Raw genomic sequence first — 67653 nt, 5'->3', positions numbered from 1 at the left:
TCTCCGCTGAGTCCTCTCCCCTCTGAGTCCTCTCCCCTCTGAGTCCTCTCTCCGCTGAGTCCTCTCTCTCCACCGCCAGGTGGGAGGACGCAGCGGGGGAGCCGGGTAAATTCCTCTGGGGTGCCAGATCCGGCCCGCGGGCTGTAGTTTGGGGACCGCTGCTGTATAGGAATAGTTGCAGGTTTATTAAGAGAGTAACCTGCAGAGCTTGCAATTTACATGCTGCTTCCGAGCTAATAGGGGGATCAATTGGCGTTCTACAGTTTAAACTCGAGCCACTGGCTTGCAGGGGATGCTGGGATTTATTTAACAAAGGCTTCTGGGTTGCAGATGTATTAGGGTGCCCCTCTAGCTAATAGCCATGACTTTAGATAGCAACTGCATGGCTGTACAAAATTCAGGGCAGCATGCATCTAAATTAATGGGTTGGGAAGGATGGGTACTTAAAAGAGGTGAGTTGGGGGCTCTAAACTGTACCCCAAAGCACCCCCAGTTATTCAGAGGAGCAGGGGCAGCAGCTGTGAGACAGTGTAACAGTTTATATCAGGGATAGATATCTGTCTAGTCCCAAATATTTATCAAACAGGCTGTGATTTTGCCCATATATAAGGGCCAATAAGCAAGGCCTAGAGTGGCCAATTGGGGGTAACCAGCAGGTCAGGGAATATAAACAGGCAGACTAGCCTCTTGCTTTCAACAGTAATTACATTTACATATTACAATATTTCATTTTTTTTTCATTATGCACATTCAGTTTTGGGTGGAGTTCCCCCTTAACCAAACATATTGCACTGGTTGCTAGGGGTTACAAGATGTGGGCAAACTCTGCTTCTCTTATTACATTACCCCTCTGGTGCTGTGTAGCAATAACTTGTGGTGCTATTTAATCAGAATCAAATGCAGCAGCTTCAAGAAAATCTGTTGTAGCCCCCTCTAGTGCTGAAATCCTAGAATTACACTTAGAAAACTATATAATTTTTAAATGCTCCCTAAAAGGTAATGGGGTGGTTCACCTTTTAGTCAACTTTTGGTGTGTTATATAATGGCCTATTCTGAGCAACTTTTCAATTGGTCTTCATTATTTATTTTTTATAGTTTTTAAACTATTTGCCTTCTTCTTCTAACTTGGAGCTTGCAAATGGGGATCACTGACCCCAGTTGCCAAAAAACTATTGCTCTGTGAGGCTACAGTTTTATTGTTATTGTTACTTTTTATAATTTGTTTTTCTATTCAGGTCCTCTCCTATTCATATACCAGTCTCTCATTCAACCTACTCCCTGGTTGCTAAGTTAATTAGGACCCTAGCAACCAGATAGCTGCTGAAATTCCAAACTGGAGACCTGAGTGAAATAACAAAAAAAAACACAAATAATAAAAAATAAAGACCAATTGCAAATTGTCTCAGAATATTACTCTCTACATCATATTAAACGTTAACTCAAAGGTGAAATTGAGTTTCTCTTATATTTATTGGGGTGCTCATGGATCCTATCCTATGTCTCTATGGCAACCCTTTATAATGGTTCAGGTATCTGCTTTTTGGAGTGGGAAAGGAGTTGGACTGGTGTGCCAGAGAACCAGAGTGTCTGCCCAGTGCCCGGTATTGCCCCGTGTACCCAGCCCCTAATGAGCCCCAAAGAAAAACATTTCAATCAACCCTTCCTTATTTCCACTTTAGACCTTTACAGACTTAAATATGACATTTTAAAAGTTTATGCCCATCAAAGAAGGGTGCCGGTGGTTCTTGAACTTAACCAGGAACTGTTTATTGAACCTGATTACCCTCCCATATAGATTGTAAGCTCTACGGGGCAGGGACCTCCATCCTCTTGTGCCTTTGACTCTTACCCTCCCATATAGATTGTAAGCTCTACGGGGCAGGGACCCCCATCCTCTTGTGTCTTTGACTCTTACCCTCCCATATAGACTGTAAGCTCTACGGGGCAGGGACCTCCATCCTCTTGTGTCTTTGACTCTTACCCTCCCATATAGATTGTAAGCTCTACGGGGCAGGGACCTCCATCCTCTTGTGTCTTTGACTCTTACCCTCCCATATAGACTGTAAGCTCTATGGGGCAGGGACCTCCATCCTCTTGTGTCTTTGACTCTTACCCTCCCATATAGATTGTAAGCTCTACGGGGCAGGGACCTCCATCCTCTTGTGTCTTTGACTCTTACCCTCCCATATAGATTGTAAGCTCTACGGGGCAGGGACCTCCATCCTCTTGTGTCTTTGACTCTTACCCTCCCATATAGACTGTAAGCTCTATGGGGCAGGGACCTCCATCCTCTTGTGTCTTTGACTCTTACCCTCCCATATAGATTGTAAGCTCTACGGGGCAGGGACCTCCATCCTCTTGTGTCTTTGACTCTTACCCTCCCATATAGATTGTAAGCTCTACGGGGCAGGGACCTCCATCCTCTTTTGTCTTTGACTCTTACCCTCCCATATAGATTGTAAGCTCTACGGGGCAGGGACCTCCATCCTCTTTTGTCTTTGACTCTTGCCCTCCCATATAGATTGTAAGCTCTACGGGGCAGGGACCTCCATCCTCTTGTGTCTTTGACTCTTACCCTCCCATATAGATTGTAAGCTCTACGGGGCAAGGACCTCCATCCTCTTGTGCCTTTGACTCTTACCCTCCCATATAGATTGTAAGCTCTACGGGGCAGGGACCTCCATCCTCTTGTGTCTTTGACTCTTACCCTCCCATATAGATTGTAAGCTCTACGGGGCAGGGACCTCCATCCTCTTTTGTCTTTGACTCTTGCCCTCCCATATAGATTGTAAGCTCTACGGGGCAGGGACCTCCATCCTCTTTTGTCTTTGACTCTTGCCCTCCCATATAGATTGTAAGCTCTACGGGGCAGGAACCTCCATCCTCTTGTGCCTTTGACTCTTACCCTCCCATATAGATTGTAAGCTCTACGGGGCAGGGACCTCCATCCTCTTGTGCCTTTGACTCTTACCCTCCCATATAGATTGTAAGCTCTACGGGGCAAGGACCTCCATCCTCTTGTGTCTTTAACTCTTACCCTCCCATATAGATTGTAAGCTCTACGGGGCAGGGACCTCCATCCTCTTGTGCCTTTGACTCTTACCCTCCCATATAGATTGTAAGCTCTATGGGGCAGGGACCTCCATCCTCTTGTGCCTTTGACTCTTACCCTCCCATATAGATTGTAAGCTCTACGGGGCAGGGACCTCCATCCTCTTGTGCCTTTGACTCTTACCCTCCCATATAGATTGTAAGCTCTACGGGGCAGGGACCTCCATCCTCTTGTGCCTTTGACTCTTACCCTCCCATATAGATTGTAAGCTCTACGGGGCAGGGGCCTCCATCCTCTTGTGCCTTTGACTCTTACCCTCCCATATAGATTGTAAGCTCTACGGGGCAGGGACCTCCATCCTCTTGTGCCTTTGACTCTTACCCTCCCATATAGATTGTAAGCTCTACGGGGCAGGGACCTCCATCCTCTTGTGTCTTTGACTCTTAACTTATTGCAACTATATCTTGTATTTATTTGTATTTATTGTTATACTTTGTATTTATCTATTATTATCTTATTAACCCCCTGTTTGTATTAATGTATTGTACTGTACAGCGCTGCGTACATAAGTAGCACTTTATAAATAAAGATATACATACACACATACCTGATCCACACAGGAATCTCTCATAGCACAGATCAGACATATACTCTCAATACTATCCTCGCAGGGCAACAATGGGTTACTCACAGCTTGGTTCACTTTTAAATTAACTGTTAGTATGCTATTGAATGGCCAATTCTTACCAACTTTTCAACTGGTCTTCATTTTTTATACTTTTTGAATTATCTGCCTTCCTCTTCTGTCTCTTTCAGCTTTAAATGGGGGTCACTGACCCCGGCAACCCTTAAACTATTGCTCTGTGAGGCTACAATTTTACAATAATGTTACTTTTTATTACTTACTTACCTCTCCTATTCATATTCCAGTCTCTCATACAATCCACTGCCTGGTCGCTAGGGCAATTGAGATCCAAGCAACTAGATAGCTGCTGAAATTCTAAACTAAAGAGAGCTGCTGAAAAAAAGGTCAAATTATTAATAAAAAAACCTCAAATAATAACAAATAAAGATAAATTACAAATTGTCTCAGAATATTTAAAGGTCACAGTATACCAAGCAATATATATCCCAGGAGCCAATTAGCCGGCCTGTATGTTTTATGAGTGTGGGAGGAAACCGGAGGACCCAGAGGAAACCCACACAGACATAAGGGGGAATATACAGACTCCTTCCATGGCTGGAATCAAACCTGGGACCCAAGATTAACCATTGCAACACCATGCTTTAACCTTATATTAAGGCCCATGTCTATTATAAATTGCTTTAAAGTGATGGATAAAGATATTCGCTGGCGCTATATAAATAAATAATGATTCATTCATTAAAGGGGTAAATTTAATTGCTTTTCAAAGCCGTATCTATTTTGCTTCCTGCACTGCTGGTACTGACTCATGAAACAATGTAGCAAAAGTCTGGCAGTACTGTAACTGGAACCCCCGAGTGCAAGATATTCCAAGAATGATATAAAAGGGGTGTGTTCTCGTTAAAATCGCGTGTTAATCAAGGGGTGTGGCCACAGAGTGGGTGTGGTTTAAACGACAAACTGACATCCCACTTTTCATTTCTAAAATGTCGGGAGGTATACGAGTCTGTGCATTGCAGGAAACATTGTTCCTATTTAGATTAACATGATAAATAATAAGCAGCCGGAAAGGGACTTTTCCAAAGATTCCGTTATGTTTTCAACCACTCAACCCAATACAATGTGACATTGGTCACTACAAAGTAGTAGTATAAATTGCACAAAGTACAAAAAAGAATGTAAAATCACAAGTCAATATTTCCTGGTTTTGTATTGAGATCAGCAATAAGAGGAATGTGGATGAGTAACCAAGAGACGGGTGGGAGCAGATTCATTATTATTTACAGGAACTTATAAGCACTCACAGAAAATATTAAGGTCTATATAAACAACTATATAAAGCTGCTGTCCCTATTCTGGTTGTTCTATGCACACCTCAAACCGCAGCTCTTAGTACTCATAGTGCTCATGCTATACATGTATATTAACAACAGTTTTCACAATTATTATTATTAACATTTATTTATAAAGCGCCAACATATCCCGCAGCGCTGTACAATAAGTGGGTTACATACATTGGGCATACAGAGTAACATATAAAGCAACCAATAACTGATACAAGAGGGGAAGAGAGCCCTGCCCAAAAGAGCTTACACTCTACATTATTATTATTATTAACATTTATTTATAAAGCGCCAACATATCCCGCAGCGCTGTACAATAAGTGGGTTACATACATTGGGCATACAGAGTAACATATAAAGCAATCAATAACCCATACAAGAGGGGAAGGGAGCCCTGCCCAAAAGAGCTTACACTCTACATTATTATTATTATTAACATTTATTTATAAAGCGCCAACATATCCCGCAACGCTGTACAATAAGTGGGTTACATACATTGGGCATACAGAGTAACATATAAAGCAATCAATAACCGATACAAGAGGTGAAGAGAGCCCTGCCCAAAAGAGCTTACAATCTACATTATTATTATTAACATTTATTTATAAAGCGCCAACATATTCCGCAGCGCTGTACAATAAGTGGGTTACATACATTGGACATACAGAGTAACATATAAAGCAACCAATAACCGATACAAGAGGGGAAGAGAGCCCTGCCCAAAAGAGCTTACACTCTACATTATTATTATTATTAACATGTATTTATAAAGTGCCAACATATCCCGCAGCGCTGTACAATAAGTGGGTTTCATACATTGGACACATTTATTCTTCACTGGGTCTCCCTACCCCAGGGTATCTTTACTGGGTCCTTCTACCCCGGCTCTGGACTACTCAGTTCCAAGAGAGAGAGAACATGGTTCATCCCGTCTCTTTTATTACTACTAGGAGTAGTAATAGCTAGTAGTGGCTATATTAGTACTCCTGTTTTCTATACTGGAAGGCAGATATGACCCCATAATGTATAACGATGGGAACATTACTACACAATCAATCACAATTAAACCAATTTGTATGCAACCCCCTTGACGGGTCACATAGCTTGATTGAATCTCAAGTGGTACAGGCACTCAAAGAAGAGCTTTCTAGACATGTAAGGGAACTGCACAGCTCATCTGATGGACTTTACAACATAAAGTAGCAAATAAGTCTTTATACAGTGGCATTTGTGATCAATAAATGCTCCTCAACAGGTTACAGACCCCGTGCTGGCTGTAAATAATTATAAATGCATTGACCAATGACCTGGAGAAAACACTGTATCTTGTCTTTATTAAGGATATTCAATCAGTGAATCTTTTGGTTTTTTTGTTTCCACAATATTAGACAATTATGAACAGCCAAAATAAGAACTTGGTAACAACAGTGCCACCTGCTGGTCACTCCTGAGAAAAGGAAGGCGTTGTGATGTTTTCATGATTAGAAAATTAAGGATCATTATTATTATTATTATTAATATGTATTTATAAAGCGCCAACATCTGATACTTCCCTAGTCAGTATTACGCAGAGCATTAACGAAAATAATAGTTTTGTCCTCACTATAGAGACAGTCAAAATGTCCAGCAGGTGGTGCTGTAATTTATAATTCATTATTTGTTTTCATTTGTCTAAAAATGACGCGACTTTTTGATGTGACCGTGCCTTTTTTTTTCCACGACCACACATTTTTTTTTTTTAATTAAAATATTCGCTGCCACAGGATCATGTAGCTACCTATTTATATCTCGGTGGTTCTATATAAGTGACAAAAAATCACTTGAATAAAAAATGAATTCCCATAAAGTGCCCAATATATAATTCATCAATGCAAATTCATCACTAGATTAATAAGGTGTTGTTAATCAATTAATGATAAAGGGACTGGTGCTTAAAAGGATACTGTCATGATTTTTATGGGGTACTCTTTATTTCTAAATGACACTGTTACACAGCAAATAATTCCCTCTGCCATTTAACATTTTATTCTTGAACCAACAAATGTATTTGTAGCTGTAATATTGGTGTGTAGGCGCCATCTCAGTGCCTTGTGCCTGAGTCTGAGCTTTCAGCCAGCGCTACACATTAGAACTGCTTTCAGCTAACCTATTGTTTCTCCTACTCCCATGTAACTGGAGGAGTCCCAAGCCGGACTTGGATTCCTTACTATTGAGTGCTATTCTGATACCTACTGGGAGCTGCTATCTTGCTCCCTTCCCATTGTTCTGCTGATCGGCTGCTGGCATGATTTGGAAATTATGATATACTATTTATATCTATGGGGTATTCATTTTTCACTTGCTAAAATAATTGATATCTAAGTTTTCCTATTCACTCACGAGTAGTATCAGTGCCATAGTGAGGTCCTGGAATACCAGAAATGGGCACATCTCCTATGACCCTCAGCATATCTGCCTCAAATAAGTAACAACTCGAATAAGTAACAACTGCAGCTCCAGTGCTGGTCCTCCTCCTGTGCCCCGGGCATGTTTATTGCGTTTAGGCACCACTGATTGTACCGCAGACAAATATTGGAGGGTTACTTAAGGTGAGCGGATCTTCTCCCGATATCCCCACCTACGGGTGGGCGATATCAGGTGAGTTCAGGCTAATTCGGTCTTTTGGCCCTGGGGCCAAACAATCGAATTAGAACACCTGCATCAACGAGCCAATGCGGTCCCCAATCCAACTAAATTTTTTAACCTGCCCAATCGATACCTGCCCAATTTCAGGCCAGATATCGGTCGGGCAGGCCTGTCAGTAGTGCCCATACACGGGGCCAATTAGCTGCCGAATCGGTCTAAGGGACCAATATGGGCAGCTACAATCGGCCTGTGTATGGGGACCTTTAGAGAGAAAGGTTGATTTATCTATAAAGACATGTATAAAACAATATCAATAGCAAAGAATGCAGGCTTACACGGGCAGAACTTACTTTAATCAAAAGTTTTGCTTGGATTGCGCCCTGTAATGGTTAAGCTGAGCTCAGGAGAGATGGTTAGAAGAAAAAAACATATTTCTCCAGCAGAGGGCACTGCTAGCGCAGTGTTTCTGTGAAAACGAGCATTGCCACCTCTTCATTGGCTGCTAGAATGGAGGGCGTGTTCAGTAACTTGAGTTGAGAAGAACTGAGCATGCTCAGTAGCCAAAAGCAAAAGCAGATTCCTAAGGGAGGGGGTGAGTGGGTTGGAAGAGGAATCCCAAGTGATTACAGGGATACAGCAGCCTTACTGTTTTAAAAAGCAGAGGGGCAGGTATTTAATATTTCAAAGAGGCTGTTTACTGATTATTTTTGTCAGGGTTTACATGTCCTTTAAGTAAAGCAGTGTGGTATGAAGTGTGATAAGCGAGCCGGGGCGGGATCAGGAAGGAAGTGGCAATACAGAACAGCGAGAGCAGTCACACAGCTACATGGCAACGCCGCCTTCACAATGGGCAGGAGCACTGACTGGTTAGGAGCTTCCTGGTCAGCCTGAGAGTGAGGCTCCATACAATGTCTGCTCATGCAGTGTGTTACCTTTCTCTGCACTTATTCTCACTTCAGTAGCAAATAGTGACCAATCGGTGGAAATATATAGTGTGTTTTAAATTGCCGGAACCAATTTGATATATATTGCTGGAGGATCCACGGTGACAGACCTTCCTGGGGCTACAGATACGGCCAGGGTAACTCTGTTAGGTACGGGCAGGGCCTCTGTATCATGTATTCTCTGGGGCCACTATGGCAGATTTTGCTGGGACCATTGTAACATATAGCGCTGGGATTCCTTTGTTATAAAATGCTGCAAACACTCTAACACAGGGTCAGGGCTGCCATCAGGGGGGCACAGGGGGTACAGTCATCCCGGGCCCGGGCAATTTTACCATTAAAGGGGGCCCAGCCGTGCTACAGTTTTCTTAGTAGCTCAGGCCCCCTTAAATCAATTCCAGGCTCCTGTCATTGGTGGTAAGCGGGTAATCCTATTGGGGGTGGAGCTGGAGGATGCTGGGAGGGGAGCTGGAGGATGCTGGGGAGGATGCTGGGAGGGGAGCTGGAGGATGCTGGGGAGGATGCTGGGAGGGGAGCTGGAGGATGCTGGAGAGGATGCTGGGAGGGGAGCTGGAGGATGCTGGGGAGGATGCTGGGAGGGGAGCTGGAGGATGCTGGAGAGGATGCTGGGAGGGGAGCTGGAGGATGCTGGGGAGGATGCTGGGAGGGGAGCTGGAGGATGCTGGGGGAAGATGCTGGGAGGGGAGCTGGAGGATGCTGGGGAGGATGCTGGGAGGGGAGCTGGAGGATGCTGGGATGGGAGCTGGAGGATGCTGGGGAGGATGCTGGGATGGGAGCTGGAGGATGCTGGGGAGGATGCTGGGAGGGGAGCTGGAGGATGCTGGGGAGGATGCTGGGATGGGAGCTGGAGGATGCTGGGAAGGATGCTGGGAGGGGAGCTGGAGGATGCTGGGGAGGATGCTGGGAGGGGAGCTGGAGGATGCTGGAGAGGATGCTGGGAGGGGAGCTGGAGGATGCTGGGGAGGATGCTGGGAGGGGAGCTGGAGGATGCTGGGGGAAGATGCTGGGAGGGGAGCTGGAGGATGCTGGGGAGGATGCTGGGAGGGGAGCTGGAGGATGCTGGGGAGGATGCTGGGATGGGAGCTGGAGGATGCTGGGGAGGATGCTGGGATGGGAGCTGGAGGATGCTGGGGAGGATGCTGGGAGGGGAGCTGGAGGATGCTGGGGAGGATGCTGGGATGGGAGCTGGAGGATGCTGGGAAGGATGCTGGGAGGGGAGCTGGATGATGCTGGGAGAGTGCCCTGGCACCACTGCAAAACGTAACCCCTGGCTAACAATGTTTTGGGGCCCTGGCTACCAATGTCTGTGTGTCCTTTGTACTGATTGGAGGGATAACTAGGGGAGGGACCATTGGGGGGCAGGGTGTGGGGGAAGGGGGGGCCCAGAAAATTTTGCTGTGAGGGGCCCCGTGATTTCTGATGTCGGCCCTGCACAGGGTTAACCAAATTTTTGGCTCAGGGGCCACATTGACTTTTAAAATTTGACAGACGGGCCGGGCCAGCGTTACACTGTTCCCACTCGTCAGTCCCCAGACACCAAGTCTCGCGTGATGAGGAGTCGGCAGGCTGGATTAAAAAGACCAACTGGCCGGATGTGGCCCGTGGGCCGTAGTTTGCCCACCCCTGCTCTAACATATACTGCTGTGTCATAAAATACTGTGATCAATGCTTTATATATTGCCTTACAATTATCATAAAGTTGTAAAATTAGGCACACAACTTGCGGGAAATCTTGCAAGTGGGTGTGGCCAAAAATTGTCCACTGCTCCGCCATCCTTGATCCACTTCCAACACTGGGGGTCCTGCCTAAATTTTTTAGGACCCTGGCTGTTTAACAGAGCAATGCAACAATCAAGAGACCATAAATGGCAAAATGGCATTGGAAACTGAAAGGCAAAAAAATTAAAAGGAAAACTATACCCCCAGAATAAATATTTAACCAACAGTTTATATCATATTAAGTGGCCTATTAATGAATCTTTTCAAACTGGAATATATATATCACTAAATATTGCCCTTTTACATCCTTTCCCTTGAGCCGCCATTTTGTGATGGGCTGTGTGCTCCCTCAGAGATCAGCTGACAGGAAATAATGCAGCTCTAACTGTAACAGGAAGTAGTGTGGGAGTAAAAGGCAGAACTCTGCCCATTCATTGGCTGATGGGGCCTAGCATGTATGTGTGCCTTGGCTTGTTTGTGTGCACTGTGACTCCTATGATCCCAGGGATAAAAGGAGAAGCAATAGAAAGAACAGGAGAAAATAACAATAAAGAGGATTATAATAACAATAAAGAGACATTATAGGACCCTGGGGAGCAACACCCCAGTCTAATAATGACTGCACCTCTAAACACAGTTCGGGCCCAATATCCTCCATCAATCGCTCCCCGCACAGATGTATGTGGGCCGGCAATATTCAGTATTTACCTGCTGACCTGTGTGCGGAAAAACAGACCACAAGCTGAAATTACCACGAAAACAGGAAAGTCTGTGAATGATTCTAACTGCAAACAGTTCAACACTCAGTCAGGTTTATATGCTGTAGGCCGTGCTGTATAGCTCAGCAAATATGAAGCAGAAATACGGAGGAAAAAATACTAACTAAACGGGAAGTTGTTGGTTAAGGTGCCAAAAATTTATTTTGGAAATATTATAGCTTAGAATAGTGAAAAATACTTTATAAGGGTTAACATGACCCTTTTTTGATGGGTTTGTATTGAGATATTTATTGGCAGGAGAGGAATCAGGTTCCTGTTATATTGTCCACTAGGTGGTGCTATTGCTGCCAATTTTCATTAGCGTTTACATGCTTTCTATACAGAGTAACATACAATATCGACCTTTCCCTTTAAAGCAGCCCTGTTGGAAGTTATAGATCAGGGATCCCCAACCTTTCTTACTCGTGAGCCACAGTCAAATGTAAAAAGACTTGGAGAGCAACACAAGCACCATAAAAGTTCATGGAGGAGCCAAATAAGGGCTGTGATTGGCTATTAGGGGCCTCTATGCACCCTATCAGCTTACAGGGGGCTTTATTTGGTAGGAAATCTTGTTTTTATTCAACCAAAACTTGCCCCCAAGTCAGGAATTCAAAAATAACTCCCTGGTTTGGGGGCACTGAGAGCAACACCCAAGGGGTTGGGGAGCAACATGTTGCCCCTGAGCCACTGGTTGGGGATCTCTGTGCCGCCGGTGCTTGCCAGAAACAGCAAACTCAATAGTCCCATCAAAAATAAAGAAGAAAGAACTTTTCATAAAGCTGCCAGAGTAGTTGGCGTAACACAGGGCAGATACTAATAGGCAACTACAGTTTGATTTAAAGTCTTGTGTGAGACTTTTATGGATATTGAAACTTTTAATTAAAAAAAAATATATGTTTTACATTTGATTTCTTCATTTTATTTGGATTTCCTACCAAATAAAGCCCCTGTAAGCTGATAGTGTGCATAGAGGCCCCTAATAGCCAATCACAGCCCTTATTTGGCTCCTCCATGAACTTTTATGGTGCTTGTGTAAGAGTTGGGGATCCCTGCCATAGACAGTCATTAGTTATTGAACCTGTTGAGAGCTGAAATGCAGGGCCTATGTTGAATCTCAAACTGGACCTGGTCCCAGTTGACACAGAAGACCCTTCAGCTCCAAAGACCAATGAATCACTGTGTATTCAGTAGGCAGGCACTGATTCCACTATTTTGGGATTCGCCCAAACCCCGAATCCTTCGTGAAAGATTTGGCCAAATCCTGAACTGACTGACTACAGAAGGGTTAAAGAGAACCATGTGCTGAGTGTTCATGTGATCACATTTACAGCTATAGGCAAAAAATGGGTGCCATGTTTTTTTTCCTTGAATTCCAGCTTAATCTTGGGTGCTGTATACCGGCACAAACTTTGGACCAGGAATATGTGTTGCACACAGAACATTCTGGAAATGATGTGGGTGCCCATCGGCATCTCTGTTTTTCTCACTTCTCAGTTGCACGCCTTTGTGGAGGCACAGTTAAATGGAGTCCTTGGGTGCAATGCACAAAGGGACCATGTACTCCATGCCTGGTCAGTGGTTCTCCACCCTAAAAAATAAATGTATCCAGTCATGACTTGTTAAGTAATCACTGAAGACGTTTCACTACTCATCCGAGCAGCTTCTTCAGTGCAACTGACTGGTATAAACTGAAGAAGCTGCTTGGAATGGTAGTGAAACGTCCAAACAAGTCCAGTTGCTTTAGATTTATTTATACCAGATATACCATGACCTGGATGAATGAAAATCTTCATAGTCATCCATTCATGAGATGCACCCAAGGGCACAGAGGGATATGTAGTTCATTTATTCCTATCACTTATCCATCATTTCATTATTATTACTGCCAGCCCTGTGCTGGATACAGCATAGCACAGAGAGCAAATGGCAGTTTAGAACACAATAATCGACGTGAGGTGACAAAAAGAAGGCAAGTGCTAAAAGCCACAACAGCGAGCTGAACAATCTCACACCCAGATCTTGTCTCTTCTTTTTCCATTGCGTCAGTGAAAGCTAAGCAAGTTGTCAGGCTGGGTTCAGGCAGTGCGATGGGGCTCTGTGGCTAGCAGTTTCCTGCAAACAGCCTGAGGAACCATTCATGCACACAGAACTTAGCCAGCCGGAGCCCAGCTTACTCAGTGGGACCATCACTGCTGCTCCAACCAGGACCCCAAATCACTGCTATGAATTATCAACAGGGTAAGTGATTCTGATACTGGGAACATTTAGTCCCATCCGCGGTGGAGTTAAAGCCACATCGGCACCATCAGCCAGTTATACTTCCTGCAGAAGGAACAGTTAAGGGTAAGTTACATAAAAACATCTCCATAAACCCTACGTGCATCAAGAGCCCATAGGGTTTATGGAGATGTTTTAATGTAACTTTCAATACATTTTTTTTACTTTTAAATTCTACCTGTATGCCCACGGTGGTTGTTGCTTCTTGCTCTATTCACCCTATGCTGAGGGTCTGGGGCTGCTCCACCTGGACCACCACTTCTACTTGGTGAGTTTTGTTCACTGCTGGTCTTTTTGTGCCTTTATTTTTGGTTTTGCATTTCTCTGATTCATAACCATGCTGACTGCATGTACAGAACTTTCATTCTCTGCACAGCTACATTGCACCAGTGACTGGGAACTACTGCATTGCTTCTGGAAGCTTAGATTGTAAGCTCTGCTGCTCATCTTCTGTGTATCTTAAAGCTTGGCACTTATTTAATATATATATACATACTTATTTTTGTGCTTCCTTAGCATAAGGCTAAAACAAACATCGGCATGATACAATGGAAGCTTTAGTTTAGTTTTTAGTTTTAGGGAAAGAAAAGTGATGGCAAGCCGACTTTAGTTTAGTAAAAACCCCAACCACAATTGAAGAAAAGGGCTTTTAGCAGAGTATTAAACCTTATAGAATGTTGATTTGCGGTTAACATAGCATGATAACCTTTATTCATTGCTAAAAGGGTGAGAACTAGACATAAGGTCACCAAGCGAGCGGATCTTCACCCGATATCCCCACCTACGGGTACGGGGAACATGTAGGCTAATTCGATCAAGTTATAATGGTGGCAATGGGGCAGTTGGTTTGGGGACCACATCCACAAGCCGATGCGGTCCCCGCTCCGACTGAATCTTTAACCTGCCTGATCGATATCTGCCCAATTCAGGCCAGATATCGGCCCCTACACAGGCCGATAAGCTACAATCAGCTCGTGTATGCGGACCTTTAAACTTGTATATGTTATAAGAGGTAATACAGAGCTTGAAGCAATTTATGAACTAAGAGAGTCCACCATGGGCACCTAATATTTAATATTTGGAGAATGACCATTCTTATATATATATATAAGGTGTGTTACTTTTTACTATTCGATTACCATTCTACCCTATAACGCCATAGTGTAGCACTGGTTGGTAGAGGATCCAAAGCAGTCCTAGGAAACCAGTCATCTTACAATTTAATGGTGAAGTTTTCAATTTTTTTAATATTTTTCTTTCTGTTTTGGATCTGTTCCTGGACCAATTAGTATATAACATTTTATATGTAACCTTGCCTGAACAAACCTTCACTAGGGGGTTTCATCTAAAATGTGTTGAGGTATAATTGTATTATTCTTGGTTGAATCTGATTCAGCCGTTTAAGATGCTTGTTTGCCTTCTGTCAATATAATATGAAAGTGTTGTGTGATAATGTTGATTTATCACCAAGGAACATAGTCTTTCAGTGTATTTGGATCCCCAGAGTCATGCTGTATGCAATATACTGTTAGTAGCGCTCTGGCACGACAGTAAAGGACTCCCCGGGAACACCGTGTGTAGGCAGCTACACCCACGCCACTTGCTGTTCTGAAAGATCAAACTAATCATGGCATCACACCTCCCCCATATTTAGGTATACACTACTTACCTTTGGTATTTATATCTGTCGTCTGGGTTCCCTTTACTGCTGAGACAGTGCTGGACTGGGGCGGGTGAAAAATCCCCACATTGTAGACAGCGGCTTACCCACTTTCTACAGCAGGGGTCCCCAACCTTTCCTATTCGGGAGCCACAGTCAAATGCAAAAAGACTTGGGGAGCAACACAAGCACCATAAAAGTTCATGGAGGTGCCAAATAAGGGCTGTGATTGGCTATTAGGGGCCTCTATGCACCCTATCAGCTTACAGGGGGCTTTATTTGGTAGGAAATCTTGTTTTTATTCAACCAAAACTTGCCCCCAAGTCAGGAATTCAAAAATAACTCCCTGGTTTGGGGGCACTGAGAGCAACACCCAAGGGGTTGGTTGGCTCTGATCCTGAGCGTGTACATAGATTCCCTGGTATAACACAAAGACACTTACTATGCCACAGGTCTAATCACACTGTTGGACTTTCCCAAGTATGGGCAAAAAGTAACTAATTTTTAGAAAGTGTAAAGGAGGATGTGAAAATGCAAATCTAACGCGTCCAATGAACCTCTCTTCTGTAGATTTTCCTAATGTCCTCTTCACTACCTTCAAACCTCTTCCTGCTAACAAGGAAGAACCTCAAAGACCTCCTTCTGCAGATTCTCACTTGGTCATCTCCAAAGAAGTGAAAGCGGTAATCCAAGATGGAGATAGAAAGATGGAAAGTAGGGTGAGTATGTATTAGCTTGATGGCACTGGGGGCTCTGAATTGCCCTGTGTATCAGTGCCCATGGGGGATGGGCAGCTGGGGGAACATACCCTTGCTATTTATTTCATTCCAGTCATAGTTCGAGAGCCCTTCTCTGAGCAAAGAGAATCATAAATGTGTGCAAGGCATTGTGGGATATGGAGCCTTGGCTGCAGGAGAGCAGACACTATTACTACTACAGGTATAGGACCCGTTATCCAGAATGCTCAGGGCCAAGGGTATTCCGGATAAGGGGTCTTTCCATAATTTGGATCTCCATACCTTAAGTCTACTAAATAATCAATAAAACGTTAATTAAATCCAATAGGATTGTTTTGCCCCCAATAAGGGGTAATTATATCTTAGTTGGGATCAAGTACAGGTACTGTTTTATTATTACAGAGAAAAGGGAATCATTTAACCATTAAATAAACCCAATAGGGCTGTTCTGCCCCCAATAAGGGGTAATTATATCTTAGTTGGGATCAAGTACAGGTACTGTTTTATTATTACAGAGAAAAGGGAATCATTTAACCATGAAATAAACCCAATAGGGCTGTTCTGCCCCCAATAAGGGGTAATTATAGCTTAGTTGGGATCAAGTACAGGTACTTTCCGTAATTCAGAGCTTTCTAGATAACAGGTTTCCGGATAAGGGATCCCATACCTGTACATTGTTTCAGTGGTTCACATAGGAAGGACCAGCAGGTAATAGCAAAGGACAGACAGATACTGCTTTTAATAGCAATGATATTTACAATTTCAACGGAAAACATATAAATAATATACACTTCACATTAGAATTACATTTTCTTTCGTTTCACAAACTGTTATATTTGGATTTATTGCCTCCGTAAGCTTACAATTTGCGGCCACCAATCAAAGAAGTATTATTCATTTGAAAAAAAGAATAATTTTGAAAAAAAACTTCTTAGTTTCTGCTGTTTTTCTTTCAATAGAAGAATGAAGTTCCTCCCTCACAGAATGGTGCCCCAAAAGATAATTCTAGGAATCCAGTGGGCACTCTGAAAGAACAGACGCACAACTGGTTTGAAAAGACACAGAGGATGAGGCTTATCAAGAATGGGGTGTTCCCAGAGTGGTTCCATGGATTTGTTACTCGCAAGTAAGTGCCTTCTCCTTGCAATGCAAACAACTGCATTCCATCAACTGTTTGCCCTTAACCTTCTCTTTGAACATCCTTCTTTAGAACTCATAATATTTTTGCCTTATAACACAACTTCTGTTCTCAACTTGTTTTCCTCTGGCTGCTTTACCTTCCATTTCTCTCCCATTTTTAAGACCTCTCTCACATATTGCATAGCATTATCAATTCACAAATAGTTGTGCCTGCAGTTGAGATGAGGTGCTCTAGAACAGTGATCCCCAACCAGTGGCTCAGGGGCAACATGTTGCTCCCCAAACCCTTGGATGTTGCTCTCAGTGCCCCCAAACCAGGTAGTTATTTTTGAATTCCTGACTTGGGGGCACGTTTTGGTTGAATAAAAACAAGAGTTACTGCCAAATAAAGCCCCCTGTAAGCTGATAGTGTGCATAGAGGCCCCTAATAGCCAATCACAGCCCTTATTTGGCACTTCCATGAACGTTTATGATGCCTCCAAGTCTTTTTACATTTGACTGTGGCCCATGAGAAAGAAAGGTTGGGGATCCCTGCTCTAGAACATTTAAGTCAGTTTTACCATGCGATACTTGCCTGTCTGTCATAGGCAGCATGTATCCCATTGAATAAATCAATAAGAAGTGGCTGCTAGGGTCAAAGGATGGTTTGATCTCCTTGGTTCTTCCTGAGAGGATTATGATTTGATCTCATTGGTTCTTCTTGAGAAGACAATCTTACCTTGTTTTTCTTGAAAGGATGATGGTTTGAGCTGCTTGGTTCTTTTCGAGAGGATGGTTTGATCTCCTTTGTTCATCTAAAGAAGATGATGGTTTAATCTCTTTGGTTCTTTTCAAGAGGTTGATGTTTTGATCTTCTTGGTTCTTTTTAAGAGGGTGATGGTTTGATCTTCTTGGTTCTTCTTGACCGCACTGATCAAAACTTCCCACCTGCTTTGTCCTTGCTGGTATAATGCACTTATGCTATTATGGGACTACACAAATGCTTCTAGTCTGAGAACAGTCAGTTTGCAGCTCTTCTATTTATTTAACATTTATTTAATTAACATTTATATCAGTGGAGCTCATTTATATGGGACTAAAGGTCCCCATACACCTTAAGATCCGCTCGCTTGGCGATGTCGCCAAGCGAGCGGATCTTCTCCCGATATCCCCCACCTACGGGTGGGTGATATCGGGAGAATCCAGGCTAATTTAATCATTTGGCCCTGGGGCCAAACGATCGAATTATAACGATGGGTATAGGCAAAGTCGGTCCAGGGACTGTAACAACGAGCCAATGCGGTCCCCGATCCGACTAGATTTTTAAACCTGCCCGATCGAGATCTGCCCAATTTCAAGGGACCAATATTGGCAGCTAGAATCGGCCCGTGTATGGGAACCTTAAGGTATCTATGTGTGGTTCTCCTGATGATTTACATTTTAAAAGCTTTACCTATATTGCCCAATTCATTCATGTGCTGATGGGCTTTGTTTCCTATTTGCATGAGAACCGACAAGTATATTCCCCCTAGGGTGCATTTAATAATGAAATGGAAAGAAGCAAAAAGCAAGATGTTCATAAAAGGAAGTGTTATGGTGGTAAAGAGGAAATGTATGACATTTTGAGGAAGAAACTAATGTTTTCCCTAAAATTAAGCTTAATTAGATACAGTTTGTGATTTTTTGCTCAAACTTTTTTTGGTTCTCTTTTTCCCCAGCTTGTCTTACATTAGCTTGGTGTTTGTGTATTCTGTCAGGTTGGGCACAGACGAGTGACTAAGGGGTAGGAACCTATGTGCTTTATAACCTGGGTAATAAACACAGTTGGCTCGATAGCAGGCAGTAGACATGTTGTATGAAACAAGAATGATTTAATACAAATAATAAGGAACTTAGCGGATACAGAGAGAGCTAAATAGATAACACACAAGTCCAAATACCAGGCCAGAGGTCAGAGGCAGGCAGCAAACAATGAGCAAGTCCGTGATGAAGACTAAAGCTCTGGGTCGGCAGCAAGCAAGAAGAGTCCAATAAACAGGCTGAAGGCAAGGAGAAATCCGAAGAACAGGTCCAGGTCAATACTAGGAGATCAAAACACAAAGCAAGGCGGGGAACAGGACAAGAACTTAGGAACAGAGCAATGACTAGGGAACTCAGAGCAGGGGTCAGGCAAGGATAACCAACAAAACCGACAGGATCAGGCTAGGAAGCTCATGGATCAAGCAACCTAATGTGATGTGAGGCAGCCTGAAATAGTTCATTTATTGATCAATGGAGGCTACATGTATCAAACGAGGGAAGAGTACATTTTGCAGAAGAGAAAGATAGTGAGACCTGTTAAGGAAACTGGCCAGTAAGCTCAGTAAGTTACTGAGTAAGTTACTGGCTCAGTAAGTTAATGAAGGTTCCATCCAGTACCTGACATATTATAAATTCATTGTGACATACAGTATAGGGGAAGACTTTCATGCTAAGCATCCTCTTATTTTCCCCAAACATTTGTTTTTTTCACAACATGTTATTACTTTCCGCCAAAAAGGCATTTCTGTTATAAGGCTGCTATAGAAGAGCACCATCATCTAGTTTGTGCTGCAGATGGGACATCTCAAATAGCTCCACAAGTTACCTTGTTTTCTCAAAAATAATCAGGTACAACCAATTTAATTTTATGTCCAGAGATTGTTAAGGCCTACAGAGGCCTCCCTCCCCACTCCTGAACAGCAAAACTGTGGCCCCCGCTAGTGCTGTTTGCTTTAGAGGAGCAGTGGCTGGCTCACACCATTTGATGTTCTCCTCCACTCCAGTAGCATGTACAGTTAAAGATGATCCAGACCTTCTTGATATAAACTAGACACTGTCTTTTACAGAAATGGATGCTGACACTGAAAAACAAAAGTGCTATTTCTAGATTGTTTATGTGCATTGGACTTAAAAATATTGAAGAGGGAAGTGAAAGTGCAACTCTATGTCCCCGGCCCTATAAGATCAGGGAAATATGAGTACAGGTCCCTTTAACAGCTATTTTAACATATATGCATCGTCATAATATCATTGCTTTCAGCAGACTGACTCACCTATGCTATTTAAGGAGCCCTAGGTTTGGTTCCCACAAACCCACAAGGTCGAAAAAGCTATCAGGAAGAAACATACCACCCAAAGCAAAATGAACTCATTCAATTCATTTTTTCTCGTGGAAGATACTTGTTTCTACATTTCTGTGCATGCAGTGCCCCTTTGGCCATTGGTACTGCTGTGCTGGCAGCACATTTTTGATGGGGATCTTCAATGAGAAACTGCTCTGCAAACTGACCACTTGGTCCTCTGGCGATCTTGTTCTAAAGTTGCTTCTGTGAATCCCTCTGTATTGGTCCATGGAAATCCAACCTCTCAACCATTGACCACAGGGGCAGATCTGTTCCCAAAGTACATGAGAGTGCAGTGTATGTTGTCAAGAGGACTTGAAGAGTTGAGAAATGGTTTCCAGCTCTCGGCACAGCACTAAATAGCTGGAGACCAGACAGCTTTGCAGAGCAACTTGAAAATATGCCTATTCTCCTTGAATATATATAACTTCCAGGAACTACGTTATACGGCCAACAGCAGGGATCCCCAAACTTTTATACCCGTGAGCCACATTCAAATGGGAAAAGTTTTGTAGAGCAACACAAGCATGGAAAAAGTTCCTGGAGGTGCCAATGAGAGCTATAATTAGCTATTTGATAGCCCCTATGTTGACTGGAAGCCTACTGAAGGCTCTGTTGGCAATTACACTGGGTTTTAATGCAATTAAAGTTTGACAAGTAACCAGAAATTCAAAAATAAGCACCTGCTTTGAGGCCACTGGGAGCAACATCCAAAGGGTTGGGGATCACTGGCCAAAAGTATGTAGACACCTGCCTGTCCAACATCTTATCCTAAAACCAAGGTTATTAATATAATTTAGTCCTCTTCTTGCTGTTATTAACAGCCTTTACTCTTTTGGAGAGGTTTCCACTAGATACTGGAACATTGTTGGTAGCTTCCATTCATATGTATTGGCACTGATCAATCCTGGCTCGTATTGGTGTCCCAATTCATCCCAAAGGTGTTCAGCTGGACTGAGGTCAAGTTCTTTTACTGCTTCCATTCTCTATGGACCTCTCTTAGTGCACAGGGTTAGTAATGTGCTGGAACTGGAAAGGGTCTTCCCCTAAATTGTTGCTGCAAAGTAGGAAGCGCGGAATTGTCAGCAATGTCATTGTATAATGTAGCGGCACCTGTGCCGGCAGGTTAAATAGACCATTCCAATCATAAGAAGGGGTGTCCACATACTTTTGAACACGTACCTACCCCTCTGCAAAATGTTTAAAAGCTCCCAAATTGTGCAAAAAATAAAGCAAACTTACTTTAATTTATATTGCATCTAGGGAATGTTTTCTTATTCACATTGAGCTAACACGGTGTAAAGTTGCAGCAATCAAGAGCTAAATACAACTGTTGACCAGTTGCTATGGGTCACTGCACTTGAACTAATGTACATTGTTACTTTAGAATGAGATGACTAATATCTAAATTCTTATGAAATGCTAAATCTTACAGAAAAGGAAATTGCAGTAAAAACTAATCTGTTCTTTATTAAAAACGCTTTGCTCTAAATTCTTATAATGAGGAGTTGATGAGTTGCCCATAGCATCCGCTTACCCTTGCTCTGGGCCTCTATACAATAATACTGACAAAACCAGATTTCTGTTGAAAAAAAAAAAATACAATTTACTTTTATTTTCAAAAAGTGTTAGTTTCTCTTCCTTGTCTGGGAGAAATGCTGTGTTATGACAAACATGGCCCAATGACTGGACTACGCTAATAATAGAGTAGAGAGAAACCTCGAGAATAACACTGCTGATATAGTCAAAGACTGAATGGAACAACCGATTGCACCAAAGTAGCAAGTCTACACTAATTTCGGGCCGCTGCAGGATTTATAAATGAACCCTAGAGATTGAACGTCAAAGGAAATAGGAACAGTCTCCTTAAGACATAGGGAAGTAAAGGTCCCCATACACGGGCCGATTCTAGCTGCCAATAGCAGTCCCTTAGACCGATTCGGCAGCTAATCAGCCCGTATATGGGCACTACCTACGGGCCTGCCCGGCCAATATCTTGCCTGAAGCCGGCCAGATTTTGATCAGGCAGGTTAAAACATCTAGTTGGATCAGGGGCCGCATCGGCTCGTTGATGCGGTCCCCGAACCGACTTCGCCTATACCCATTGTTATAATTCGATTGTTTGGCCCCAGGGCCAAACGATTGAATTAGCCTGGATTCTCCCAATATCGCCCACCCGTCGGTGGGGGATATCGGGAGAAGATCCACTCGCTTGGCGACATCATCAAGCAAGCGGATCTTAAGGTTTATGGGGACCTTAAGGATTAATAGATCATCCTTTAAACAAAAGTTACAACTTGTGGTAATAATCAAAACAACTACCACCCAAAAATGCACACCACTGCTGGCAATCAAAAACAATCCATGATAGCCCTAAGTTTCTTTTCAAACTTACCAACTACCACCCACCATGGCTTGATTCCCATCAGCATGAACAGGTTACTAGCATCTAAAAATGGGCACCACTGCTGGCAATCAAAACGACTCATGGAAGCCCTAATTTTCTTGTTAAACTTACCAACTACCACCCACCATGGCTTGATTCCCATCAGCATGAACAGGTTACTAGCATCTAAAAATGGGCACCACTGCTGGCGATCAAAACAATCCATGAGAGCCCTAAGTTTGTTGTCAAACCTTTTCAGTTTAAGCCCACCTTCACCTTTGGTCAGGGCCCCCTTTAGCTCTTGAAATGAGTACATGTATCGGAAAATATCAGTGTATCAGTCATAGTTCCAAGAACAACTAGAACTGGAAACACATGTTCACCCCAAATCTCATCCTAACTGACCTTCAACCTGGGCTTTCAGTTGTATCTAGGAGAGCCAATGGCCATTCTCTCCAGCTCTCACCCTAACTGGCATTCAACCTGGGCTTTCAGTTGTATCTAGGAGAGCCAATGGCCATTCTCTCCAGCTCTCACCCTAACTGGCCTTCAACCTGGGCTTTCAGTTGTATCTAGGAGAGCCAATGGCCATTCTCTCCAGCTCTCACCCTAACTGGCCTTCAACCTGGGCTTTCAGTTGTATCTAGGAGAGCCAATGGCCATTCTCTCCAGCTCTCACCCTAACTGGCATTCAACCTGGGCTTTCAGGTGTATCTAGGAGAGCCAATGGCCATTCTCTCCAGCTCTCACCCTAACTGGCATTCAACCTGGGCTTCCAGGTGTATCGAGGAGAGCCAATGGCCATTCTCTCCAGCTCTCACCCTAACTGGCCTTCCAGCTAAGCCCATCTGCCCCTGTTCCAGGCTGACTCACAAAGTGAGAACCACTGCAATAAACCTTGAGTGAGAAAGATAAGAAAGAGACAAACTATAATATTACGCTGGGTTCCTGTGTGTTACAGTAGGACACAGTGACATCCTATGAGAATAAAAGTTGTAGAATGCTCTTGACAAGTGCTTTGGATGGAGGGTAGGTTGTCTTTTTACAAGTGACAAAATGAAAGACTGATGGCATGAATGTGATATGTTGATAGGGTTGCCACCTCTCCTGTGCGGAAACTCCAGGCATCTCTGACGTCACAGGGGTTAGGCTATGGCGCGGCAATCGGCGATAGGGCAATCGCTACATCAATTCCCAATTTGGAAGACTGGGCAGCCTGTTTTGACCCGGACAGTCCTACCGAAAAGTGGACAGCTGCCAACCTTATATGTTGATCCAGGGATTAGTTTGTTGTCTGTGTTTTATTTGAACTCAAATACTTATTCTAGTCTGTGCTTCACCTTTGTATTTCAGTTTCTCCAGTCAGTAAAATATTTCTGGGCAGATTTAGGGCTGTCACAGACGGAAAGATTAGTCGCCTGCAACAAATCTCCCTTGTCGCGGGCAACTAATCTCACCGAAATGCATTCCCACCAGCAAGAATGTAAATCGCCGGTAGGATGGCATACATGGTGCGGCGATTTGCCGAAATCACTGAAGTTGGCTTGAAAGGAAACTTCGACGATTTCGGCGCCACGCATGCCATCCCACCGGCGATTTACATTCTCACCGGTGGGATGGCATTTAGTCGCCACATGTCGGTCACAGCCCTTACAAAGGTTATTCTTTTTGAGCAGTAATGAAGGTTACTGGGAAAACAGTTCCTTATATACAGTAAGACCCTATTCCAGCATTAGTAAGTGGTCGAGATAATGTGGAAAAGATTTTACTGGTTTGCAAAGCCCACCCATAGTCTTGCATTCCATTAAAATTCATTTCGGGAGACATTCCAAATCGCTTCCCTGATGGAACTCGGCATTGGCTGGCAAGAATTCTGCTCATAGAGAACAATGGAATTCAACTACTTGAAATGAGAAACAGATTCAGACATTGATAAACCCCACCCTAATTTCATTGAAAAATTGTAAGAAAAAGGGTTCCCACTTTATTTTATGACTATGTAGGATTAAAAAAATGTAATCACAGAAACATTTGTATGGACCTGTTATGGTTTTTACTGTATGAATTATTTGGCCGAGGTTCAGCCCTACAATGTAGCTTTGTGGATCTCTGAAATAATTGATTTTCTGATGAGGGATAGGGGCAGGATGGGTTGGGGCAATGCCTCTCAATAAGGCACATCTAGAGATGGTAGAATCAGTGTTTGCTTTCACAGCTGAACAGGAAGCTTTGGTGGTTTCCGATATGGTCTAAAAACAGCATTGCGTGATACGTACAATTCTCAAGTGCCGTTTGGCAAGGGAAATGTAACTGTTCCTTGAATGTTATCAGATATATATATATATATAGCAATAGCTATTATATATATATATATATATATATATATGCACACATACATAACAAGAAGGACAAGAGGTCCTCTGCACACAGAGTATATTGTGAGTGGGTCCCTAAGCTAAGTGGGAGCAGCACAGAGCAGATGGGGATGGGGAGCTACTGGGGCATCTTTGGGGCAGAGATCTTCCCTGCTAAAGGGCTGTGGTTATCTATCTCTGAGGGTTTAAAAATGTGATCATGCTGCTTAATGAGTTAGTGGAGATACAGACATTGTCGATTAGTTGTAATGGCTTACTGCACTGAAGCAAATGGGTTCCAGAAGAGACACCTACCAAGGGCACACACTCTTCTGCCTACCCCTAGTCTGGGACCTCTTATCTCTGTCACCACAGGTCACAGTGTTCCACGTGGCAGGATGGGGTAGGGGGTGAGATGTCAGCCAGCCAACCACCTGCCTCTGGAAGCCAAGAATACCAACATTTTTATATGTATAGTTCATTTATGATAGGAATGTAGCACTTATAATCACCTTCAGCCAGTAAATATCATTAAGTTCAATGACTTGTTAAAAGATAATGATATAAAGTTGTAGTTCCTGGGCCATCGGAACATTTCTAGGGCCAACAAGAGACCTGTGTCCCTTGTCCAAAGACTTGAGCAAAGACCTTTCATGATCGTCTGCATTCCACTATACTGGGTTCTCTAGGTTTAAGGGTTTTCCCATCAGCTGGTGATTCTGCCGAACCTGTTGTAATACCTGTGCTTAACCAACCAGACAAGCAAATGGCACAAAACAACAAAAATGACACAAAAGCTGAACTTCCTCTTGAGTACTGTAAAGATGGAAACCCTAGACATACCCTATAATATGTCTGTGTGTTTGTTTTAACCCAGGAAGACAGAGGAGATGCTGGAAGTTAAGCCTCCAGGATGTTTCCTTATCCGTTTCTGTGAAAGCCGAGTCGGGTTTGTCCTTTCATACAGGTAAACTTTCCTCCTCTTCCATCTCTAGAACTTTGCTTTGTTGGAACCATTCTACTCAAAATATTACCAACCAACAATTGTAACAATCCCTCCCCAAATAATAAAAAGAAATTGCCTTGTTTACTCCCCAGAGGCGCTGAGCGTTGTCGCCATTTCATGCTTGACCTGCTGCAAGATGACCGGTATGTGATCGAGGGAGAGGACAGTGCCCACCGCAGCCTACAAGAGTTGATAGATCATTACCATGTGTATCCTGTAGAACCCCACAAAGAGCGGCTCACTACAGCCTGTGCTAAGGTATGGTGGGGCTATGGGAGCTCCTGATTGGGCTAGAGCTGAGACAGTAAAGGTGCCCATACACACTGAGATTCACTCGCTTGGCGAGGTTGCCAAGAGAGAGCATCTTCGCCTGATACCCCCACCTATGGGTGGGCGATATCGGGGAGCGTGTAGGTAAAAAAAAATACCTCGATCATTTGGCCCTGGGGCCAAACGATCAAATTATATTGGCGGCAATGGGGCAGTCGGTATGAGGACCGCATCAACGAGCCGATACGGTCCTCGATCCGACTGAATTTTCTAACCTGGCCGATCAATATCTGGCCAATTTTAGGCCAGATATCAGTTGGGCAGGGCCCTCGTTTCTGCCCCTACACGGGCCGATAAGCTGCCGAATCGGTCCAAGGGACCGATATCGGCAGCTACTATAGGCCCGTGTATGGGGACCTTAACTGTATAGAATACAGCCCATCAGATAAGAAACAAGTGTTTGCAACAACCATATCTCGACATACTTGGTTTAGGCAAAAATGCTGTTATGCTCAGTCTAATCGTTGGTCTGTGGTCACAGGCTCATACCACCAGACTATTTGCAATTGGAACAGGAACAGGAACAGGCTGAGAAGCACGGGCCCTTCCATTTCCCAAGCCATGGTAATAACGCTTCCATTCTATTGAGTTTTCTAACAATTATAATCTTCTACAGAAAGCTATAAGAAAGGATTGCAGTGGCCCCTTGCAAAATCAAGCTGATGAAAATAAAAAGGAGAAAATGTACAGCAGTGTCGCTAAGGAAGCCACTGTACCAAGTGACCCAAAGCTTTCAACACCTGTTTTTCCTGAAGAAAGAGAGGACGTGCTGGCCAAAATAAAAATCAAGGTAAGGCCTTTTTCAGTTTGAAATACAAGATTAGGGGCCAATCCATCAAAGTATGAGTTCAAATCCCAAAATCCTGTGCATGATTTTGGAAGCCTCCCATAGGGCTCAATGGCACTCTGCAGCTCCAACCTGGCCCAAGGAAAGTCTCCCATAGGGCTCAATGGCACTCTGCAGCTCCAACCCGGCCCAAGGAAAGCCTCCCATAGGGGCTCAATGGCACTCTGCAGCTCCAACCAGGCCCAAGGAAAGTCTCCCATAGGGGCTCAATGGCACTCTGCAGCTCCAACCTGGCCCAAGGAAAGTCTCCCATAGGGCTCAATGGCACTCTGCAGCTCCAACCCGGCCCAAGGAAAGTCTCCCATAGGGCTCAATGGCACTCTGCAGCTCCAACCCGGCCCAAGGAAAGTCTCCCATAGGGCTCAATGGCACTCTGCAGCTCCAACCCGGCCCAAGGAAAGTCTCCCATAGGGGCTCAATGGCACTCTGCAGCTCCAACCAGGCCCAAGGAAAGTCTCCCATAGGGGCTCAATGGCACTCTGCAGCTCCAACCCGGCCCAAGGAAAGCCTCCCATAGGGCTCAATGGCACTCTGCAGCTCCAACCCGGCCCAAGGAAAGTCTCCCATAGGGCTCAATGGCACTCTGCAGCTCCAACCTGGCCCAAGGAAAGTCTCCCATAGGGCTCAATGGCACTCTGCAGCTCCAACCCGGCCCAAGGAAAGTCTCCCATAGGGCTCAATGGCACTCTGCAGCTCCAACCTGGCCCAAGGCAAGTCTCCCATAGGGCTCAATGAGACTCTGCAGCTCCAACCCGGCCCAAGGAAAGCCTCCCATAGGGCTCAATGGCACTCTGCAGCTCCAACCTGGCCCAAGGCAAGTCTCCCATAGGGCTCAATGGGACTCTGCAGCTCCAACCCGGCCCAAGGAAAGTCTCCCATAGGGCTCAATAGCACACTGCAGCTCCAACCCGGCCCAAGGAAAGTCTCCCATAGGGCTCAATGGCACACTGCAGCTCCAACCTGGCCCAAGGAAAGTCTCCCATAGGGCTCAATGGCACTCTGCAGCTCCAACCCGGCCCAAGGAAAGCCTCCCATAGGGCTCAATGGCACTCTGCAGCTCCAACACGGCCCAAGGAAAGTCTCCCATAGGGCTCAATGGCACTCTGCAGCTCCAACCTGGCCCAAGGAAAGTCACGATACTGAAGCTTGAATGAATCTGAAACTTTTGTACTCGATGCGACAAATACAAAACAAGTACAACAGTTGAACAGTTGTGCAAATTAAAAAAAAAAGTCGCAAAAAAGATGCACAGTACGAAAAAAAAGATTTGTTTGTATTCGGAAGCTATCGTACTTTCATTAATGAGCCCCCTAGTCTGTAGGCAGAGATATAAGACCTCAAAAAAATCTAGCGAGGGCAGGGAACAAATGTATCTGCCCTTTGGCATAAAACTCCAGTGTACTGCGGTTTCCCAGCCTGCTGACCTACAAATTTTAGCAGGGGATGCCAAGGATCTGGGTGAGATACATTGGGACTGCATAACTAACCAAGAATTCTATGTGTAAGGTTGGAGGGATATGGTATGAGTACAAGGTGGTGGTGATTGCAGGCAAAAAGGATTTAACTAGCCCAAATATTGCTTTGGACACCATGAGGTTGTAGCTACACCACTGGTGTTGAACACCCCAAATAACAGAATCTGGAAGGGGATGAATGGGACAAGCTACAAGTGGTTTTATCTGGATTGCAGAGTTCTATTACCTTGGATCACCAGACGTTTTTGGGCTAAAGCTCCAAACCTTAAACCTTGATAATAAGTTGACAACTGCTTGGAGCTATAGTCCACCAGCATCTGAGGTCTCAAAGGGTAACAAACAGGTCAAAAGAGAAGGTATGCAAGTCACTAAATACCATAGGGGTTCTGGATATTGTCTCTGAGAACATGCAGCAAAAACCAGAGTAATCCTTTGTGGGTCAGGCTACAAGTTAGCACTGTAAAAAATGCATAAAGCACCAACCCCAGGATATAGGGTCCTTGTGGTGCTATTTCATCTATTTAAGGTCTGCATTCTGCAGTTTCTTTCTGCAATAAGCTCTGCAATAATGCTTCTACACCAAACCAACAGGTCTTTCTGGAGACTCAAGGTCACCCTTTGAAATGAGTTTTCAACTGCAAAAAGGAATGTTCTCGTGTGTGCTAAATATTACCATTTTCTGTTATCCAGAAGCTTTTGAGTAAGGACTCCAGTGGCTCCTTGCAAAATCAAGCGGATGAAAATCAAAAGGAGAAAATGTACAGCAGCGTCACTAAGGGGGGAAATGCACCAAGTGGCCCAAAGCTTTCTCCATCCAATTCTCTTGAAGCAAGAGAGGACGACTTACTGTCCAAAATAAAACCCAAGGTAAATCCCCATTGAATATTACATATAAGATACATCTGGTCTGTCACATATCAAGGGCAAACAAGAAAGATATCTGCTAGTGATGAGCGAATCTGTCCAGTTTCGCCGAAACGGCAAAAATGTCTATTGTGACTATTATTTTGACGCGAGACAATTTATTTTGACGCCGCGACTATCCTTTTGACGCCCGCGACTATTTGTTTTGACGCCTGTGACAATTTTTGGACACGCTGCAAATTTTTACACGGCAAATTTTTTCATCTGTTTTGCGAAACAATCTGCCAATGGCGAAACGCGGAAATTCGCTGCAAGGGACATAAATAAGAGGAGTACGAGGTTTGGTTATTTGTTATTGGTGTAGGGAATGTACGTGACGTGGGAAATACAAGTAAGAAGAGTCTGCGTTAAGGTCCCCATACATGGGTCAATAGTAGCTGCCGATATCGGGCCCTTGGACCGACTTGGCAGCTTATCGGCCCATGTAGGGACAGAAACGAGGGGCCGACGTTGCCAAGCGAGCGGATCTGCCCGTGTATGGGGACCTTTAGGTGATCTGACTTAGGAGAGAAGAGATACATATGACTGTCAATCAGCATAGAGATAGTATTTTCAAATTGACTAGTTGGCCAAGATAAGACATATACAACCGTTTCTCAACATTACTGAGGTCTCTTATTCTAGTCATGATAGTGAAAATATTGAGGAGAAGGCCTACAAGGAATTCATATCTATGACCTCAACCACGATGAGTTGTTGATAGCTATCAAATTATGAAATTATCAATCAAATTATCAATCAAAATAATGTAACACATTATGTTTACGTTTGTTCCACAATGGATATCTAAAGCAAATATTAATAATATGTATTGTCTCTTAGGTTAAAAATCTGTCACCTCCGCCTAGAACAAAACAGCCCATTTCAAGAGAAGAATCCCTAAAATACTCAGTGCAAGAGACTGAACCAGCGGCATATGCACTGGTCAAGAAGATGCCAGCAGGCACGGCTCAAAACAAATCCAGGACACCTCTAGCAGAAGATCCTTATTCTACCCTAGAGGAACTACATACGTACTCCGATCTTCCCGGATGGGTGGCAGAAGACCCTCAACTTTTTAATGAAATGCAAGAACCTATAGCCTTTTATGCCATGGGACGTGGGTCTTGCAAGAACAATCAGGAGAACATTTATTCTGAGGTGGACCTCCATGCAGTGGCATCTCATGGACTCCAAAAAGGGTCTTCATGTGGAGCTACCACTACTACTCATCCAAAGGCCATCAACAAACCTTTGAAGAAAACTACACCTTTCCACTCTTCTTTTCGCCAGAAGAAACAGTCAACTTTGCAGTTAGAAGACTGCGGCAGATCATGGGAAAACTCATTAAAGCCTCTCTCTGAATCCAAGGTAACAGTGGGTGAGCATAGAGGCTGCCTAATAGCCAATCATAGCACATATTTGGCACCTCCATAATCTTTTATGGTGCTTGTGTTGCTCCCCAAGTCTTTTTGACTTGGGGAGCAACACAAGAGGGCAGGAATAAGTGCCTCCATGAGGGCAGGAATAAGTGCCTCCATCAGATTCTTCATGTTCAAACATGCCAAAGGGACACAAGATCCCATGGTTTATAATGAGCCAGACTGAGAGGTCAACAGGCAGGGTCGGACTGGGGGATGCAGGGCCTACCAGGGGCCCCAGCTACCCACCCGACGTCCTCCCTTGAGCTAAAAAATCTAGTGTGATCAGGGAGCGCATCGGCTCGTTGATGCGGTCCCCGGACTGACTTATCCTATACCCGTCGTTATAATTCGATCGTTTGGCCCCAGGGCCAAATGATCGAATTAGCATGGATTTTCCCGATATCGCCCACCCGTAAGTGGGGGATAAAGGGAGAAGATCCGCTCGTGGATCTGAAGGTGTATGGGCACCTTTACAGTAACAGATACCCTTTCAGTTTGTTATTTGGCTGAATTTTTTACGAAGGATTCTAGGTTCAGCCAAATCTGAAAATAGCGGATACGGTGCATCATTAATAACCTTTGGTTTAAATACCGCCAATGATTTGCCCTTACGATGTGTGAATTAGAGAGACTGGGCGATTAAATGCTAACCTGTTCTATAATTTTTCTCATAGGTATCCAAAACACGGAAAAATAAAAAGCTTCAGTTTGACGACCCAACGTATGCAAAGCCTATACAACATCAAGTTGTCCCACAGCTTTCCCCCAACCAAGAGGAAGATCCGGAAGACATCTATGAAAAGATCAAAGATGACTGCGTCCAAATGTCTAAAAACAATCGATCAGCCAATAACAAACCAAGCTGATGGACAGGAAAAAAACATGCAATGACTCTCTCGAATGCTCAGACCCTAAAATGAGGTCTGTCACCTGCACTTTAGGGGGAAATAAATCTTCAATTTATGACCCGGAACAGAGTAACTGGGCTCTACTTCAAGAAAAATACTCCACATTTAAAGAAGGGTTTAATTTCACTTTTTTATGAATGTTCCAGAAAAGGACATCATAGCTCAGTGGTTTCCAAAGTGTAAGGGATGACCCCGATTTAGGACTTGGAGCAGTGAGAAGGAGCTCAGATGGAAGGTGAATTACAGTAACATTTGGCTGTGCTCTTTTATCTACATCTGAATTTGAGGTCAAGGTGGGGAGTTAAAGCTTATACACACCACCCTAGATATTCTTTGAACTATGTGTGAATGACTGATACAACAATATGTCCCTACATGTGAAAATGATGTTCAGTAGCTGTTGTTCAAAAGCTCTAACACACCAGCGACCCCTGCTGGACAATATTAGGAGACCTTCAACCATCCCACATTTTTTATTCTGGATTAAGTGGCTTTCAGAACATGAATGGTTATGCAAATAAAAGATAATAAAATAATTTGTTAAATGTGTATCTTTGGATATATCAGATGTCCAGAATCTACTAGGCTGCTTAGATGAAACATTATATATCGGTATCTACAGACTAGTATCTGTTTGAGTAAAGTGCATTTACAAATTCATTGGCCATGTTTTTTTGTTCCTTCCATAATCCAGCATTTTTCCCAGAATTCCAGTGTTGCACTTTCTAATACTCCATTATTAAAACTGGGATCTTCATTGTGTTGTTTTAAGAAAGCACAAGTTCATGACTACCCCAACACCATTGGGACAAAGTAAAAAAAATGCATTTATTAGTTCAGGAATAACATTTAAAATGGTGGAAACTATAGTAGCAAATGGGGGGGGGGGGGGAACAGCCAGACAGCAGGGGAACCAATGGGCTCTGTCCCTTGCTTGACATTTGAGAAGCCAGTGATCACATCTCAGGGGTCACAGAAAAATATACATGTCACATTTTGTCTTGACTTGCAAGCTAGATTTATTGTTAGGGTTGTGCTTGTGGTGCTACTGTACTATTAGGGGCTTCAAACATATTAAAACACAGGCAGTAGGGCTGCTATTTACCACGGGCAGGGGTTAAAAGTGCCGGAATGCTTAAGAGTCCATACCCCCTGTAATTAATACCTGCAGGAAATTCCACTTTCACCCCTATATTCGCCATTATATGCTAGGCAGCCATGCCTAAGTGTCATGGGGTTTGAGACGCTTAACAAAATGGTTTCCAAAAGGACATGAATATCTCATGTCTTGTCCCGCAGAATCATTGTAACAACGATACGCTGTTCAGAATATCCATGGCCAAAATTTTTAGCAGGTTTTGTTTCTATACTGCAGAACATGTGGGAAAGAAAGAGACGTAAAGCTGGATGTTATGTGCTGCCCTTTTGGAACGCTGGCATTTCAGGAACGTGTCGGCTGGCACAGAATGGGCTTCATTTACTTAGCTCTCCAGATTGCCATTAGGTCCTATGGCACAAGGCTGAAATTTGAGTGCTCTTCTTTGGGCAGCAGAGATCCTGTGTAGTCAAGCACCACCCTGCAGTTTTTTATTTTTTTGTATTTGAACGGGAGACACTCTGCCCCTGTCAGACACTGGCACTCACATTGGCTTCCAGGGCATATCCTACCTGAGTGGCTGCACGAAAATAATACAAATTTAGATTCACAGTCAATCTGCATTAGTTGTGCCCCAGCCGGCCCCCCAAGCATCCAGATAACATTATAGCTTACTGAAAGGTGGAATAGAAATGCACACAAGAAAAACTGCAAAGTTGAGAGATTCCCCCTGAACTCCCCAAATAGAAGTTTTTGTTGAGGGGTAATTAAAGTCGACACCAAAAAGACAACGACTGATTCCTATTATGGAATGGGGCTACAAATTTCCCAAAAACTTTCTCTGCCCTTCCTATGGTGCTGCCTTTGTTTCATGCCTCGGTGCCAGAATAGTAATCTGGGATAAAAGGGTAGTAGACTTTAAAATTAACTTTTAGTATATTATAGAATTTCCTATTCTTAGCAACCTTTTAACTATTTTTATACCTGTATTACCTTCCAAATAGGGGTAACTGACCCCGACAAGCAAAAACCTACTGCTACAATCTTATTGGGTTTTTTTATGACTCATCTTTATATTCAGGACCTCTCCTATTCATCTTCCAGTGTCTCATTCACTGGAAGGTATGAGATCCGAATTACGGAATGACCCCATTCTCCGGAAAACCCCAGGTCCCAAGCATTCTTGATAATGGGTCACATACCTGTACCTTGGTTTGCCCTAACACTATTCAAAAATCATATTATAAAATGTAAATGCAAGAAGGAAATGAAAAGCAGTAATTTGTCTGGCTCCATATTTGCAAAAATTCGAATTGTTTTGTACCATTTCAAATAATACAAGATAATCCAAAAATACAATAAACAGTTTCCTTTACTAGGTTACCAAGTGTACAAAATGCTACTTTCTTCAGTGGCAGAAACACCATAAAGAAATAATCAGGGAGGGAGAGAGAGCGCTGTATAAAGTAAAAGTTGTGATGCCCAATTCGGAAACATTATGTTACGCTAAATGTGTAGGTGCAGAGGAAAGTGCCTTCGGCAATGGACCTTCTGCTCACCGCCACCCCCACCCTGCCTTTAGCTGGCGAGCACGGAAGCAAAACAAATTCTATAAATATTTTGCCAAAGGGTGCACACTGGGAATAGAATCCAATTGTACTCTCCTAAGGGCTGAACTGCAAATATCATAGCTAAATCAAAGTAATTTTTTGAGCCACTGTATTCAACAAAATCTACAGGAGAAACTCAAAAAATATATATGTATGTACAGTTTACGCTATTTACAAATATAACACCACCGAAATACAGAATAATGTGTGAATTTTGCTAGCTCAGTTAAAATACTGGGAGAATGAATCAATGTTCAGCTTGTATTGGCCTCTTCCCCGCCGATCTATTAAGAAGCAGACCTCTATGGCAGCAAGGGGTATACGTTTAGTTGCATGGGCGACTGGGTAAAGAAAATAGGTCTCAAGAGACACTAATAACCCATCACAGTAGTAGCTGAAATAGAACTTAAACAAAAGGGCAGCATCCCATTACACCTTGCAGTCTCTGATTTAACTTCTCCCGTACCAGTTAAAAACACAGACAGTACTGCGTGGCACGGATTCTGGCAGAGCAGGAGATAAACTGCATTGCAGCCGAACAAAACTCAGAGTAGTAATCCTCAGAGAAGCCCTTTCCCTACTCCCGTCTGAACTGTGAAACCTCTCTTTGCTTGGACAGGGCAGGCCAGCAGAGTGCGGTGTCATGGAACTGTCAGCACTAGTTCACGGCAGTACAGTCTGCTTTTTGACCTCTCCCATATGGCCATTTTGCTCTATTCAAACAGGCCATATTAGCATCTCAAAAACCATATTTTGCCTGTGTCTGTCGTCGGCTCATCTTGTTATCTGACCAACTGTTCTTCAGCTCTAGCTCCCTCTCCTTAGCCTGTAAAGGGTAAGAGAAACATTGACATATTCAGAACAACTTTCCTTTAAATGGAAAAAAAAAAAATGGAAAAAAGAATAAAAAAAAAAAAAAAAAGAAAGAAAAGAAAAAACTTGCCTGATGGATGAGGTATGTGATCTGGTGCTTTCTTCTTTGTTGCCCTGTTGGCTGCTCTCCTTTCCGCTGCATGAACAAAAAGTAAAACCCTAATGAGAGACTGGGGAAAAACTCACATTGAAAGGATAGGGAAACCCTAAGCAAGCCAATTAGCTGGTCTGTTTATCTATTTTACTCTGTAATACAGGGGTCCCCAACCATTCTTACTTGTGAGCCACAGTCAAATGTAAAAAGACTTGGAGAGCAACACAGGCACCATAAAAGTTCATGGAGGAGCCAAATAAGGGCTGTGATTGGCTATTAGGCAGCCTCTATGCACCCTATCAGCTTACAGGGGCTTTATTTGGTAGGAAATCTTGTTTTTATTCATTCATAAAACTTGCCCCCAAGTCAGGAATTCAGTGGGGGCACTGAGAGCAACATCCAAGGGGTTGGGGAGCAACATGTTGCCCCTGAGCCACTGGTGGGGGTCCCTGCTCTAATACAACCATGGGGAAGACCACCTAGAGCATTCTTCAGGATATTTACACCAGCATGGAAAACACCACCTTTTGTGCAAATAAAACTTTCCCACTAGGAGGCAGGACCAACAGCAGGGCCCCCAGTATTACATAAACAATGATAAATCATAACAGAGCTTACCTACCCCAAATAAGCCCCCATGGCTACCTTTTGCAAGTGAGGACACTGCTTTCAGTATGTGAGAATAGGAAAACATAACAGGCCGTATGGACACAGGTGACTTACCTTGCTGAAAGACTTCATAGTCTTCTCTTCTGTCAAAGATTTCGTCAGCCACTGCTGGTTCCCACTTAGCTGATCATCCCCCTTAATATCCACAAAGTTAATTTCCTCTCTGCCTCGGTTCCGTTTCCCTTGCAGGCGTTTAAACTTTAAGAACAAGTGGTCAGAAATTAAGCACGGGGAGAAAGACGTGTTTATGCAATAAATGGTTCATTTTCCACCAACCTAATCATCACCTCTAAGACAGTATGAATGGTATACACACAACCCATTACAGAATGCTGCTCATATCTTTAAAGGACAAGGAAAGTTAAAGAGGTTGTACAGCTTTAAATAAAATTTAAGTATGTCACAGAACGTCCTATTCCTAGCAACTTTTCAACTGGTCTTCCTTTTTCATTGTTTCTGAATTATTTGCATTCCTCCTCTGACTCTCTCCAGCTTTCAAAAAGGGATCACTGACCCTGACAGTCAAAAAAGTATTGCTCTGTGAAGCTATGATTTTATTGTTACTTTTAATTACTTATCTACCTATTCAATCCCCCTCCTAATTAATTAAGCCCAATGAGATTATTGTGCCTCCAATAAGGATTAATTATAGCCGTTACCATCAAGTATAAGGTACTGTTTTATGATTACAGAGAAAAAGAAAATCATTTTTAAAAATATAAATTAATTTAGTCATAATGGAGTCTATAGATTCCATATAGATTGTAAGCTCTACGGGGCAGGGACCTCCTTCCTCTTGTGTCCTCGACTCTTAACTTATTGCAACTGTATCTTGTATTTATCTGTATTTATTGTCATACTTTGTATCTATTATTATCTTATTAACACCCTGTTTGTATTAATCTATTCTACTGTACAGCGCTGCGTACATAAGTAGCGCTTTATAAATAAAGATATACATACATATAGGAAATGACCTTCCCATAATTTGGAACTTTTCTAGATAACAGGTTTCCGGATAATGGATCCCAAAACTGTACCACGTAATAAAACTGCACCACACCACCCTTCCCTACTCTACATAATGCAGACTGGTGGAAAGCGAAGAGACTAATAACCAAATAAATGCTTTATAAAGACAATCTAACATTATTCATTTCCCCTTAGTAAAACTATTTTATTATTTAATATAAAATAATGTAAATTTCCTTTATTGTCTCCCATTAAAAAATGACAAAGGTTCATTAGAAATCTTACCGCTTCATCGTCCATAAAAGAATCCGCAGCGGCAGCAGCAGTCTCTTTCAGAGCTGCAGAAGAAGAATCAGATTCTTGATAGTAGTCACTGCTGTAATAATCCTGAGATAAACCAAAAGGAGAATAAATGCTGGGTCTGAGTGGACACAACTTCCAACAGTCAATGCTAAATGCTGGCAGTAAAGGTATTATACATATATAATAAATGTTTGCATTGTTGTAGGATTTTATATGGTCAATAAGGAACTGCAAGGCTAAACCTTCCTAAACACTGGTTATTATAAGACTAAAATATTAGTAGTCACCTTGGAGTTATATGACCTGTAAAAATACAATTGGCCTGTGGCGTCTTGCTTTTATATGGTCAAGTTACAACTAGGTGGGGCTCATTTATCAACGCTGGGCAAATCTGCACCTGAGCAGTAATCCATAGCAACCAGTGACTGATTACCCTTTATCTGCTGGCTGTATGTAGACAATTGAAGGCAAAATTTAATTGGCTGCTATGTTACTGACCAGGTCCCAATTTGCCAGTGTTGATAAAAGAGCCCCCACCGTTTGTCTTAAGGCCCCCATACACGGGCCGATAGAAGCTGCCGATATTGGTCCCTTGGACCGATTCGGCAGCTAATCGGTCCGTGTATAGGCAGAAACGAGCGGCCTGGCCGACCGATATCTGGCCTGAAATTGGCCAGATATCGATCGGCCAGGTTAGAAAATCCAGTCGGATCGGGGACTGCATCGGCTCGTTGATGCGGTCCCCGAACAGACTGCCCCATGGCCGCAACTGTGGCCAAACAATCGGATTATTTTTTTTTAAAGCAACTTGCTACCCGATATCGTCCACCCGTAGGTGGGGATATCGGGTAAAGATCCGCTCGCTTGGCGACATCGCCAAGCGAGCAGATCTTATAGTGTATGGGGACCTTTACTCTTCTTAACAGTGTATAATATTGAATACTGTAAAAGTAAAAAATACAGCATTTTTAAGGGTGACTATCCAACCCTTACCCACTTTCCAACCCCTGCTCTCAGTTCTGGGCTATTTACCCCATATCTCTTTGCTTAATTCAGGTGGGTTAAGTCTTAAGTTCAGCTGAATTGCTTTTGTTTTCTGGTCAGCAATCCCAAGAGAGCAGTGGCACCAATTATGACCAACATGGAGTCTGCCAGTTCTAAAGCCGGCCATACACGCGCCGATAATATCGTACAAAACCTCATTTCATACGATATTCAGTACGTGTATGGCAGCTCGACGAGGCGACCGATATCGTAAAAGGCTGCGGATATCGGTCGACTTGTTGATCGGCCAGGTTAAAAGAATTTGATCGGGTGCCATTGAAGGCGCCCAAGCAAAATCTACATTCAGGGCTGAATCGGCAGAAGGAGGCAGAATTTCTATTGTTTCTACCTCCACATCTGACGATTCAGCCCTGAACGTCAGTGAAGGGTGGGAACAATGTTGCACGAAAGATCAGAATTGCTACGTGTATGGCCACCTAAAGTGCTTAACAGGGGGACATAGAGGGGAAGGGGGCTTGTGTAGGAAAGGAACTAGTTAGAAATGGGTGGTGGTAGTGAAGGAGTTTGTTGCAGAGAGTTTGTTACAGTTTTTGGGACTATTCGTATTTTATGTACAGGGGTTTTAGTGATACAAATATGTCTGACCATAGCAGAACTGATAGCAAACTCATATTAAAAATTAAGTCTTCTTCAAATATAGCCTTCACATGTACTGTATATAAATAAATAGTATGCCAAGTAACATGACATTTTTTATTTATTTATACTTTTACTATGTTAATCAATGACTTCGAGGAGGAGGCAAGATCACCTGATAGCAACCAAATAGTAGGCTGGGGAGAAGTCAGGCTATGATTTAAATAGATATGTTTTACATGGGAAAGTAGCCAAAGGGGAATCTGTTCTCTGGGGTATTAAAAGAAAGAAACGGTATCAATACACAGAGAAGCTGCTGTTGTATTACCTGGTAATAACCTGATGCAGAGGTGTCGGCATACTCCGGATACTGACTGTACTGCTGGCTAGAGTAGGCTTCTGCATTTGAGGCAGGCCATTGGTGGTTGTCACTTGAACCTGCTGCAGTCTTAAAGTCTAGGGGTGCATTAGCTGCATCATCCTGCAACTCGACAGGCTCAACTCCAGGGGGTGCAGTTTCATCGACTGTAGGGGCAGGGTATGGATAGCTTTCTCTCATCATGGCAGGGGTCTCCTTGGTGTCTGACAGGGAGAAGAAATTGCCGTGCTGGAGATCCTCGTCACTATCCTCATCTTCTTCCTGTGTGATCTGCTTGGTGACCTGCAGGGCGGCGTTCTTAGCTGCAGCTTTGATGGCCGACGGAGACGGCGTGTGAGAGACTTCAGGTTTTGAAGACAGTTTCGGTTTGGTTAGAGGAGTGGATCTGGGGTGCTTAAGATCACTGGCTGGATTGGAGGCTTTCTTTAAAAAGTTGTATGGAAGAAGCTGCCGTTTTGAGTCTGAGCCGGAAGCATTTTTTGGCTGAGGCAGTAAAGCAGATAAACCATACCCCTCTCTCGATCCCTGATAGCATCGACATAGAATGGGAAGATAAACATTAGGCATTTATAACACCTAAAATCACAAAACATAACGATTATTTGTTTCATGCAATCGGGCAGCGATCCTTATTGGTGGGCTAAGGCTGGTGGGATGGTACCTTGACATACCATATTTAGTGGCAGTGACACTTAAGTGGTTCTATTTTTTAAACCTCCTGTACCATATATTTCTCCTTTAATTTAAGCTGCTGGTGGTGATGTGGAGAAAGGGAGGGGCTTGTTTATACAGAGGTCATGCTCTCTCTTGATTAAAAGGGAAGGTAGTATGATTTGTTAGTGCTTAATATAATAATAATAATACAGACTGTTTTAATTAACCATCAAGGATAACAATTTATATAGTGCTGCCCCCACCCCCAGACAGAGGTGAAAGCCACCAACTCCAATGGTGTGTTAAAAGAGAAAACAGAAGGAAGAGGATCACCCGATCGCAGGTACCCCGGGCCGGTGCAGGTTTCTCCTTACAGGAACACCGGCCCAGGGTACCAGGTAAGCGATTACAATGACTGGGGGGGGGGTGCCTATATATATATCTCAATGACAGTTTTGTATGATAACTGGTTCATGGAGCATCGATACACGACCAGTTCAGCTGGTGGGCCAATCGGGCAGAATGTACAAAATGAGCACATGTACAGCCTGCCTTTAGACAATTCAGTCCAACTTACAAAGTTGCTGTTGGACCAATAATTCTCAAGTAAGACGAGGAATAGTGTGTAAAGAGTCTGGCAAGCATGGGACCATTATATTAGCTATTATGTACACTGACACACGACGCAGTTCAAATAGCAAGCAAGTCAAAATAAACATCAGCACTGGTTCATGCAAAAAAAGACATCATACCTGGACCACTGCTTTCTTCGTAGTTGGTTCATCTTCCTCTGAATCGGACTAAAAAAAAAATATAAGAGAAAAAAAATCAAATTGCTGCACTTACACTTACTTTTACACTTACAATTATATAGTTTTGCCGAGCTGTAGATAGCATAGGACACCTATTACAAGAGGTGATCCTTGCTCTTGCTTCCTGATCAGGGTTCAATCAGCTATTAATTGGACCATGTGGGCAAAAGATCTACTTGTGTGGCACATATGGCCAAGCTTTATCTGGAAAGCTCATCCTGACCCATATCTACTGTGCAATAACGATCATTTGAAGAGATGTGCACCAATGAAGCTCTGGGTTGAGGTAGCCATACACAGATCTTCTCCCAATATGCCCACCAAAGGTGGCCGATAATGAGCCAATTTGATTGTTTGGAAATAGGGACCTAACGATCCGATGCGGCCCACGATCTGATGGAAAATCAAACCTGCCTGATTGAAATCTGCCCATATCTCGGTCGGATAGGCCCATCGGGGGTGCCCATACAAGGGGAGATAAGCTGCCAAATCGGTCTAAAGAACAGGAATCGGCAGCTAAAATCTTTAGTCAGTGGTCCTAAATAGGTGCCAATGAGAGTTATCATTCAGCCTGCCCAAAATGATAAATGATATTGATCAACACAATGAATAAAATTGGTAAATGCAACTTGGCCCCACTCTTTCCATGCAGAGTAAGGTATACTCATGGTTCTAGATACTTACACCCGCTGTGTGCAGCTCAGGGACCGTGATTTTCACTGGTTCTGTTCTCTTCTTTGGTTTGGGATTTCCTACATTTTCAATAGATGGCGGAGGCAGCACATTATAGCCAGGTGGAGGGAGAGGCATCCGATGGTCCAATCCGCTTGCGGAGGTAGGACTGAGTTGTGGAGGAGGAATATTTAACCCCTGGCCACCCTGTGGTGGAGGCAGTTTTAGTCCAGAGCTAATGTGAGGCGGAGGGAGGTTTATTCCGTGGCCAGGTGGTGGAAAATTGAGCCCAGAACCACCTTGCGGCGGAGGCAAATTAATTCCAGTTGTGCCTGGGGGTGGAGGTTGGTTCATTCCAGCAGTATTTGGTGACGAAGGCAGGGTCATTCCAGTACCACTTTGAGGGCGTGCTCCCTGGGGGGGCGGAAGACTCAGTCCTGCGCTACTCTGAGGGGGAGGCAAATTCATACCTGTACTGCCTTGGGGTGGAGGCAGATTAATACCTGTGCCCACTTGGGGGCGTGGCAGAGTCATTCCTGCTGCCCCTTGCGGTGGTGGCAGATTCAAGCCTGTACCGCCTTGAGGTGGGGGCAAATTTATGCCTGAACCACTTTGCGGTGGTGGCAGATTTATGCCTGAGCCTCCATGGGGGGGAAGCAGATTCATACCTGCGCCACTGTGCGGCAGAGGCAGATTCATACCTGCGCCACCTTGTGGAGGTGGCAGATTCATACCTGCGCCACTCTGTGGGGGTGGCAGTTTCAGCCCATGCCCTCCTTGAGGAAGAGGCAAGTTTAGTCCATGATTTCCCTGTGGGGGAGGCAAATTAAGTCCTGGCCCACCCTGAGGTGGAGGCAAGTTGAGCCCATGGGCTCCTTGAGGGGGGAGAGGGAGGTTCATTGCAGGCCCCCCCTGGGGAGGAGGAAGGTGGTGGTGCCCATGCTGGGGGGGAGGCAGGCTGAGGCCAGGGGGTGGGAAGTTGGCATGGTTGGGGCCCTGGGGCCCATAGCCCATATGGGGGTAAGCAGAGGGCCCCTGGCTGTTATTGTAGCTGCCATACCCCTGAGCTGAGGGGTAACTGGGGGGCCCCGCACCGTAACCCCCATGCCCGTAGTAGCCAGGCGGCTGGTAGCCAAGCCCTGGAGGAGGCCCAAAGAAGCCCGGGTTGGGTTGCTGCTGCTGCTCCCCCTTAGGCTGAGGCGGATAGGCCCCAGGATAAGCCGCTGCGGGCTCGGCCTCTTGCTGTTGCCCGTCTGCACTCGCATCTGGCTCCGGAGCCGCCTCGCTGTCCGAGCTGCTCTCCTCACTGCTAGCATAGGCCACTAGCGACATGGCGGCAACTGAGTTCGAACGCCTACCCGCCCTCTCCGCTCCAGCAGCCACGTTAGCTACCGCCGCCAAAGCCTCTTCTCCTCCTCACGGGCCGCAAGCGTGATGGCGCTCCGCACAAACTACAACTCCCGAGAGGCACCGCGGGCGGGCAGTCCACAGTCGCGTAGGAATCCTCGACCGCAAGGCATTGTGGGGATTGTAGTATTTTTCTCTAAACAGCGCCTTACCTGGGATCCGTTTCACTATATAACCCTTTCATGTCTGTCATGGCTACTTCATATCTGAAGTTACAATGATCAAAAGGCGAAAAAAATGAGAGAGAAACATCTTTTTCCAGCTTGTTATACAATATACTATTAATTTAATATTAGCGTACAGGAATATACTAATATTATGGCCTCTGAGTAACTGCATAGAAGGCCACGGTAAAAAGATTTTGCAATGAACAATAATATAATAATAATATAAATATATTTTTATGAGGGAAACACACAACTCTAAAGAAATCACCACATGTGAAAACTAAAACATTTTTGGTCTAAATCAACCTTTATATAGATGATTAAAGTATTTGCACTTAAAGAAAAATGCCAATTTATTTGAATTTTATTTGAATTTGAACAAGGAAATAAATCAACCTTAACTAATATCTGTCCATTTATTGCCAACATATAAAAACAATACTTCCAAGCACAATTTTTCCTCACCCACTCTGAGGATATTAGTACAGGTATAGGACCCATTATCCAGAATGCTCGGGACCAAAGGTATTCCGGATAAGGGGTCTTTACATAATTTGGATCTCCATACCTTACGTCTACTAAAAAGATCAATAAAATGTTAATGAAACCGAACAGGATTGTTTTGTATCCAATAATGATTATTTCTATCTTATTTATTATTACAGAGAAAAGGGAATCATTTAACCATGAAATAAACCCAATAGGGCTGTTCTGCCCCCAATAAGGGGTAATTATATCTTAGTTGGGATCAAGTACAGGTACTGTTTTATTATTACAGAGAAAAGGGAATCATTTAACCATGAAATAAACCCAATAGGGCTGTTCTGTCCCCAATAAGGGTTAATTATATCTTAGTTGGGATCAAGTACAGGTACTGTTTTATTATTACAGAGAAAAGGGAATCATTTAACCATTAAATAAACCCAATAGGGCTGTTCTGTCCCAATAAGGGGTAATTATATCTTAGTTGGGATCAAGTACAGGTACTGTTTTATTATTACAGAGAAAAGGGAATCATTTAACCATTAAATAAACCCAATAGGGCTGTTCTGTCCCAATAAGGGGTAATTATATCTTAGTTGGGATCAAGTACAGGTACTGTTTTATTATTACAGAGAAAAGGGAATCATTTAACCATTAAATAAACCCAATAGGGCTGTTCTGCCCCCAATAAGGGGTAATTATATCTTAGTTGGGATCAAGTACAGGTACTGTTTTATTATTACAGAGAAAAGGGAATCATTTAACCATGAAATAAACCCAATAGGACTGTTCTGCCCCCAAAAAGGGGTAATTATATCTTAGTTGGGATCAAGTACAGGTACTGTTTTATTATTACAGAGAAAAGGGAATCATTTAAACATGAAATAAATCCAATAGGGCTGTTCTGCCCCCAATAAGGGGTAATTATATCTTAGTTGGGATCAAGTACAGGTACTGTTTTATTATTACAGAGAAAAGGGAATCATTTAACCATTAAATAAACCCAATAGGGCTGTTCTGCCCCCAATAAGGGGTAATTATATCTTAGTTGGGATCAAGTACAGGTACTGTTTTATTATTACAGAGAAAAGGGAATCATTTAACCATGAAATAAACCCAATAGGGCTGTTCTGCCCCCATAAGGGGTAATTATATCTTAGCTGGGATCAAGTACAGGTACTGTTTTATTATTACAGAGAAAAGGAAATCACTTTTAAAATTCTGAATTATTTGATTAAAATGGAGTCTATGGGAGATGGCCTTTCTGTAATTCAGAGCTTTCTGCATAACGGGTTTCAGCGTAAGGGATCTCATACCTGTACAGAGTGTACAAATGACCAGAATTCAGGACTGGACTAGGCTTCAAAATATTCCCTGGCATTTGAAGTACACAGCCTAGTCCCAGCCCAGTTCCTCTCTGTCATAGCTGCCAAGTGTCCCTAATTGCCAGAGAGAATCAGCAAATATTTTAATCTACTTCAAATTAAAAAATAAAAGTAAAAATTTGATTTTGGTCGCTTGGGTAACTACACATCTGTACATTAGTCACTAGCACTCATGATACTAATCAGCCTCTGTATGTATGTATCTTTCAGTTTTGTCCACCACAAACACAGGGAAGCATGGTAGTTGGGGATCTGGACAAAGAAAAAAGAAACTTTGGACAGGGCCATCGTCAGTGGGGCACAGAGATGAGTCCTATGGGGTGCCACGTCAAAGAGGGTATAATGGGATTTCTCCTAAAGGGGTGGGGTTTGGCAGATCAGGAGTGGAATTGTGATGCTTGGGGTTGTGCCACGTGGGCATATGGGGCTCAGCTATACGTGATAGCTACGTATCACACCTACATGGTCTAGCAGACATGCTAATATACAGTATACAACAAATTGCAAAGCTGTATATGTATTAATGGACATGAAAAGCTATGTTTATGCTCCAGACCATCTCTAGAGCTCATGCTTTGAGAAACCCCTCTCAGTATGCACAATTCTCTGCCTCTCCAGCTGCTTGCTCTCCTCTAACTGTGCCTAGTCCTGTCCCCCCCACTGTGATCCAGACACGTGCCTCTTTTGCCTAGCCCTAGTTCTGGCCCCATATAGTAGAATGTGTACCAATAGACCAAATTGACCAAATTCAAATTTAGCAAAAACCTGCAAGATGTAATATCTGAACTACCACTTTATTAGACACAAGTACCAATACTTTTACATAGTGCATTTGCTTTTGAGAGCTCCTCTAACAGCAACTGTCATAACTGTGCAATGTGAATGTCTTTAATTCAACAATTACCAATACCAACAATAATGAACAATAGCCAGGCCAACTATTATTGGCAACCAAGGCAACACTGTCTGACCAGGGCCCAACCCTGAATGTTTGGATCCAAAGCAGAGTGTCAATATGTAATAACTGGGTTGGCCATGCAACAAGCCATGTTCCTTATCAAGTTTTTTTGACCACCTACACACCCATTGACCATGTGCAGTTACATTCCCAGTCAGCCAGTCAACCAAATTCCCTTGTTGGAAATCAGACTCCTAAAAAATGCATGGGAGTCAATGTCTCTCCTTCTACGCAGAATGGAAGCGCACCAAACCAGGCAGCAAAACATGCTGGATGCAGTCAGTGGGGAGCTGGGCATACACACATATAAGCTGGCTGGAAACTGATTAAACTGCAAATATGTCTAGGCAGGCTGGCTGCTGCTGAAGTGTATGCCCTTGGCATGGCTGCTCTTCCAGCCCCTCATTTACACTGTTGGCATATGCACAGGACAGTTCACACATATGCACTGATCAAGTAGGACAGAAGTACCTCACCTCAGCTCTGCCAGGCATTTAGGGTACCTGAATAAAAAAATTGGCTCTGCTCTTCATTATAAGTTGTAAATTGTAGAGAGCAGGTTTTAGTCTTACAACAAGGGCCACTATGCAGAGATACACACATACACTTGCAACCATGACAATGTTATAATATTGTAATGTTTTATAAGCTATTCAGTCATAATTTCAAGAATATCTATGGTGCTTTATAAATAACGTTATACATACATACATTAACATAGAGGTCTATTCATTAAAGTACGAGTTCAAATCCTGAAATGGGAAAAATTCGGATTAAATACAATAATTTCTGATGATTGCAAATATCACGAAAATGCTTACGAAAAAATCGTATTAGTCATGATAATATTGTGTTGGCAATCCGAAAGTCACAACATTTTCATATCCGAATGATCGTAAACGGCGGGAAAACCTTTCTGACTTTGATCCTTCTGTGCATGTTTTTGGAAGCCTCCCATAGAACTCAATGGCACTCTGCAGCTCCAACCTGGCCCAAGGAAAGTCTCCCATAGGGCTCAATGGCACTCTGCAGCTCCAACCCGGCCCAAGGAAAGTCTCCCATAGGGCTCAATGGCACTCTGCAGCTCCAACCAGGCCCAAGGAAAGTCTCCCATAGGGCTCAATGGCACTCTGCAGCTCCAACCAGGCCCAAGGAAAGTCTCCCATAGGGCTCAATGGCACTCTGCAGCTCCAACCCGGCCCAAGGAAAGTCTCCCATAGGGCTCAATGGCACTCTGCAGCTCCAACCCGGCCCAAGGAAAGTCTCCCATAGGGCTCAATGGCACTCTGCAGCTCCAACCTGGCCCAAGGAAAGTCTCCCATAGGGCTCAATGGCACTCTGCAGCTCCAACCCGGCCCAAGGAAAGCCTCCCATAGGGCTCAATGGCACTCTGCAGCTCCAACCCGGCCCAAGGAAAGTCTCCCATAGGGCTCAATGGCACTCTGCAGCTCCAACCTGGCCCAAGGAAAGTCTCCCATAGGGCTCAATGGAACTCTGCAGCTCCAACCCGGCCCAAGGAAAGCCTCCCATAGGACTCAATGGCACTCTGCAGCTCCAACCTGGCCCAAGGAAAGTCTCCCATAGGGCTCAATGGCACTCTGCAGCTCCAACCTGGCCCAAGGAAAGTCTCCCATAGGGCTCAATGGCACTCTGCAGCTCCAACCCGGCCCAAGGAAAGCCTCCCATAGGGCTCAATGGAACTCTGCAGCTCCAACCCGGCCCAAGGAAAGCCTCCCATAGGGCTCAATGGCACTCTGCAGCTCCAACCCGGCCCAAGGAAAGCCTCCCATAGGACTCAATGGCACTCTGCAGCTCCAACCCGGCCCAAGGAAAGTCTCCCATAGGGCTCAATGGCACTCTGCAGCTCCAACCCGGCCCAAGGAAAGTCTCCCATAGGGCTCAATGGCACTCTGCAGCTCCAACCCGGCCCAAGGAAAGTCTCCCATAGGGCTCAATGGCACTCTGCAGCTCCAACCTGGCCCAAGGAAAGCCTCCCATAGGGCTCAATGGCACTCTGCAGCTCCAACCTGGCCCAAGGAAAGTCTCCCATAGGGCTCAATGGCACTCTGCAGCTCCAACCCGGCCCAAGGAAAGCCTCCCATAGGGCTCAATGGAACTCTGCAGCTCCAACCCGGCCCAAGGAAAGCCTCCCATAGGGCTCAATGGCACTCTGCAGCTCCAACCCGGCCCAAGGAAAGCCTCCCATAGGGCTCAATGGCACTCTGCAGCTCCAACCCGGCCCAAGGAAAGTCTCCCATAGGGCTCAATGGCACTCTGCAGCTCCAACCCGGCCCAAGGAAAGTCTCCCATAGGGCTCAATGGCACTCTGCAGCTCCAACCTGGCCCAAGGAAAGCGTCCCATAGGGCTCAATGGCACTCTGCAGCTCCAACCTGGCCCAAGGAAAGTCTCCCATAGGGCTCAATGGCACTCTGCAGCTCCAACCCGGCCCAAGGAAAGCCTCCCATAGGGCTCAATGGAACTCTGCAGCTCCAACCCGGCCCAAGGAAAGCCTCCCATAGGGCTCAATGGCACTCTGCAGCTCCAACCCGGCCCAAGGAAAGCCTCCCATAGGGCTCAATGGCACTCTGCAGCTCCAACCCGGCCCAAGGAAAGTCTCCCATAGGGCTCAATGGCACTCTGCAGCTCCAACCCGGCCCAAGGAAAGTCTCCCATAGGGCTCAATGGCACTCTGCAGCTCCAACCTGGCCCAAGGAAAGTCACGATACCAAAGCTTGAATGAATCTGAAACTTTCGTAGTCGGCGCAACAATATGATTTTGTCGCACAAATTTCTCGCAAAATACGAAAAAGTCGTGCAACTATATGAAAAAGATGTTGATCCGACAGGATCAGCATGTTGATGTGGTCTTAGTCCCAACAGCCTGCCAATGTGATCCAAATGTCCAGCTCAAGGGCCAAACAATTGAATCAATCTGATTTTGCTCACTTCAAGGTGGGCATTTCCGTTTATGCTGGCTTAAGCTTCAGGCTGGTGGTCCCCAGAGAGTCTAGAATCAACTAGACAAAATACACATTTTCTCCAAATGCCACCATTGGTGCCAGTGAACATTTTGCAGACAAGGTAACTGTAATGTTTGTTAAACCAATGTTCCTTCATGAGAGTCTGTAGTACTTTCCTGGGTGTGGTCATTTACATTTTGTTAATATTGTTTTGCTGAAATACACTGAATACTTTAATTTGAAAAGGTAAATAAATCCAACAATGCACTTACTATACAACTGCGGAAAACAGCTCAACCCCCTACATGAAAATTTGCACATCAACTGCCCTGCTCTCCAGCAACCCACAAGCCATAAATGAACTTCATTCCCAGTTCACCAACTTGTTTTCACCCTCACCCAAAGCAACTAAGGGCCTGCTGGGAGACATGAAATGACCTTTTTGCATAAAAGGCTTATGGAATATATGACAAAAGGAGTTCTCAACCCAAAAAATTACAGCTGTGATCAAATAAATACCAAAAAGTATGTAGTCTAGACTGATAAAAAAAATCAAACATCTGATCAACATGTTCAATACCCAACATCAGAGGTCCCTCAAACCACAACATCTTTATCAAAATAATATAATAATATCAGTTTTCAATATAGGTATAAGGGATAATTTACATTCCTTATATATTTTACATTTTAAGAATATTTCAAGTCACTGTGGAATTCCATGATCCTATAATTGCACAAGGCTGCAGTATGGGTTATACAGATCAGGGAACTGAGTATCACTCATGTATTATAAGGGATAATGTACCCCCTACTGTAAATGATAAGGATATTAGCAGTCACTGAGGGGTTCTGTGCCCATATAAAGGCACAAGGCTGCAGGCTGAGTTATACAGGGAACTCTGAGTATCACTCATGTATTATAAGGGATAATGTACCCCCTACTGTAAATGATAAGGATATTAGAAGTCACTGAGGGGTTCTGTGCCCATATAAAGGCACAAGGCTACAGGCTGAGTTATACAGGGAACTCTGAGTATCACTCATGTATTATAAGGGATAATGTACCCCCTACTGTAAATGATAAGGATATTAGCAGTCACTGAGGGGTTCTGTGCCCATATAAAGGCACAAGGCTGCAGGCTGAGTTATACAGGGAACTCTGAGTATCACTCATGTATTATAAGGGATAATGTACCCCCTACTGTAAATGATAAGGATATTAGCAGTCACTGAGGGGTTCTGTGCCCATATAAAGGCACAAGGCTGCAGGCTGAGTTATACAGGGAACTCTGAGTATCACTCAGGTATTATAAGGGATAATGTACCCCCTACTGTAAATGATAAGGATATTAGCAGTCACTGAGGGGTTCTGTGCCCATATAAAGGCACAAGGCTGCAGGCTGAGTTATACAGGGAACTCTGAGTATCACTCATGTATTATAGGGGATAATGTACCCCCTACTGTAAATGATAAGGATATTAGAAGTCATTGAGTTCTTACTCAGGATTTTCAAACCTGTCTGATTGATATCTGCCAGATTTTCCACAAGATATCGGTCAGGCAGGCCTTTCGGTTGCAATTGAAAGCAATATTTCTTTATGCTTTCTGTTCTCTGATTCTTTTAACAGTATAACAAAAGCGAGGTATCATCCTAGTCTGCTAATCAGCTGGCCATGTTGTTTAAAAAGTCACAACCAGCAGCACAAAGACAAAAATGTATAGACAAATACTATTTTCAGTAGCAATTATGTTCACAAATGCCTTTAAAAATCTGGAACATTGTTTAGAATGATAAAGACTGTTTTCTTTGTAGAAAAAATAATTGTGGTCAACATTCCCTTTAATAGAATTAGGACTATGCAACACAAGGCAAACTCCATGCTTTATACCTGAGCTACATGGCGGGACATGGTTTTAGGGGAGAACTGCTTGTTAATGGCTCTTCCTCTGGGGTATTCTGAATTTGCGACTTTTTAGGGGGCAAGGGCTATAGCGTATCCAGTGGGTCACAGCTAAAAAGTAGATAAAAAATTTATTATTATTCATATACATTTTGCAGTGAGCCTAGTGTCATCTATTTATGCTAAAGTTCATCAGTTGACCCTCTGGCTGGATTACTTTGATATTTATTACCTGTCCACCAATTACATAGGAACATAGTAAGTTGGGTTGAAAAAAGACATACGTCCATCACGTTCAACCATAATGCCTATATATAACCTGCCTAACTTCTAGTTGATCCAGAGGAAGGCAAAAACCCCATCTGAACCTCTCTAATTTGCCTCAGAGGGGAAAAAATTCCTTCCTGACTCCAAGATGGCAATCGGACCAGTCCCTGGATCAACTTGTACTAAGAGCTATCTCCCCTACCCCTGTATTCCCTCACTTGTACTGAGAGCTATCTCCCCTACCCCTGTATTCCCTCACTTGTACTGAGAGCTATCTCCCCAACCCCTGTATTCCCTCACTTGTACTGAGAGCTATCTCCCCTACCCCTGTATTCCCTCACTTGTACTGAGAGCTATCTCCCCTACCCCTGTATTCCCTCACTTGTACTGAGAGCTATTCCCCATACCCCTGTATTCCCTCACTTGTACTGAGAGCTATCCCCCCTACCCCTGTATTCCCTCACTTGTACTGAGAGCTATCTCCCCTACCCCTGTATTCCCTCACTTGTACTGAGAGCTATCTCCCATACCCCTGTATTCCCTCACTTGTACTGAGAGCTATCCCCCATACCCCTGTATTCCCTCACTTGTAGTGAGAGCTATCTCCCCTACCCCTGTATTCCCTCACTTGTACTGAGAGCTATCTCCCCTACCCCTGTATTCCCTCACTTGTACTGAGAGCTATCCCCCCTACCCCTGTATTCCCTCACTTGTACTGAGAGCTATCTCCCCTACCCCCTGTATTCCCCTCACTTGTACTGAGAGCTATCTCCCATAACCCTGTATTCCCTCACTTGTACTGAGAGCTATCTCCCATACCCCTGTATTCCCTCACTTGTACTGAGAGCTATCTCCCATACCCCTGTATTCCCTCACTTGTACTGAGAGCTATCCCCCCTACCCCTGTATTCCCTCACTTGTACTGAGAGCTATCTCCCCTACCCCTGTATTCCCTCACTTGTACTGAGAGCTATCTCCCCTACCCCTGTATTCCCTCACTTGTACTGAGAGCTATCCCCCCTACCCCTGTATTCCCTCACTTGTACTGAGAGCTATCTCCCTACCCCTGTATTCCCTCACTTGTACTGAGAGCTATCTCCCATACCCCTGTATTCCCTCACTTGTACTGAGAGCTATCTCCCATAACCCTGTTTCCCTCACTTGTACTGAGAGCTATCTCCCTTACCCCTGTATTCCCTCACTTGTACTGAGAGCTATCCCCCATACCCCTGTATTCCCTCACTTGTACTGAGAGCTATCCCCCCATACCCCTGATTCCCTCACTTGTACTGAGAGCTATCTCCCCTACCCCTGTATTCCCTCACTTGTACTGAGAGCTATCTCCCCTACCCCTGTATTCCCTTACTTGTACTGAGAGCTATCCCCCCTACCCCTGTATTCCCTCACTTGTACTGAGAGCTATCTCCCATAACCCTGTATTCCCTCACTTGTACTGAGAGCTATCCCCCATACCCCTGTATTCCCTCACTTGTACTGAGAGCTATCTCCCTTACCCCTGTATTCCCTCACTTGTACTGAGAGCTATCTCCCCTACCCCTGTATTCCCTCACTTGTACTGAGAGCTATCCCCCATACCCCTGTATTCCCTCACTTGTACTGAGAGCTATCCCCCATACCCCTGTATTGCCTAACTTGCTAAGAATCCACCCAGCCCCTTCTTAAAGCTATATAATGTATCAGCCAGCATGACTGATTCGGGGAGGGAATCCCACAACCTCAACCTCTCTAAAAAATCCTTTCCGAATATTTAAGTGGAACCTCCCTTCTTCTAAACGGAGTGGGTGCCCTCGTGTCTGTTGGAAGGACCTACTGGTAAATAAAACATTAGAGAGGTTATTATATGATCCCCTTATATATTTATACATAGTTATCATTTCACCCCTTAAGCGCCTCTTCTCCAGTGTAAACAGACCCAAGTTGGCCAGTCTTTCCCCATAACTGAGACTTTCCATACCCTTTACCAGCTTAGTTGCCCTTCTCTGGACCCTCTCTAACTCAATCATGTCCCGTTTTTTCAGTCATGTCCCGTTTACTCAACCATGTCCCGTTTTCCTGGACAATGTTTACCTCACAAAATATTTTGTGTAATAAAGTTGTCTTATGTCTGGTACTATTTTGTGCAGTTATACCCGAAGGTGAACATTTACCCCGTACGCTAGTCATTGCAACCAATAAAGTTTTTGCTTTTATTATCTAACTCGTTCTAGTCTGATCAGAATTAATAGTTGATTGGTTGTTACTCCTAACACTACGTTAGTGAATTTATTTATGAGCAAAAGCAACATTAGCACTAATATAGGCCAGAAAAGCAACAGCTCATGTAGGGTTCCATCCAGGGTTGCCAGATTTATTTTTCCAAACCAGCCAAAGTCAGTTCTAAAATAGGCCAAAACTAGCCGAAAGACACTTCAAAAGTAGCCCCAAAATAGCCCAATATGTGCAATGAAAAAGATGTCTAAAAAATAAAAGTATAAATGGGAAAATATGCCTTTTTAAAGCGTATAATCACTACCCATGCCCTGCGCCCCCTCTCCAGTTACTGGGATGGCTGATAATTCCCTGCCCTCTGTGCCTGCTGTACCCAGTCCCTGCAGGTTATAGTAGTTTTGCTGCTTCAGGTTCAGCTAAGAGGAATAGAAAAGGGAGCTTCTGTCTATAATTGCATGCTGGGTATTGTAGTTTTATCTTGATCTTAGCTGTAGGCTAAATTGAAGATAAAAACTACATTACCCAGCATGCATTGGGATAGGCATGTCAGAGGAATAAAACTTTGGCTAGTTTCTAAACTACAAACTCACCAAGGCTAGCCCAAATTTGTACCTTTGATAACCCGCTTGGGCTTTAAATTAGTAGCCCAATTTGGCGGAAAAGCCGGCAACCCTGGTTCCATCTGTTAAGCCCTATGCCGTTTCTTTGACGACAATCCATCTTCGCTGCGATCGGCTAGGGAGCCTGATTACGTCACCCAGAGGCGGGAAATTCCTCGGCCGCGCTTTGGCGACCTGCCAGGCATTAGCAATCGAACGCGGCGCTTGTTGGCCTGGGAGGGGGAGGAGAGAGGAAAGGGGGGTGGGGAACGGAGGAGGGAGCAAATCAACGCGAGAGAGGAGAGATTCAAACACAAACAAGTGGATGGGCACCAACCCACCGCCGGACACCGACACCCCCGCCGTCACTGGGCAGCAGTCAGCAAAGGCCTCAAGCCGTGTCCTCACGTAGCAGCCATTGCCGCTCCGGGTATTCCTGCGCCAGCCTGACCTTCCGTGCAAGCAGTGTGCCTGCCTCTTTCTCGGCGCCTTTCCCGCTCTTTCCCTGTAACCCGCCCGCGTCGTGAGGAGGAGGAGAAGCTGCTGTGCCCGAGTGTCTCCGCCATGTCCCGCTCCAACAGGCAGAGGGAGTACAAGTGTGGGGACCTGGTGTTCGCCAAAATGAAGGGCTACCCCCACTGGCCTGCTAGGGTGAGTCTGGGAGCGCTACCTACTGCTTACTGGGCCTTTGTATACAGCATTGGCCTGGGCAGCAGTAATGGCTACTCTGTGTGTGTGTGTGTGAGGCCTGTGTGTGTATGTGCCATGATTAGCTATGGCTACTTGTATATAATATCCACATGTGGGGCTACTGTAGGGTAACAATCCCTAGCCACCTGTGTTTCTGGCTGGATACTGGGCTGTTTATACATTCATGGCTACCTGTGTGTGTATGGGTGGCCTGTGCTGCTAGGAAGCCATCATTAACTATGGTATAGTCTCCACATGTGGGGCTACTGTTGGGAAACAATCACTAGCCACCTGTGTTTCTGCTTAGATACTGGGCTGTTTATACATTCATGGCTACCTGTGTGTGTTAGGAAGCCATGATTAACTATGGTATAGTCTCCACATGTGGGGCTACTGTAGGGTAATAATCACTAGCCACCAGTGTTTCTGTTTAGATACTGGGCTGCTTATACATTCATGGCTACCTGTGTGTGTATGGGTGGCCTGTGCTGCTTGGAAGCCATAACTGCCTGTGTATGGTCTCCACATGTGGGGCTACTGTAGGGTAACAATCCCTAGCCACCTGTGTTTCTGTTTAGATACTGGGCTGCTTATACATTCATGGCTACCTGTGTGTGTGTATAGGTGGCCTGTGCTGCTAGGAAGCCATAAGTGACTGTTACCCTATAGTAGCCCCACATGTGGAGACTATACAATCACTAGCCACCTGTGTTTCTGGCTGGGTACTGGGCTGCTTATATATTCATGGCTACCTGTGTGTGTATAGGTGGCCTGTGCTGCTAGGAAGCCATGATTAACTATGGTATAGTCTCCACATGTGGGGCTACTGTAGGGTAACAGTCCCTAGCCACTTGTGTTTCTGGCTGGATACTGGGCTGCTTATACATTCATGGCTACCTGTGTGTGTTTAGGTGGCCTGTGCTGTTAGGAAGCCATAACTGCCTGTGTATAGTCTCCACATGTGGGGCTACTGTAGGGTAACAATCCCTAGCCACCTGTGTTTCTGTTTAGATACTGGGCTACTTATACATTCATGGCTACCTCTGTGTGTGTGTATGGGTGGCCTGTGCTGCTAGGAAGCCATAACTGACTGTATAGTCTCCACATGTGGGGCTACTGTAGGATAACGGTCACTAGCCACCTGTGTTTCTGGCTGGATACTGGGCTGCTTATACATTCATGGCTACCTGTGTGTGTATGGGTGGCCTGTGCTGCTAGGAAGCCATGGTTAACTATGGTATAGTCTCCACATGTGGGGCTACTGTAGGGTAATAATCACTAGCCACCTGTGTTTCTGGCTGGATACTGGGCTGCTTATACATTCATGGCTACCTGTGTGTGTATGGGTGGCCTGTGCTGCTAGGAAGCCATGGTTAACTATGGTATAGTCTCCACATGCGGGGCTACTGTAGGGTAATAATCACTAGCCACCTGTGTTTCTGGCTGGATACTGGGCTGCTTATACATTCATGGCTACCTGTGTGTGTATGGGTGGCCTGTGCTGCTAGGAAGCCATGATTAACTATGGTATAGTCTCCACATGTGGGGTTACTGTAGGGCAGGGGTCCCCAACCTTTCTTACCTGTGAGCCACATTCAAATGTAAAAAGACTTGGGGAGCAACACAAGCATGAAACATGTTCCTGGGGGTAACAAATAAGGACAGTAATTGGCTATTTGGTAGCCCCTATGTGGACTATCAGCCTACAGGAGGCTCTCTTTAGCAGTACACCTGGTTTTTATGCAACCAAAACTTGCCTCTGAGCCAAGAATTCATAAATAAGCACTTGCTTTGAGGCCACTGGGAGCAACATCCATGGGTTTGGAGAGCAACATGTTGCTCACGAGCCACTGGTTGGGGATCACTGCTGTAGGGTAACAATCACTAGCCACCAGTGTTTCTGCTTAGATACTGGGCTGCTTATACATTCATAGCTACCTCTGTGTGTTTAGGTGGCCTGTGCTGCTAGGAAGCCATAACTGCCTGTGTATAGTCTCCACATGTGGGGCTACTGTAGCGTAACAATCACTAGCCCACCTGTGTTTCTGCTTAGATACTGGGCTGCTTATACATTCATAGCTACCTCTGTGTGTTTAGGTGGCCTGTGTTGTTAGGAAGCCATAACTACCAGTGTACAGTCTCCTCTGTGTAACCACATGTGTGGCTACTGTAGGCTAGTAACCCATGGCTTCCTGTGTGCATAGGGTTATGGTTACATGTCCATTCTTGTTCCAGGCTAGTGGGCTACTAACAAAGCTATGGCTACTAGGTTGTGTGTGGATGGTACTGGCTTGGTCTTCCTTTATTTGAATGTGCTAAAAGTCAAAGGCTGCCTAGGTGTGTATGGCACTGGGCTTTTAAAAAAAACAGGCCCTAAGGCTGTGCATTTTTGTGGTTATGTATTGGCTTGCTGAAATGCTATGGCTGCCTGTGTGTGAAACTGGCTTGAGCGGCTCGGGGTGAAGACACAGTGAGTTACTAGTAGCAGCAGCTACTTTTTCACAGCTACTAGACTCCAGAAAATACCCTGCCATAGACAATACTAAGAATTGCCTCTGCTAAAATACACGTAAAACACAGTTCCGTGTGTCCTCACCCTAATAATTCATGGTTACTTGTGTAGGCCTGTAACAGTCTTATCAGCCTGTGCCCATGTGTGGGAGAAGCATGGCCTGCTAACAAAGTGTGTGGCTAGTCATGTGCTTGGGCTGATAACTTTCCCTTCCTGCACATGTGGGATAATTATGGGCTGCTGTTAGTCTGTGGCTATCTGATTCAGGCCCCTAACAAGGTATGGCTGTTTGGGTGGAAGGGGGAGGGGGGGGGGGGTGTTAAGCATGGTCTACTAACAAGTTTCTGGTATTTGCTTGGGTTTGTGGGGCAGGCATAGGCTGTATGTTTAAAAATGAAAATATGATATGACAGGCTTGTACTGGTACCTGAATTTCCTTTTAGGCACCAATTTGTGTGTAATGACTTGTGTAGGGCAGAAATAGGCTATTTTTGTTGGTATTGTGTGCCCGTGTGCAAGCATTACTACCTTTATGTATGTATCTGTGCAGGGCTTGTGTCTGTGTGTAGGGGTTATGTTGGGTTACTAGTTACATGCCTTACATACTTCTTGGCCAAAGCTCATATGTGCTGCCCAGTTGTTAGGACTTTAATGGATAGGGTTTGGGATTCCCTTTGAGCATAAAGGCTTCTTTCCTGCATTTGCAGAATAAGTTGGTGTGAGTGGATGTCTGCCATTGTGTTGGCCTAGGAATGTGTGTAATGCACTGCCCTATAGCTAATGTGTATGTAAAGCTGCCCATACAGGTTCAGAGTCTTCTTCTGACCAATGTTCAGATATCAATCATATATTTTAATGTAATGATCTAAAACTAACATTCAGATAGAAATGGTATGCTAAAATACGTCCGATACACAATAACTGCGCATATTTTATAGCTAACCGGCCAAAATTTTCTAACCTTTCTGATTAAAGCACGGCTTGCCATGGTATGAAAATTATCGAGAAAATAATTCCAGATCTGGGAAATATCGTACTAAGCATAGTTTCTGACTAAATATGCACTTCTGATTTTTCTCAGACATGTCTTCTTGTGTTTACTTCCCATGGCTATGTGTAGAGTTTTTATATAGATCTGTATTTAGAATTAGGAGCAGCGGCGGAGAGGCAGGGCATTGCTACAGAAGGCTTGTGGAATATTATCTTGTAGAGGTATGGGATCAGTTATCTGGAAACCTGTTATCCAGAAAGTTTCGAATTACAGAAAGGCCATCTCCCACAGAATTCATTATAAGCAAATAATTACATTTGTTGAAAATGATTCCCTTTTCTCTGTAATAATAAAACAGTACCTGTACTTGATCCCAACTAAGATATAATTACCCCTTATTGGGGCAGAACAGCCCTATTGGGTTTATTTAATGGTTAAATGATTCCCTTTTCTCTGTAATAATAAAACAGTACCTGTACTTGATAACAACTAAGATATAATTACCCCTTATTGGGGGCAGAACAGCCCTATTGGGTTTATTCAATATTTAAATGATTTTTAACAGACTTAAGGTATGGCGATCCAAATTACGGAAATATCCCTTATGCAGACTACCCCAGGCCCCGAGCATTCTGGGTAACAGGTCCCATACCTGTTTCCATTCTGTATAACCCTGGGCATGTGAACTCAAGGCTGCGATCACACAAAGGCTTATTTACTAATATAAGTGCTGCTGCTTTTCCCAAGACTACTATACAACTGGAATTTACTTGGGGCAAGAAATGTCAGGATGTAACATTTGCCTAATGCCCTGCAGAAAGCAAGCAATAAAATGAGTTATATTTCACATTAATTGTCTGTGGTTTGTGCTCAAAAGTTATAAACTGTTGTTATTGTGTGACTTAGCTTGAATGTAAGAAGATTTCTGTGTTTGCAGAGTCTTGTAGTAATACCTATTTATAAGGTTATAGGGGTATTACTGACCTGTGCGTGGGGCTGGAGAAATCCCACGAGGCAGGTTGCCATGTCTTCTCATATTTCCCTCCTGGATCTAAATTTTCCATTTTGGATTTTTTTTTCTTAGGTTTGCGTCAGATGGTTTCTAAAACCTTTTTTTTTTTGCTGTTTTTGTACAGGTATAGGACCCATTATCCAGAATGCTTGAGCCCAAGGGTCCTTTCTGTAATTTGGATCTCCAATCTTCTAAACAATTGTTTTAATATTAAATAAACCCAATAGGCTTCTTCTGCCCCCAATAAGGGGTAATTATATCTTAGTTGGGATCAAGTACAGGTACTGTTTTATTATTACAGAGAAAAGGGAATCATTTAACCATGAAATAAACCCAATAGGGCTGTTCTGCCCCCAATAAGGGGTAATTATATCTTAGTTGGGATCAAGTACAGGTACTGTTTTATTATTACAGAGAAAAGGGAAAAAGTTTTAAAAATATGAATTATTTGATTAAAATGGGGTCTATGGGAGACGGGTTTTCTGGTTTCCGGATAACTGATCCCATACCTGTATGTATAATTTGTCATGTGACCTTACACATACTGTTACATGATTTTTGGTGTAATGGTTGGTACCTGAAATCTAAAGGAGAGCTAAAGCGCAACAAAGAAGTAGGCAAGAAATGTTGCCAATTAAAGTTTGGAGCTTCTGTACCAGCCTAAGGCAACCACAGCCCTTTAGCAGTGAATATCTGCACCCCCAAAAAATGCCCCCAGTGCTGCTTTCAGCTTAGGACTGACTCTGCTTAGTTTCAAGGCAGCCGCCCAGACCGCACTCGGGATGTTGTCGCTGGTACTCCTAACAAAATCCAAGATGGAGGCTCCCTGTGCTCCGCCTTGAAGGCATGAATCATTACTGGTTTAGAGATGCTGAACCTCCAGGCTGGTGCAGTAGGTTCAGACTATAAAATATTCTATTTTTACCTGTGTTTGTTTGTTTATGGTTTAGTTCTCCTTTAAGCTGAGTTGATTGGTGTTGTGTAGTTATTCTGTATTTTGGGGCCACAGTTTTTTACTTCTGGTTTAAAATGAAATTCTTATACACATAGGTGAATATATCCTAGGTTGCTCTGTTAACTTTATTTTCATAGTATCTCTGAATCAGACGGCTTTTTCACTCATGGTCCTGTTAATGTATAAAGTATCCATCGGATAATGTTCTTTAGCTTTTGGCCAGCATATTCTCAGGGGAGGTTGCAACATGTGGCGGGGGATTACAGGAGGATTCGCTGGGTTTCCTGTGTGTAAAGGTCCCCATACAAGGGCCGATAGAAGCTGCCGATATCAGTCCCTTGGACCGATTCGGCAGCTAATCGGCCCGTGTATGGGCAGAAACGAGCGGCCTGGCCCACCGATATCTGGCCTGAAATTGGCCAAATATTGATCGGCCAGGTTTGAAAATCCAGTCGGATCAGGGACCGCATCGGCTCGTTGATGCGGTCCCCGAACCGACTGCCCCATGGCCGCAAATGTAATCCAACCGTTTGGCCCAGTATTTTTTTTTTTTTAAAGCAACTTGCTACCCGATATCGCCCACCTGTAGAGCGGATCTTATAGTGTATGGGGACCTTAAGACTTGTTGAAATTAAAAGACTGCTACATTTGATTTTAAAGGGGAACCTTTAACTGAATGTGTGCACTGTCAGTTTGTATACCTGTTTCAAATTGTCTGTTTACATGAACCAGTGTCTTGTCTGTAGAACCATCATATTTCAAGCACACCCCTACTGGCTCCCCACAGCCTACAGCTGCTTCCAATTCATATGAATGGAACTCGAGCTTCTGATCCACGGATTTCTGCACCCCCTGCCTAGAACAGCGTGTTTGCCTTCTATGTCAGTGGGGAAGGATTTGGATCACCTGAACCCCACACATGTACCATGAGAGTAGGATCTGCTGCCTAACTACTCTTGGCACATGTATAGATCCTGTATTCAATGTGTTATTTAACATCGCTGAGCTGCCCAAAGTTACTCCTGCTTTTGCTTCCCCTCCCCTGTGTTGTGTAATAAGATTATGCACATTTAATTGCGTGTGTGTGTTTGAGGCAGGCCTCCGCCAATCAACATGCACATTGTGGCATTGACTTGACAGTGTTCTATTATAGGAATTGTTTCTTTGCCAGGGTGGCAGAGCAGTTCCCTTGCTATCGGTATTTATGGGTGGAGGGGGTAGGGTTGTGCCTATGGAATGTGTATACAAATGCTATACTGATGCCCTTATAATCACAAAACACCTAGAGGAATTGCTCAAATGTTGGTCTATCTCCTCTGCTTTCTATTACCCATCTGTAAGCAAAGAGATGCCCACAGAGATGCCTTATGTCCTGCCTTGATGCACATTTATCAGGAGTGGGTCACTAGGACTTTAAAGGGATTCTGTCATGATGTTTATGGTATAGTTTTGTTTTTTTTTTTTTACTATATTAAAGTGCACACATTTCATATAATTTACCATTCAACATTTTATTTTTGGACCAATAAATGGAATTCTGCTACTCCCATGTAACTGGACTTGGATTTCTTAAGCTGGCGACACACATTGCGATTTTCGATTGTTCCAACCCTCAACTGACATTCAGGGCTGAATCGTCGAATATGGAGGTAGAAACAATAGGATTTCTACCTCCTTCTGCCGATTCAGCCCTGAAGGCAGATTTTGCTCAGGCACCTTCAATGGCACCGTCAAAATCTTTTAACCCGCCCGATTGGTGAGTCGACCGATATCAGCAGCCTTCTTGTCATACAAGCTCCGAATATCGTACCAAACGAGGTTTCGTACCATATCGGTGTGTTTATGGCCAGCTTTTACTATTGAGTGCTATTCTGATATCTACTGGGGGCTGCTATCTTGCTCCATTCCCATTGTTCTGCTGGGGGGGGGGGTAGTGTCACTCCAACTTGCAGCTCAGCAGTAAAGTGTGACCGAAGTTTAACAGAGCACAGGTCACATGGTCATGGGCACCTGGGAAACTAAGAACGTGGCTAGTTTCATGACAAATTCAAAATTAAATATAACAATCTTCTCTTTTGAAGAATGGATTTCAATGCAGGATTCTGCTGGAGGAGTTTACACTAATTTGTATGGTAAAACCACCTTACTTGTAAAATAAAATTTAAACTTCTTGCTTTTAAAAAACAAATGGGGATACAGAGTCATATGGTTGGATCTTTTGTATGGCCAGCTCTACTTTAAATTGATACACTTGTTTCTATTACAAAGCTATAAGGTGCTGGCCCTCAGTGGCCATGTCCTTAGTCCATTTCCAACCTGGGCACTTCCTGCAAGGCGTACCCTTGCCCTAATGTGTGACGGTGATAGGGACCTTAGATTGTAAGCTCACTGGGGCAGGGGCTGATGGAAATGTGATAGGGACCTTAGATTGTAAGCTCACTGGGGCAGGGACTGATGGGAATGTGATAGGGACCTTAGATTGTAAGCTCACTGGGGCAGGGACTGATGGGAATGTGATAGGGACCTTAGATTGTAAGCTCACTGGGGCAGGGGCTGATGGGAGATGTAGAATCTGTGACATCTAACCACGTTGTCGCTATAAAATGATCTGTTGAGTACTGTCACAGGGAAATGTCTTTAAATTCAACCTATATAAGCCTTAGATTGAACTATGGAACCACTTTCTCGGTTATTTATACTTAAAAGATAATTTTCACATGTTGGTTTTACACATCCTTCCTAATGTGGCTAGCTAACCTGATTTTCTGATTTTATTTTTAATATATATTTATATATAAGTTTCTAATCCTTCCAGTTGACTGGGGCAGTGCTGGCCTATATGAGCCTCTGAGCTGTGCGCCTTGTGTAATGAGCATTCTGTGTGTGTGTAGGAATGACTGGCTCTGAGCTGCAGAGGATTATGTGCTGTGCAAGGGCTGCCATCGCTTATCAAGTCTCATTGGTGGCAAAATGCGCTCTGCAGAGCGGAAACTTGTTGGATACATTTAATGATCCGTGATTAATTCATAGACACATTTCTGTGCCTTGTGGTGTTGCCACGTGCATCATTTTTATTTTTAAGTGATAACCTTACACGGAGCCAGGCCTTGCTATAAATATATTTAATCTGTTTACTCCATACCCAGTTTACTAAACAATCATTTAAACCTTAATTAAGCCCAATAGGATTATTTTGCCCCAAACTGGCCTTTAGTGTGCAGGGCGTCTTTAACTAAATTATATGGGTGTTGTTGCTTTACTGAGCTTTTATTGTGTAACAGATGGTCACATAAAAAAAGCATTATTTGTCCACCATTTTATATATGCATTGCAAAAGTTTGGGTAGCCTGGAAACATTGTTGCCCTTGGGGAAAATAGCAGTGGATATGGAAGTTCTCTGTACCTCCCCTTTTTTTTTTTTTTTGCAGATTAGGTAATTCTGTTAACACAAACCTGTTGGCCCTCTCCGCGTGAGCTTGCTTTATCTTCTACACTAGTCTGAATCCATTAAACATTAGCTTGAGCAACACCTAAGGTGAATGTAAGTGCCCGGGCAAGGGTGCTGACTCACTGTCCTGGCAGGGCACCTTCACCTTGTGTGTCTGTTTAGATCAGATCCTGCCAAAAATGAAACTGGTCGCAACAAAACTGTGTGTGTGTACATTTATGTAAAATATGTGGTCCATGCCACATAGCAGATTTGGCCCTTAAGAGAGGTCTATGTAAATACAGCCATAAGCACGTATGGAAAAGCCACACTGAGTCCTCTATCAAAAGAAACACAGGATGTCTTGTCGTCTTTTGTGTATACATGTTCTTGGGTATCCTTCATTCCTGGGACCCAAGTCTGCACAGCTCTCTCCTCTCCCCCCTCCCATCAGAATGTGTGATCTGAGCTATCAGCAGTTAGAGTTGCAGCAAGGAAGCTTCTAAGGGCGCTGGCACACGGGGGAGACTCGCAAGTCTTTTTCTGCGATTTTGGGAAATCGCGCTGCCGCGTGTGCCATCCCGCCGGCGACTTACATGTACGATGGCGGGTCATGGCAAATCGGCGAGATTAGTCGCCCGCGAACAGGGAGTTTTGTCGCGGGCGACTAATCTCCCCCGTGTGCCAGAGCCCTAAGACCAAGCTAAAATGGCAGCTGCTATCTTAAACAAACGGAGGAAGCTTCTAGGGTTCTTTACGCGGTATGGTAAAGCTTTCTGCAGAATAGTGTTCTAACTTGCACTAATGTGGCAAATCTATTGGCAGTAAAATGCCAAAATGCCTTTCCTTTTCCTTTAAGCATAACTGCCTTTGTATGTGGCCTTCTGATGGGCCTACCCAGCTGATATCTGGCTAGATGTTAATATGGCCGCTTTGATTTTCCTGTTGTATGGAGTACTGCATTGGCTTATTGGTGCATTCCTTACCCCAACAGCCTATATTCCCCTCGTTCCTAGGGCCAAACTAACAAATTAGCCCAATATTGCCCACCTCTGGTTACCTTGCCAAACGTCCAGATCTTATACTGTTTGGACCTAATCAACAGGTATCTGGCCGGTTTGAACATTGCGGATCAGTGCAGTTATGATTGGATTGTTTTCATAGGCAGTTAGGCCAATTTTGCCCAGTACATAGGTGGCCAAATCAGGAAAAAGTCATCTCTTTTGGTGAATCTCTCCAAATGATCTCCCTCTTAATGGGTAGCCACTTTGCTTACACGGCTTTTTGTATATACCAGTGATCCCCAACCAGTGGCCCAACCCCTTGGATGTTGCTCTCAGTGCCCCAAACCAGGGAGTTATTTTTGAATTCCTGACTTGGGGGCAAGTTTTGGTTGAATAAAAACAAGATTTCCTACCAAATAAAGCCCCTGTAAGCTGATAGGGTGCGTAGAGGCTGCCTGATAGCCAATCACAGCCCTTATTTGGCTCCTCCATGAACTTTTATGATGCTTGTGTTGCTCCCCAAGTCTTTTTACATTTGACTGTGGCTCACAAGTAAGAAAGGTTGGGGGACCCCTGGTACAGACGGGCTGAGGTGGGATCCCTAGTTGACCAGTGAAAATGACCTTGCCAGGGAGATTGCATTGCGATGATGTAGTCCTGACGGTTGGTAGACTCCATGACCCAGAGTTCAGTTGCACGTGTCACTGTAGGTAATTTCATTTATTTTAAGCTTTTTAAATCATATTCTATCTTTTATGATGGCCAGCAGCCTGTTCCTACCCTTACAGTGAGACAACATTCGCACTATGCCAACTGAACAACTGCCGTATATATTCTTAGCTGCCTGGCACGGCTTGTGTTTGAGCTCCGTACGCACAGTCGCTGTGATGTGGCAGTGTATTCACGTCAGGAAGGATAGTGAGTGTTTGTGCCAAATTCCAGAAACACCGGTAGTTTTATAACCTCGTAACCAGACAAGTAGAAAATAATTTGTTATATTCAGTATACACAGCTTTGTGCGGGCAGAAACGTGATTGCTGCAGTGTGTGTTGGACTCTGTACATGGCTACACAACAATTGGCATTAGTAGGCTGTACTTGTGCCCGTGCCAGGGCGGCTCGGCAATCTGTCTGTCCCACTAGCCACTTATATTGTCCGCTTTTTAACCAGTTGGGGATTTGTTTAAACACAGACAAAAGGAGGGAGCTTATCAGCAATCCCCAGAGCTATAGCGCGCCGTATGTTTATTTAGAGGAGAGCCAGAGATACTTTTTGCTCCGTGTATAAATAGAACACGTGACGCCGCACTCACCCTCCCAAATGAATTGCTTCTGTCATGTTTCTGCCTACGGTGATTCTCATATTCTTTAGCCGGCTCTAAATGCTTCCAGTGGCTGGCACCTTCCATTCCACTGCCCTCATTTTCCCACCGCTTGACATAACATGAGCGTTGGCCCAGTTGCTGAAATGAGCTCGGCGGCGCTGCTGTCAGTCCCACTTTATTCTTCAGTGCTCACACACACGAATGGAGAATGACTTCCCATGTTAACTGTTATTATAGGTTGAATGCTAAGTTTGCTCATGGCATGCAGGGACACCATCTTTAAATTTCTGAGTAAATAGCCACTCTCTATAGGTAATGTCACTAAGCCGGCCTCCGTGTCGCAGTTGTGGCCCCGATGCCCACAAAATTGCCAGTGTTCCTCTGTCTTGTTAATATTTGCCTCTGTGGGAGCGGAAAGACACATGTGCCTTTCATTATTGTGCCCACACCACCAAGACACTAACACATTCTCTATTGTATAAATCTGAGGTTTTTTATTTTCCTTCAATATTCTGTTGACTTACAAATTGAATAGGCAATGAGTAAAGATATTTCTGTACATAACGGGTCCTTGTAATTTGGTCTGAAACATCCAAACTATCCTTTCAATTGCAAAAGTGGCTTCAAGTTATATTTTATAAAATGATCCAATCTGTTTTCTCTGCCGATATCTTGTCATTGCTGTAGTTGTATTTAATGTGTGAATGGAGTGTGGAAGATTGCAGTGTGACCAATGATAACCTCTACTTCTAAAGGGCTGGTTGGATTGAACACTTTATTCACTCACCTCTACACAGCCTGAGGTGGCAGAGTGTTTACACTCTAATTCTGGTAGCCTATAGCTTAAAGGAATCGTAAAAATGGGTAAAATAAACTGCGCAAAATAAAAAATGTTTTCAATATAGTTAGGCAAAAATTTAATCTATAAAGGCTGGATTGGGCAGATGTCTAACATAATAGCCACAACTCTACTTCATACTTTCATTTCTCTAACCTCTTAGGGGGGGGCTCATACAAGACATAACTAATCAGTTTGTGAGCACACAAGTCTGATTCAAATGCAAACTAACTGATTGGTTACTGACTGCTAACAGCTTAGAGAGCTCTAAAGCAGGAAGTAGTTCTGGCTATTATGTTAGACATCGGCACACTCCAGCCTTTATAGATTACATTTTTGCCTAACTATTGAAAACATTTTTTATTTTGCACAGTCTATTTTACCCAGTTTCATTTTTACAATGAACTGTTCCTTTAAAGGGAGACCTTGACCCCCTGAAGGCTACCAGCAACTGATATTGAAATAGCAATTCACTGACTGCCAAGTAATCTATTTCAACTTATAATTATATTTGTTTTGTTTTTTTTCAGGTTGACGAAGTCCCAGAACCCAACGCAAAGTCATCCGCTAATAAATATCAAGTGTTCTTCTTTGGGACGCATGAAACGTAAGTGGCAGAAAAAAGGAGTATAAATATATTTCGTACTGTAATGATACAAGGAAAGTATGTGTAACCGTCATGATTACAGTTGGATTTGTAACTAGTGGGTGGGGATTATAGTGCAGAGATCACCTGACCATCCTCTTCATATTAATCTGTATTTACTTGCTTTTAGGTTCAATGTGCAGACTATCATGACCCTTATTACAAATTCTTGTTGCCTTAACCCTTATCTTAGTGATTGGGAACTTACAAAAAGAAAAAGCACCGCCTATTACATTGTGAGCGGTTGGGAGTATTTATCGCTGTTTAGCATGTGGGTGTATTTGTTTCTTTGGACTTTAGACTTTTGGTAGCGTGCCTTCAAGTATTCAAGAGCATAGTAATGTTCACCTTAGCACTGCTGCTTCCTAAATAAGGGTTCTAAAGTACTTACTGTGGTGTTATTGTGTGGCCTGCAGGGCATACCTCGGTTCTAAAGAT

General features: G+C 43.9%; 3 protein-coding genes across 3 annotated transcripts in view; 2 read left to right on the top strand and 1 right to left on the bottom strand.

The window, feature by feature from the left end:
• The first annotated feature begins 13163 nt into the window (after positions 1 to 13163).
• On the top strand, positions 13164 to 33362 carry sh2d2a (SH2 domain containing 2A). The gene is made up of 9 exons (XM_031890704.1): positions 13164 to 13349; positions 15619 to 15767; positions 16745 to 16911; positions 25665 to 25754; positions 25886 to 26051; positions 26740 to 26913; positions 29136 to 29312; positions 30192 to 30719; positions 31447 to 33362. The coding sequence occupies exons 1-9, from the start codon at positions 13334 to 13336 to the stop codon at positions 31636 to 31638; spliced, it is 1659 nt and encodes a 552-aa protein (XP_031746564.1). The 5' UTR covers positions 13164 to 13333; the 3' UTR covers positions 31639 to 33362.
• A 768-nt stretch (positions 33363 to 34130) lies between these two features.
• Positions 34131 to 42115, bottom strand: prcc (proline rich mitotic checkpoint control factor). The gene is given in 7 exon segments (NM_001114495.1): positions 34131 to 35212; positions 35330 to 35395; positions 36077 to 36220; positions 37280 to 37381; positions 39267 to 39842; positions 40724 to 40771; positions 41468 to 42115. Coding segments are annotated over 7 exon segments (1545 nt in total). The 5' UTR covers positions 41990 to 42115; the 3' UTR covers positions 34131 to 35125.
• Positions 42116 to 54154: 12039 nt separating this feature from the next.
• hdgf (heparin binding growth factor) overlaps positions 54155 to 67653 on the top strand; it is an 18865-nt gene continuing 5366 nt past the window's right edge. The window contains 3 exon segments of the mRNA NM_001017007.2: positions 54155 to 54467; positions 67100 to 67176; positions 67632 to 67653. The exon segment at positions 67632 to 67653 is cut by the window's right edge and continues 117 nt beyond it. Coding sequence (NP_001017007.1) covers positions 54381 to 54467; positions 67100 to 67176; positions 67632 to 67653 — 186 coding nt within the window. The 5' untranslated portion in view covers positions 54155 to 54380.

Source organism: Xenopus tropicalis, chromosome 8, assembly GCF_000004195.4.
Source record: "Xenopus tropicalis strain Nigerian chromosome 8, UCB_Xtro_10.0, whole genome shotgun sequence".
NCBI lineage: Eukaryota > Metazoa > Chordata > Amphibia > Anura > Pipidae > Xenopus > Xenopus tropicalis.
Note: the sequence above shows the minus strand (reverse complement) of the source record. Positions and strands in the feature narration are given on the sequence as shown.

Bases quoted from the DNA above. Each gene is read 5' to 3' on its own strand.
- sh2d2a (XM_031890704.1), top strand. The intron at 15,768-16,744 runs GTGAGTATGTAT...TTCTTTCAATAG, and splicing joins ATAGAAAGATGGAAAGTAGG to AAGAATGAAGTTCCTCCCTC. The intron at 29,313-30,191 runs GTAAATCCCCAT...ATTGTCTCTTAG, and splicing joins TGTCCAAAATAAAACCCAAG to GTTAAAAATCTGTCACCTCC.